At 42.9% G+C, this 61,021-nt stretch overlaps 1 protein-coding gene across 1 annotated transcript; it reads right to left on the bottom strand.

Moving 5' to 3' along the window:
- Nucleotides 1-389: 389 nt before the first annotated feature.
- LOC126293285 (proliferation-associated protein 2G4) lies at nucleotides 390-57,983 on the bottom strand. Its single transcript, XM_049986405.1, has 9 exons — nucleotides 57,461-57,983; nucleotides 57,103-57,202; nucleotides 56,450-56,578; nucleotides 56,241-56,346; nucleotides 55,601-55,763; nucleotides 34,624-34,845; nucleotides 23,538-23,763; nucleotides 11,434-11,561; nucleotides 390-1,664 (listed from the first exon to the last, which is right to left on the bottom strand). The coding sequence occupies exons 1-9, from the start codon at nucleotides 57,494-57,496 to the stop codon at nucleotides 1,557-1,559; spliced, it is 1,218 nt and encodes a 405-aa protein (XP_049842362.1). The 5' UTR covers nucleotides 57,497-57,983; the 3' UTR covers nucleotides 390-1,556.
- Between the last annotated feature and the right edge of the window lie 3,038 nt (nucleotides 57,984-61,021).

Below are 61,021 nucleotides of genomic sequence, written 5' to 3'. Positions count from 1 at the left end.
AATCATGACACTGGTTGCCTGAAAAATATTTCAGCGCTAGCTCTACTATCAAGATAATTATCAGTATTTTGTTCCCTCCACAAAGAATATACTTCTACGGAACAGTGATTAATTGCATGACTTATTACTTCCCTGTTTGTACATTTGTATGTCACCTTTTCAAAACACATTTTACATAATGCCACAGACTAAGAGGAAGATTATGTGATGTTATGATTGTGTGAGTATTAGGAACAGTTCAAGCATGAAATTATGGATCTTTTAGAAAACTCAGAATACACAGAGAGAGAGAGAGAGAGAGGGGGGGTGGGGGGGGGGGGGGGAGAGAGCTAGGGTAGGGAGGACTGGGTACAGGTTCTTTACAAGAAAATATAGCAGTTCACATGTGGTCAAAAATTAAACACAGACAACATTTAATCAATTCTCTCTTCCTCAAAAGAAATTTAGTTTTCTGGTATTAAAAAATACAACTATTTGGATTCCAACACAAGCACTTTTTTATGACTCACTCAAACTATCACATATTACTAAGAGATCGCACAAATCTCAAACCAAAACCTAACCAAGAAATAACAAATAATTAGTCAATATCACTTATTGTGCATGAGGCTCCTATTATAAGTTGCAAAATCTGACTGGGCTGGAGGTACCATTAGCTCGTTTACTTGCACACACCTTCAAATTCAATGCCTTCTCCTCCTGAGAGCATTTTTCTCAGTTGAAAAATAGTAATACTTTAATTACATTAGTGTCCACAAACTTATCTAATGGTTGTACAGAGCAATATTCTTAAAAAGAAAATACATTCCACATAGACACATTCTCAGTTAACCCAAATTTCTGTAAGTACACACAACAGGAAAAAAGTACACCAAGCATACTACAGTGTAAATGAAGCATAATGAAAAATAAAAAAATCCTTGTATCATGTTATTTACAGGCAGTAACCAAACTTCACATTCCATGCTACGCTTCCCTGGAAAGACAAGTGCCTAATGTGAATTCATGTCATTGAGTACCTATATATCACATTGTTATTTTATCTTGTCTAAAAGAAAAACAAGAAGACTCCTGTCCACCAAAGTTTCTGGGACAAAGTAATTTTTTCACTGTTTCAACAGTTTGTAAAAAGTGACAGATTTATTACGCACACAACTGCCTGCAAACAAAATATGCACACAACTACGAGAACTCTCGCTGTAGTTTCAGAATAAAATAAAACTTTATTAGCTTTCACAGGAAAGCCACTGCACATACCCATTACAGATTCTGATGTAATGGATTTTTCTTTTCGTCACACTCACACATACGAAAACAGAAGGCTGAAGGAGTTTAGAGGTTAGATTTTAACGCCACAACACGTTAACAATTTCTCTTTTCTTTAAAGGAAGGGCAAAAAGCAAGTACATATCTCCTCCAACTAACAGATGTCCAGGAAGATTGACACTAAAAGTGCTCAGTGGTAATCTCGTTCCACGATTCGAAGTCCAGAACAAATTTCTTTGAAGTTCACAGAACCAATTATCCAAGCCACATTTTTTAAAAAAGCACAAATGTTATGCTTCTCCCTCAACCTCTACAGGCGCGTCATTTAAAATTGCCTTTTCTGCCTTCTTTTTCTTCTTCTTTGCTGTCTTGGGATTAGCAGAGGTATTCAACAGGGCCTGAAACAAATTTCATAGTAACAGTCAAAATGAATGTGACAAAAAAGGCCCAAACTACAACAAAGTGTCACATGAAATGAAAGGTACAATATATTAATTGCATGAACTGAATGTTTACTTCTGTCAATATAATCAAATGTGTAGCATATGTAACTTATAAATCCGCAGTATTGTTTAATAATTTCACTGTCTAGTTGTTACTGCAGACTCTCCCACTGTCACACAGTTGATACGAGTGGAATTGACGACAGTTGGGAACAACATGAAAGAAAAATGTTTGTTGGTGGAAGAGTAAAGTTGGTAAAAATATCATGATTCTCCTTTTTTCATAACCACCAGGCTTATTTGTTTCCTGAAACTACAAACAAATCCTGTCATCCACAAATGAAAACGGCAAAACAAAGCATATAAAATTTGGCATTTTGGAAGTTTTAACCAGAGCAAAAGTAGTATTGTGTTACTTATAATTACAGGACACTATATGATACTGTGATTACAAGTGTGTGTGTTAGTTGACATTTTTTGAAGTGACAATACGACACATGTTAGGCACTCCCTGGCTAAGATTAACAGCAGGAAATGAGCTGGCAATAAAGACAGTATGTGTTTTGCCCACTGCACTTTGTGAAAATTCCCCCATAGCAAATAATGAGGAACAGGAACATTTTGTATAAACAAAGTGAAAAATAACATGAAATACACAGTTTTCAGCGGCACAATGCAAAATCAGAGTGTTCAAAAAATGTTCATGTAATAAATTTGGGGGCAGCAGTGTACTACTATTGGTTAACCGCTAGTTACTGAAGCCTGATCTTATTTGATTACCCATATAAAAAATATTGTTCTAGATGTGTGTCAAACAGAAACAACAATGAATTCCATTCTAGTAACAGCTGTAGCCGCTGACATAATATCGGTCCATGCACGACAGTGCACAGCAGCAATATGCTCCAAAAAGCTGTGCACAAAAATGCAATTGTTCAGGGCATCACATCTTGGATTCTATTGACTACAGAGTTTTGGATAGCTCTTGCCCTAGCAACCACTTCTGTAACTATCAGAAGGGTGGGCATACTGTAGCTATCCAGTATAGAATCAAAATTTAAACATTATATACTTACTCCAGTGTGCCAATTCAACAAGTAGGTTGGTTCTCTTGCATTATGTCTGGTTTAGGTCGGACCTTAGGTGGCTTACAAAAGTACCACTTGTTAATGAGCAGTTCCTGAGTAAATCCCGAAAAACCATGACTTTTTGGGTATAGGAAGTACGAATTGTGATAATACGCATTCCTATACTTTCTATTCATGGCATATCATCGAAATATTTACTTTGAGTTATGAAGATGATATTGCCAGGAATGTTCACAAAACTATTTGAGTATCTGTTACCATGCTCCAGAGGTTCAAGGTCATCACAAGCATTCTGAGACCACCAAAAATACTTCATGATGCAAGTCTCTGTATAATATGATTTTCACACCTACACAAATACATTCAAAGTGGTACTGCAGGGGGCAGGGCAAGAAAATAGTCTTAACATTTCTAAAGAGAACTTACAGTGACATCCAAAAATTATGTTAAACTGATAAGACTGCATATTCCATAAAATAACACTTTTAAGATACAAATCAAAAGCCAAGCATTATTGATGAATTGTGGTCTGTATGCGAAGTATCCAGAAACAATATAAAGCACATGATTTTGTGTTAACTTTATGTTATGCATATTTATTTGCAGTTTACAAGTGTCAAACTATATGAACAGTCTAAACTTTACCAACCTATAGAATTCACTTTATATAAGCAGCACACCAGAGAAAAAACATTCCTGTTAGAGTACAAAAAAGGCAAATATGTTCCTCTTTAAAACACTGACAGAAAAATGGGGAATCAGCTGCCTCCATCTCTATTCCACTATCCTCACCAAAAATTTCGGAATGCAATAGCAGAGAGTCAGTGACAGTGGAAGAGAGAAAAGATAGTGATGGTAGGACAGACAGTGTGTGTGTGAGAGAGAGAGAGAGAGAGAGAGAGAGAGAGAGAGAGAGAGAGAGAGAGAGAGAGAGAGAGAGAGAGAGATATGAGGCAGTGGAAATGAAAAGTACAGTTGAGTGGAGACCATGCACAGGTTAGTTGGCTGGTTTAACGACTGAAGGGACCAAGCTATGAGGTCACTGGTCCCTCTTACCTGGGATTCCAAGTCACCAAAACCATGGCCTAGTGCACGAAACTGAAGAAAAGAAAACCCCAAAGGCAGAAAGTGCGATGGGGAACATACCCTCCCGCCACTTACAGTGGCACCCCCCCACAGAAAACACTGATGCAATAGACAAGAAGAGATTAGAGAAGAACGAGAAAACACAGAAGAACATCAAGTAAAACAGAACACTTAAGAAAGTGGAAGAAAAGCAAGAGACCGGGTAGGGTGACGGCTGGGGCAGACCACCAAGCCCACCTGTCACTGCTTGGTCAGTAGATAGGTGGTAAGGCATCCTGCAAACCCCTCAGTGAGCTGACAAGGCTGAGTCATCCTCCCTTAGAGTGATAAAAACCACTTTCACGAATAAACCATAAAACCAGATGAGCCACTGAGGCATCATCCACTACCACCAGGGGTAGCGAGTCAGGAAAATTAAGTATCTGCCGCAGAGCAGCTAGGCTATGACAGTCCATCGAAACGAAGCCCACCATTAAATGGGCACAACAACATTTGAGTGGATCCTTATGACGGATATGATCACGAGTCAGCCAAATATGGCCGATGTCAGCCAGCAAAGGATGGAGTCCTCACAAGAAGCCCATACGGAGGACCTCCATGAACTAGTAGTGTCCCTTACCACCCATAGGGAAGCATTCAGCCTCATGATGCCAATTGAGGAGCTACTCGACCGAATAGTAGCGGCTCCAGTCAAAGAAAACTATCATAACGGCCAGGAGAGCGGTGTGCTGACTGCAAACCCCTCCTATCCGCATCCTTAACTGAGGATGACGCGGTGGTCGGATGGTCCCGATGGGCCACTTGTGGCCTGAAGACAGTGCTTTTTTTACCACCCATAGCTTTTTCAGTGAAGTTACAGTATGTCATTCCAAATTCTAAATCCTTAGAACTCGACAGCATAATGCCGTTCAAAGGCGTAACACCAGATCTCTCGAGCCAGGTTGCCATAGCCAATTTGGCCAGTCTGTCATCAAGTTCATTCCCAACATGACACAGGAACCAAAGACCACCAGGAGCACACAGTGTATGAGCGCAGAAAGAATTACGGATAGTTAAAACCAAGGGTTGACAAAGGTAGCATCTGTAATGTCGAAGGTGATACTCAACCATATGCGAGACTCCTGTAATCTAGATGGAACTGGACCAATGCTTTGTAGAGCCCGAGTAGAGCAGAGGGATCCACAAACCAGTTGTTATTGCTGAGACATCAAAACAGCGTTGAGATGCAACCAACATGCCTACTGGTATTCGAGCATCCAACACAGCCCACAGCCTCCAACTTATTATACATTCAAGTAACTTGCAAGGGGGGGTGGGGGGGCAATGGTTAAACTGATTGCACAATGGCTGTCCACCTGAGGAGGCAGTTAACTCAATGTCAACATTGGTATAACGACACTTTCTCACCACTGGGAAGGTAATTCCCCTAGCTTCAGAGATGGTTAAAAAGGTGAAGTATGTGATTTTGGAAAACCACAGATAAATGCTGAAGCATTTGAATGTGCACCCAGTTTGATCCTGGAGCCATGGCAGGATGGAGAGCAAGGACAGTGGCAAATTCCTGCTCGCTAAATGGGGCATTATAGGGTTCCGAGCGACAGCAGGGAAAACGGAGTCACTGCAGGCAGCATTTGAGATGATGGAATTTGAATGGATAGTGGACCAATGCTGAGGCCTGGGCGAGACACTGAGCAAAATCCTCAGTGACAGTATCTGAGCTAGTGAGGATAACTGCTCAGGGAATACCCAGACACCTGTAGTAGGACGGTGGCCAAAAATTTGCCTGATCTTTGCCCATATCTGCAAAGCGGGAGTATGTAACTCTATGGCAGCAACATACCATTCCCAACAAATCCATATCTAGAATTTAATTAGGTAAAGGGCCCAGACACAAAGCCATTTAAAGGTAAGGAGGTACTCAAGAGATGGATAAACACACAGTTCTGTAACATGGAGATCAAGATGACAGTCTTTAATAGCTGCAGCAATTTTGAGGGTCCACCAAGGCACAGCCTTCCATCTGGGAGACCCGAGGAAGGAGGAATTGCCGAAGTAGCTGCTGAAAGGATGGTGTCAGTCAAATTCTGCACGGATTCGTCAATGCTTTCGTGTGGAGGAGCAGTTAGGATGGCAGCCAAGGTAAAAGCACCCCAGACAGTGTTAGTCAAGACCCACCTGGGAAGGCGCACAGGCAAACGACACCGAAGAAAATAAGAAAATCCGGTCACACAAATCATCATGAACACCCTGTTGAATGGAGGGAATTTATCCAGGGCTCCATATGAAATGATCAACAGCCAAAAACGTGTCGTGTGACACTTATTGTGGGGGCTCCAGTATTGAGAAGAAAGGTCAAGCCTTGCCAACATGTTTCTACGGACCTCCCTCTGTCAGTCACAGATGTTTATGGATGTTCTAATCCCCACAGAAAATGAAGGGTTGAGGAGGGAGCTGTTGAAGGCAGGCATAAACTGAAGGAAGTGTAGGAGGCCAGTCAGGGGGCAGAGAAGGTCTGTATACTGTTACTGCATAGTACAAATACATTTTAACGGCCACCACTTCCAGTACAGTTTGAAGAGGAACCTAGGAACTAATAATGTCCATACACACCTAAGTACAGACACCACTCTAGGCTTGCAAAGGGCTGACCCAGTTCCAACAGAAGCCTTGGAAACCAAAGATTCAGTGACTGAGAATCTATGATATGAGATTCCTGCAATACAACACAAGCTACAGAGTACAGCAAAGAGACAGAAAAGGCTGCAATTCCAGAAGGTGGTCATGATAACCAGTACAGCTCCTTTGGAGGAGAGCAGTACGAAAGTCCAGATGGACATCCAACAGGTCAGAATCAATCACTGTGCTGACTCAGTGTCTGTCATCAGTAAGGATGAAGTGACATCCACACACAAATGTCAAATCTGACCCTGGCTGGAGAGGGGAGTTTCTTCTTTGGCCAAAGAGTAGGGGAAGTTCCATGTAGAGAGGGAATGGGAACCATCAGGGAGGAGGAAAGGGAAGGTGGCAGGATGGAAGAGAGAGGAGGAGAAAAGAACTCCACAGTAGCAACGGTAGACATTAGAGATGCCTGGTGGACATGGTCAAATTTCTATTGTGCCTCAGGATAAATGGTTGAGAGTTTTGAATTCCTGAGTCTTCCTTGCCTTTTTATATACTGAGTAATCTGGGGAGCAATGAGACATGGGCTGGAACAGTTCACTCACTTGGGTGGTGGTGTGCAAGGCCTCCCCACATGGACAGGGTGGCCACAGTTGCCACAAACAGGAGTCGTCTACATCACGCAGCAATGATAAACCGTAACTGACTTTTCACAAGAGTATACTCAAATGCCAGGATAAAAGTGCCAGTATCAACATGATTGTTCTCAGGACCTCTTTGGACTCCCTGCATGAAATGAATGCCACACCATACTAAATTAGTCCCGAGTCCTCGTTAGATTGAAGAAGAGGCCCTGTAGAAAATGTCCTGTGTCATATTCAAGGACTGGTGAGGAGTAATGCTCACTAAGATATCTCCTAAGAACTCACAAGCACAAACGGAAGCTGATCAGAAGGGAACCAAATCACATCTTACTAAAGGAGTCAACTTCACCAAACTTATCTCCTAAGTATCCTTAAAAAAGACAGGTTCGGTAGTGGCAAAGGACTTTGTCTGCCCTGGACCAAACCAATTAATGGGGAAAGTTTCACTTCAAATTGCCAAGACTGGCTCTCATCCCAGGGAGCAACCAGAGACAGGAATGTCGAGGAAGCAAAAGTAGCAGCACAGAATCGTTCCTATCTGAAGAGACTGCCATGGAAGTGCAGCCAGATGCATGAAGCTTAGTATGTTTCATATGCAGAGCATCCATCCTGGTACCACCTACTCCAATCAAGGGCTCACTCTGTGGGCACCACCCAACAAATGCAATGGCCACCTGGCACAGTTGTTGCTTGGAGTTTCAAAGCCCCAAAAAGTTGAGCAACGAATGTAGTGGGGTGGCAGGGGTTGTGGAGGAGTGGTGGAAATTTAAATGGTTGAGAGGCTATGGCAACAAAGAAGGAGGGGAAGCAAGATGCTAAGGAAGGAGTTCTTCCCCAAACGGATCTCATTACATAAACCATTTTGATGGGAAAGTCAAATCTCAAGGAGGACCAGAAATGCCGAAAAAAGGAAGAGTGGAAATGCGAAGCTGCAGTTGGGTGGGTGGGGTGAGTGGTTGTTCTTTCCTATGTACACTATATGGCTTAAAGTTGAAGTAATGCCAAATTTTAAATGCTGTTAATTTAACTATAGTTAAATGGACCTTTGGAGAAAACAGTGCCACTTGTATGAATATCAAGAGCTCCTATGGAAACCCAGTTCTAAGAAAATAAGGGAAAGCAGAATGGATGACGAATTCGAGAATAGGGAAAGAGAGAAAAGGAAAAGGGAGAGAAGGAAACATAGTTGGTGAATATAGATTGGGGGTAAGAAATGAAAGAGGAATCTGTCTGGTAGAGTTTTGCACAGAACGTAGCAATCATAGATTACACTTGGGTAAAGAATCATAAAAGAAGGTTGTATACATGGAAGAATCCTGGAGATACTAGAAGGTATCAGATATATTATATAATGGTAAGATAGAGATTTAAGAACCAGGTTTTAAATTGTAAAACATTTACAGGGGCAGATGTGGGCACTGACCACAATCTATTGGTTATGAACTGTAGACTAAAACTGAAGACACTGCAAAAGGTGGGAATTTAAGGAGATGGGACATGGATAAACTAAAAGAACCAGAGGTTGTACAGAGTTTCAGGGAGAGCGTAAGGGAACAATTGACAGGAATGGGGGAAAGAAATACAGTAGAAGAAGAATAGGTAGCTCTGAGGGATGAAGTAGTGAAGGCAGCAGAGGATGAAGTAGGTAAAAAGACTAGGGCTAGTAGAAATCCTTGGGTAACAGAAGAAATATTGAATTTAATTGATGAAAGGAGAAAATACAAAAATGCAGTAAATGAAGCAGGCAAAAAGGAATACAAACGTCTCAAAAAATGAGATCGACAGGAAGTGCAAAATAACTAAGCAGGGATGGCTAGGACAACAAATGTAAGGATGTAGAGGCTCATCTCACTGAAGGGGGGGGGGGGGGGGGGGAGATAGATACTGTCTACAGGAAAATTAAAGAGACCCTTGGAGAAAAGAGAGCCATTTGATATTCATACAAGAGCTCAGATGGAAACCCAGTTCTAAGCAAAGAAGGGAAAGCAGAAAGTTGGAAGGAGTATATATAAGGTCTATACAAGATGTATGAGACAGGCGAAATACCCTCAGACTTCAAGAAGAATATAATAATTCCAATCCCAAAGAAAGCAGGTGTTGACAGATGTGAAAATTACCGAACAATCAGTTTAATAAGCCACAGCTGCAAAATACTAACACGAATTCTTTACAGACGAATGGAAAAACTAGTAGAAGCCAACCTCTGGGAACATCAGTTTGGATTCCATAGAAATACTGGAACACATGAGGCAATACTGACCTTACGCCTTATCTTAGAAGAAAGATTAAGGAAAGGCAAACCAATATTTCTAGCATTTGTAGACTTCGAGAAAGCTTTTGACAATCTTGACTGGAATACTCTCTTTCGAAATCTAAAGGTGGCAGGGGTAAAATACAGGGAGCGAAAGGCTATTTACAATCTGTACAGAAACCAGATGGCAGATATAAGAGTCGGGGGACATGAATGGGAAACAGTGGTTGAGAAGGGAGTGAGACAGGATTGTAGCCTATCCCTGATGTTATTCAATCTGTATATTGAGCAAGCAGTAAAGGAAACAAAACAAAATTTCGGAGTAGGTATTAAAGTCCATGGAGAAGAAATAAGAACTTTGAGGTTCGCCGATGACATTGTAATTCTGTCAAAGACAGCAAAGGACCCGGCAGAGCAGTTGAACGGAATTTACAGTGTCTTGAAAGGAGGATATAAGATGACCACCAAATAGCAAAACGAGGATAATGGAATGTCGAGTGATGCTGAGGGAATTAGATTAGGAAATGAGACACTGAAAGTAGTAAAGAAGTTTTGCTATTTGGGGAGCAAAGTAACTGATGATGGTCGAAGTAGAGAGGATATAAAATGCAGACTTGCAATGGCAAGGGGAAAGAGTTTCTGAAGAATATTTTTTTAACATTGAGTATTGATTTAAGTGTCAGGGAGTCGTTTCTGGAAGTATTTGTATGGAGTATAGCCACGTATGGATGTGAAACATGGACGATAAATAGTTTGGACAAGAAGAGAATAGAAGGTTTCGAAATGTGGTGCTATAGAAGAATGCTGAAGATTAAACGGTTAGATCACATAACTACTGAGGAGGTATTGAATAGAATTGGGGAGAAGAGGAGTTTGTAGCACAACTTGACAAGAAGAAGGGACTGGTTGGTAGGACATGCTCTGAGGCATCAGGGGATCACAAATTTAGCTTTGGAGGGCAGCATGGAGGGTAAAAATCATTGAGGGAGACCAAGAGATGAATACACTAAGCAGATTCAGAAGGATATAGGTTGCAGTAAGTAGTGGGAGATGAAGCAGCTTCCACAGGATAGAGTAGCATGGAGAGCTGCATCAAACCAGTCTCAGGACTGAAGACCAGAACAACAACAACAACAACAACAACAACAACAACAACAACAAGAGTACTTTCGCACACCTACATTATTAAGACTAAAATAATTTGCAGTATCATTAACAACCAGTATGAAACTCAATCATCTCTAGATAAGGATAGAGATTTGGCACACATCGAAATGTCATAAGAACCTATCACATTAGCAGAGAACTCGCCGAATGAATGCACTTGACTAAGTACCAGCAATATCAATAAAGAATCACTTTTGTTATTTCTGAAATTTCTCCTAATGTATTAGTTGATCCGGAAGACCATGAATATGCTAGTGCTTCACTGACCAGCTAGGTTGACACAGTGAACTGGCAGTACACCTATGGACTGTTCAATCAATAAATATTTTGTTTAACTTAGGTTTCTATTTTATGTGCAATGTTCTCTTAAAATTTACGAACAGAAGCAGAGCACAATTTGAAATCTTCAAGCTCTTTCAGCTTCTTACAATTAGATGTTTAATACTAGTATAGAGCAACAGGAAGTGCTAACATGAATTTGCCAACAACTGATAGTACTGTTGGTATTCTTCATTAATATGCTGGGGATCTCACCACGGCATTCACAGACAGAGAGAAAGAAAGAAAGTGAGTGTGTGTGTGTGTGTGTGTGTGTGTGTGTGTGTGTGTGTGTGTGTGTGTATATACTGATTAAGGGTGTGGACAAAAGCTATATGTAAATGTCTTAATTGTGCCCGTGTGCAACTTTATCTGTCTTCCTTTACGGTAAGTAACAATCTGTCTTTTAATACATTGTTGATACTCCTATCTGGAGTTTCCGTTGTTTGGCAGCAGTGTGTTTTTTATTTGAGTAATTGACACACACACAAAATGACAAAATCTTATTTCTTCAGCTTTTAGTCTTCGTAATACAAACATTTCTCATTTACCTTCAAATCTGGGTCATCCACATTAAGTTCCGACTGATAAAGCTCCTGTTCGAATGGCAATCCCGTTATGCGATGAGGACCATTAGGCATGAGTAACACAGTGAACTTAAAGTGAGCAACGAATTCACCTGGGGGAGACAGAAAAGACAAGTTTAGATTGCAATGTGTCAAAAAACATTTTCTATCACAAAAGAATGGCAGTAAAATAAGAAATTCCAAAAATCCTTACACAATATCACAGCAAACACTACTACTGTTAATCTTACCTAACCGATACAGACAGTTAAACTGTGTGTGTGTGTGTGTGTGTGTGTGTGTGTGTGTGTGTGTGTGTGTGTGTGTGTGTGTGTGTGTGTGTGTGTGTGTGTCAGCTGGCCAAGTTCTTGTTCTTTTTTGTGTCTTGACAACTTCACACTTCTACTGCTCAGTTAGTTATTACCTTCGTGCCTAAATTTATAATCCCACATACATGGAGAGAGACTGTTCGTTGAATTTAAAAACACACTCAACAACGAGAACTAATAGAGCCCCTCTAAATAATAGGATGATGTCTATGCAGTCCAAGAACACAATGCATAAAAGAAGAATTCCAAACACTAGGTTTTCTGTACTTGTATACTATTGGTGGCAATCAAAATAGTAGCAGAAACTATCAGCGATGTAGCAGAAATGAAACACCTTTGTGAGAAAAGAGTAATTGATACATAAAGATTCAAAAGGTGACCATATTCATGACTAGAAAAAAAAAACGCAAATTTGAATGTACTGAAGTGCAGCATTGTTCAAATAAATATAACATGTGGGTCCTCCCACAACTGACTGGGCAAGTCTACTCCCGTGACGGAGAAAGGAAAGGTATATTGCCTCGTAGAGGATCGAGCCTAATAAGGTTCAGATTTTGAAACCATCCTTCAAGGTGGATAAAATCTTTACCTTTTCAGAACTTCAGATTTAAATTCATTAGAATCACAATTTAACCCGGTACGATACTTCCCCTCTTAAGTTGTGTTTGACCACATGTGGAAAAATTGTGTACCTAAGTTGGAACTATGAGGTACGATTTTAACGAACATGGTTGGGAGTATCAGTGATCATTCTTGGCATTATTACTTATGAAGAAAGTCACGATCGCAAAGTATCAGTTATTTAAAATGACGGCTTTTGGCCATCTTCACATTAATTACCCTGTAAAGATTATACAAAGTGCATGGTGATTAGGTCAGTCAGTCTTACACAAAATATAAAAGATTAAGCTACAAAGACATGACAATTTAACTACTTGCTGGAGCTGACAATATGCTAAATAGATCCATGCTGTTTAAACTGCACTGTCAAGCGTTAAATAGTGCTCGATTGGGTGCCAGTTTACTTCACTACATCAGCTGTTGTTGTAAACATACATAGCGTTCATTTTCTGCTACTCTTAAGCTGACATGTCTCCCTGTTCCTCCTATGTAGGCAGCTCCACACACACACACTGTAGTTCATGAACACCTGCAGTGTTAAGATTGTCGACTACATCCTTGGTGGAACCTATCATTTCATGGATCCTGTGACTGCTTCAAAAAATCTGTTTGAAACCTTGTCAGCGGAGGACGTTGCCTAGCCGTACACTGACGCCTTTTACATATGGTAAGTGTACCAGTGGAAGCTTCTCTTCTATGTCTTTTTCTCGTGTTCTGCTCCCTTTGGTTTTAGCTATCTTTCTTATGAAGATATCATAGCCATTGGCACGAAACATGTGTTGTAGCTCCTTTAATTCTTCTTTGATGTTATTTTCATCGCTTATCCGGTAGGCTCGAGCAGTTAATGTATGCAGAACAGAATACTTTTGAGCTGGGTGGCTGTGGCTCCCCGCGTGCAGGTACTTTTTACTGTGCGTTGGTTTCTGATACAATTTGTGTCCAAGTTTACCTTCAGCAGCTCTGTATACTTCCACGTCCATAAATGGCAAGGTACCTTTGTTTTCAGTCTCATGTGTGAGGTTTATATTTTTGTGCAGGCTATTTAAGTGCTGGAGGAAGTTTGCCAATTCTGCTTCACCGCGAGGCCAGATGACGGATGTGTTGTCCACATATCATAGCCAACAACTGGGACACAACAGAGCAGAAACTAGGGCCGTTTGCTCAAAGGCTTCCATGAAGATGTCGTTCGTAATATTTTCCCCGCCAGGTGAAGTACGTATATGACAAGCATAAGCACACCAGATCGCAGATATCTAGTGGGATCTGATCCTGTAGAATGCACATAGTCTCCTCAATAGGTACGTTAGTGAAGAGAGACTTAATGTTAAAACTGACCACAATGTCTGATGGCTTTAATCGCAGTTCCCTAATCAGTTGTATGAAGTGGGAGGAGTCTTTCACGTAGCAGTCTGTTTATCCCACAATACAGCATAACTTAAGTGCCAGATGATTCGCATATTACGAACAGTTAGATGGAGTGGCAATGGGTTCCCCGCTCTCACCTGTAGCTGCGGACATCTTCATGGAAGCGTTAGAACAAACAGCCCTAGCTTCTGCTCCGTTACGTCCCAGTTGTCAGGTACGATATGTGGACAACGCATTCGTCATCTGGCCTCACGTCGAAGCAGAATTGGGAAACTTCCTCCAGCATTTAAATAGCCTGCACAAAAATATAAACCTCACACATGAGACTGAAAACAAAGGTATCTTGCCATTTATGGACGTGGAAGTATACAGAACTGCTGAAGGTAAACTGGGACACAAAGTGTACCGGAAACCAACGCACACTAAATGGTACCTGCACACGGAGAGCCACCACCACCCAGCTCAAAAGTATTCTGTCCTGCATACGTTAACTGCTGCCTGAGCCTACCAGATAAGCGAAGAAAATAACATCCAAGAAGAATTAAAGGAGCTACAACACACGTTTCATGCCAACAGCTATGATGACAACATCATAAGAAAGGTAGCTAAAACCAAAGGGAGCAGAACACAAGGAGGCGGCACAGAAGGGACGCTTCCACTGATACACTTACCATATGTAAAAGGCATCAGTGAACGGCTAGGCAACATCCGATGAGGTTTCAAACCGATTTTTCGAAGCAGTCACAGGATCCATGAAATGATAGTCAACAATCTTAACACTGCAGGTATTTACGAACTACGGTGTGAGTGCGAAGCAGCCTACATAGGAGAAACAGGGAGACCTGTCAGCTTACGAGTAGTAGAACACGAACGCTATGTATGATTACGACAATATAATAAATCGGCGGTAGTGGACCACCACCGTGACTGTGGACAACCTATCAGGTTCCACAAAGCCCGACTGCTGGAGAAAGAATCGTGGATGCGAGGAAGCAAAATACTGGAGGCATCGAAATTATTAAGCAGCCTGACAACATCAACAGAGAAGATGGCTACAAACTCCCGGCGTCCTGGTTGCCGGCCATCCCAGTCCAACGGGCTGCGAGCGGTCGCTACACGGGACAGACGTTATGTGCACAAACAGCTGTAGAGCAACTGTCAGTCCACTTCCGCACACACCAGGAGGAGAACTTGCCAACCAGAAGCCGAACGCTGATTGGTGTACAGCTACCAATTGTTGACGACATGGACATCCACGAATAGCCTCTTTCTTTCCATCTCTACTTACGTCATGACTAGCCAATCATATTAAAGGGCCAATTAAAAGATTTACAACAGTGACATCAGCCATCGATAGTCTGTAATAAATAGAAGCACTTACCCCCATGCATAATCAGTTGTGCCCTGAGGAAGGCTGTTGCAATTCGGCCGAAATGTTGGTTTTAGTTTATTATTGTTAGTTTTTAGCAACCGGCCGCGGATGCCTCCGTTCTTATATAAAAGTAACAGTACAGTATATGTATATCATTATAAAAGTTCAAGTGTTTCAATAGCACAGGTAATTAGTAAACTTATTTAACTTGGGCGCTGCAACATGCTGTTGCCTGTGTGACATTGTATATTGTCTACTGGCACTGAAAAATGTTTCTGGATTATGCTGTTTGCATGGAAATGGTGTCCAGATCTCCATTACTTTGATTGAATTGGCATTTTGCTAGGAATTCAACGTTGTGTGTAGAGAATACCACTATTTGTAACAGACTGGGAGAATCAGGTGACGTTTGAGCAAATCAGATAAAAAAAGTTAAATTTATAAGAGCAATTTGGCTATGTCAGTTGTAAAAGAAATACAATTGCATTTTTAAAAGTTTTTTTTCTGTTACATGTAGTGTCAGCATTTGTAAAAGATTTAGGAAATAAAATATAAAGAAGTGACAGAGTCAACTGGTAGAAAACGAAATGTGTAATCTAACAGGATCAGTGAAATATTTTTTTAAAATTTGTCATATACGTTAACTACATGAGAAAACAAACAACTATCCTCCTCACATTATTAAAAAAAAGATTTTGTGAATATTAATTTTTATTATGGTTTTAGGGCACAAAACTGCTATGGTCATAAGCACCCATTATGTGGCTTAGAAAAAAAAATTTGAATCAGCAGCAATGGGATCAAAACTCAATAAGGAGGGAAACTAAAAATGGAAGAATCTTAAAACACAGCTATTGAGGGAGGGGGGGGGGGGGTTCTCCGAAAAGAGCTTCAAATGACTGATGTCATGTGTCTGACACAAACTCAAGGACGCCATCGGCTGAGCGTTTCTCACCTGCCAAAAGGGAAGCCGTGAACAGGCATGTAGCGGTTTAAAATAAGGCACTGAAGTAAAAGGTGTCTCAACGTCCACGGTTAAGAGCAGTGGTGACAACGTAGGGGAGGATCACCACTTAAAACATATCAATGGCTAAAAAGACAGTGCCCAATCTGGAGTCTTGTTAAAATTACCTCCACCCGACAAGTAGGCCGCGACAAAGAGGTCCAAACAAAGGGAAGAGATTTTATGTCCCATAATTTATTATTGGGAAGTGCAGACCAATGTGTGTGCTATAAAAGAGCTACACCACGGCTTAAAATGCTCTGTAGATCGGCAAAGGGAACCATGAAAACAGCGGGCTGAGTAGGCGAGACTGCAACCATTGTCGCTATATCGGTTGCCTCGTTTCCGTGGATACCAACATGCCCTGGGATACACAGAGATGCCCTTAAGTGGAGCATGTGAAGGCAGTCCAAATCCGGTGGTGCCAGAAGATGAACAGGATAAAGAGTTTAGAGGTTTAGAAGAGAGCTTAACCAATCCGAGCATATAACATACTGTACCCGCATATGGTGACAGATGCATTGAACAGCCTGGACAACAGCATAAAGCTCCGCAGTAAAAACCAAACACTGATCAGGAAGCCAAAATGTAATAGGTGTGTTGCGAATAATATAGGTACTCCCAACATAAAAGGTGGTCTTTGAGCCGTCAGTGTAAATAAATGTGGCATCCTTCATTTAGGCGCATAGAGCAGCAAATGCCTGACAAACTCTGAGGGGGGAGGGCCTTGGGGGGAGGGGGGGGCGGCGCTATCCTTGGAAACCTGGCAAACATACGGAGAAGGCAGGTCCAGGTCCGGGGGTGAAGCCATGGTGGCTCCGTCCTCTCATTTGGCAAGAAAGTTTTAAGAAATTGGAAGGAAAGGGAATGTAACAGTTGATGGAAGTGGACTCCCGATGGTAGTCGAGAGGAAGGGCAGCCTGCATACCCTAAACCCAAGGTGGTGTCGAAAAAGAGGGCATGGGCCAGATGAGCAGGCATGGAAGACCAATGACCAGCGTTAACGACTCAGGACAGCTCACCGATTGGAGAGCGGAGGTTCAGCAGTCTCAGCCTAACGGCTCTCCACAGGGCTGGTGTAAAAAGCTCCAGATCCAAAATGTAATCAATGGTGGTGGACAGAGTATAGGCACCAAAGAATACACGGCTGTGCAGAGGAGTAATCTACACTTCCATAGTCCAATTTCGAGTGCACTAAGGCGAGATAGAGGCGGAGGAGGAAGGATCGCAGACAGGGAGCCGAAAAATATGAAACACGGGGAGACCGCACAGTTTTCTGTACAACACAAGTTCCAAGAATTTGGCGATGTCTGCAAACGGAAGGTCGACAGGGCCTGGATGTAGGGAAGGCAAACTAAACTCCACACGATGCCAAATATTTACAGACGGTCTTGCTGGGAGAAAATCAGAAGCCGGTTTCGATGCTCCAGGAGTGGAGACGATCGAGACATCCTTGAAGATGTCGTTCATGAAGGCTGGTCTGTTGAGAGCTGTAGTAGATTGTAAAATCGTCGACAAAGAGGGAGCCCTAGACATCGGGAAGGAGGCAATCCGTAATTGTATTTGTAGTGATGGCAAATAGTACAACACTTAGCGCAAAGCTCTGAGGCACCCCATTTTCTTGGGAGAAAGTGCAGGAGAGAGTAGTGTTCATACGCACCTTAAATGTGCAGTCAGTCATAAATTCATGGATGAAAAGAGGTAGCCGACCTCGAAAGCCCCAAGAGAACAGTGTGCAGAAGATGCCTGGCCTCCAACAGGTATCATATGCACTCTCCAGATCAAAAAATTAGCTACCACTTATCTCCTGAGAAAATTGTTCATGATTTAAGTGGAGAGAGCAACAAGAGGGTCAACTGTGGAACCATTCTTTGAGAAACTACATTGGGCAGGTGTTAAAAGGTTTCGGGACTCCAGCCACCAGCCTAAACAGAAATTTACCATAGTCTCCGAAACCCTAAATACACTACTCATGAGAGAGATGGGGCAATATCTAGAGGAGAGATGTTTGTCCTTTTCGTGATTGGGAACAAGAATGACAATACCTTCCCACCATCTTCTGCCAAAGGCACTGTCAGTTCAAATTTGATTATAAAGGTGAATGAGGTAATGCAAACTACAGTATGGCAAATGTAGCAACATTTGGATGTGGATGCCATTTGGTCCCATGGCAGAAGAGTGAGAGGAAGAGTGTGAGTGTTGGAGTTCCTCATAGAAAAAACAGTATTATAGCTTTCGCAATTTTGAGAGGAGAAAGCAAGAGGTTACACTTCCGCTGCTCGTTTCTTTGGGAGAAAGGCTGGTGGGTAATTTGAAGAGCTCAAAATCTCAGCAATGTATTGACCCAATGAGTTAGAAATTGCAACTAGGTCCACTAAGGTATCTTGCATGGCAGTTAGCCCAAAGATCGGGGAGAAACGAGATGTGCCAGATAACCATCAAATTCGACTCCAAACTACAGATAAGGGAGAAGGTGTTAAAGGAGCTGGTAAAGAAGTCCCAGCTTGCCCTCTTGCTATCACAGATGATGCAACGGCATAATGCACGTAATTGCTTATAGCAGATACAGGGATACAGTTGGCCAACTTAGGATAATGGCAGAAAACACAAAGAGCACATCTTCCATTCACGCACTGCGTCACGGCACTCCTCATTCCACTAAGGAACTGGGGAACGCTGGGGCAAAAGGGAGGTACACTGTATTGAACATTCCACAGCTGTACGAACAACTTCAGTAACACGAGTGACCTGATTGTCAATGACAGGAACTGACAGTCATCAAATGTTGTTAGAGAAGAGAAAAGTGTCAAATCTGCTGCCAGCGTTGTGGGCACATACATGGCAGTTATGACTGTAATCAAAGGAGACATTGAAAATGGTCAATCAATTGTATCAGCAAAAGCAAACCATTCTAAGTGCTGAGGTTCCCCATTGTTGAGGCAAACAAGCTCTGTTGGTAGAAGAGGTCAATCAATGGGAGCCTCTCAGACAAGGACATTGAGATCCCCAAAGCAGGTGGTGGACATTGGAAATCCCCAACTGGCAAATAAGAGGGTGGAAGCTAACTAAGGAGATAAAAGAGATTGGCTCTTGCCATTGGTGTGGACGACGGAATATATATGGTACAAAGAGATAAGGTGTATCCAGAAAGGGAAATACGTACAGCGACAGCTTGGAAGGAACTGTTTGAGGGGATTGGGTGATAATGGATAGTATGATGGAGAAGAATGGTCCCCGTGTGCCAGAGCACCATCAACAGAGGGGAGACCAAACCAAACTGACTGGAAATGAGGTAAGAAAAAGCAATCACGGGGACATAGCTTTGTTTCCTGAAGACAGAGACTGGGGAGTAGGATTGTACAATTCATCCCAATTGGAGTGAATTCCACAGATATTCTAGTGGATAATTCACATAAGGTTGACAAGAAAGAGAAAAATCTCACCACGGTTGCAGTCAACTCAACAACCACTGAGAGCTGACAGCAGATGGTGTGGAACAGCATTCAGCCAAAGGCAGATCTTGATTCATAGGTTGTTCGGGGGCAGCTCCTGCCACCAGTGATCGGCCACCCGCAGTGTGTCTCGGCAACAATGGAATACAGCTGAGGACAGCTACCACTGGGTAGTGCTGTAGGAGAGATATACCATGATGGAGGAGGAAAGAAACTTCATTTCTTATGAGCCTTCTTGGAAGCAGGATATCGAAATGGAGGAGTCGATGGTTGTGAGGTCCAGGTCTGTAAACAAGTAGGCTCTTTTTTGGAAGTCTGGGCTTCCGATTTTGGGGTCCGTGATTTAGCAGGAGCCAATGAAGGTTGAGAATTGAGTAAGTGAGTGATAGTGGGGAGGTTGAACGGGCGATCTTTGGGATGTCCGCTCTGCCGACAGTAGTTCTGAAGGTGACATCCCAAGTCTGCGTGGCTACCTCCTTAGTAGGTCGAGGAGAGCTGGGACAGTGCTATATTTACCCGCTGGGAGCACAGTGGGCTTTCTACTGGCAAATAACTTACGAGCAGCAAATAGACACCTTTTCCTTCACTCGGATTTCCTGAATAATTCGTTTATCTTTAAAAATAGGGCAATCCCTAGAGGAAGCAGCGTGGTTGTCCATACAGCTAATACGACAAGGAGATGGAGGTGGAGAATCACCCTCATGGGCATCCCTACCACAGGTAAAGCATATGGCCGTATTAGAACACAACAAGCTGGTATGATCAAACTGCTTACACCGATAGCAATGCATAGAATTGAGGATGTAAGGGTGAACTGAAATCATATCTCACTCTAATGTTCAATAGAACGTGAACACTATCAAATTTCAAGAAGAGAGTGCGGGTCGGTACCAATTCCTTTTGTATCCTCTTCGTAACTTGAGTATGGTCGTTACACCCTGATCACGCAGGTAATGTTGAATGGCCTCATTGGCTAATCCGTCAATTTATCTTGAATAAACCACTCCGCACAATGAATTTAAAGTGCGGTGCACTTTCACCTGGACAGGGAAGGTGTGTAGCTGTTTACTTCAAAGCAATTTATGTGCCTGGAGGACACTGTATTTCTAACAACAAGGTGCCATTTCGTACCTGGGAACAAGACTTTACATAACCTGCAATTGGTCACCATCTTTCTGAATAATGAAAGGGTTGACTGGAGAGAAGTCTACCTCCGTCAGACCGAGAAACAACTAGGAACTTTGGCACTGATGGAAGAATTGTCCAAGGCTGAGACTCATGTAGCTTTCTCTTGTGGGCAGAAGTTTTAGAATTAAAAGAAAGCATTGTGAATGTATCCCCCATGATAACCGACTTCTCTGATGGCACGCTCCTTCCTAGTGGGGGCCCTCACTGAGGGCTCTCCCGCTTTAGGTGATTGTCCACACTTCAGGTCACACCTCCCAAAACATGGACGGAGGGGACAATTTGTACATTCAGAACGTAGCAGCTTGGGTAATCACACCTCCCTGGGCCCGGCCTTTACCAGGCGTATGTATGTGTCCTACTTGTCTACCCGGGGCTGGGAATTATGCCTTACCCTGTCACTGGCTACGCATGGGTCGGCCTTCAGATGAAAGAGAAAGGGAGGCACAAAGAAAAGGAAAGAAGAGAAGAATTCTCAAACACCGCAGTGGAGAAGAAGGTAAAGATAAGAATCAAGGAAAAGAGAAGGATAAAGTAAGGACAGAGACTTTCCAGTAGATGAACGAAGAGAAACTATGTCTTACAGTCACAAGCATGTGTCTCTGGACATAGGCACAAAACATACTCCCGAAGAGAAGAGGAAGGGGAGGTGAGGGGAGGGGAGAGGAGGGAGAGGGGGAAGGATGTGGAAAGGGAAGGGTACTGTGCTGGCCACGCACATATACACATGAAAGTTGTGGACACTCTGGGGATGGAAAGTAACTGTTCGTTTAAAAGAATTTAAGAGTTATTATTCTTGTGAATAAAAGTTTCAAGCTCCTCAAGTGTGTTCAAAAGTAACTCATTTAAGCTTGTGTGTAATATTTCAAGGCAGTTAGAGATGCCACCTACAGTGTCAGAACATTGATTTATTTTGTGAAATACTGGAGATATGTTCCTTAAAATGTGTTTTAAAATTACAACCAGCCCATCCAATGAATATTTTTTTTGCAGTTGCCAGCCATCAGTTTACACACACCTGAGTGAGGAAGGTGTTCATTGGCATTTCTAATACTGCGTCTTAATTTATTTAAAAGGGTATTTGCAGGTATAAATTTGGTATTCTTGTAAAGTTAATTCTACTGGAAACTTCAGAACTATAGCGATTTAGACTACGTCTTTATGGGAATCTGTGGTTTTTTGTTTTAATTTCTGAAATGGGGACTGTATGATTTTGGATCACAGTTATTAGCATAAACAATTTGCTTCAAAAATTCATCTTATTTATGTTATTGTAAATGTCATCCAATTCTCCCAATCTTTCATGGATCATTGTACTCTCTACACACAATGCCGAAAATTTCAAGCAAAACACCAATTCAACCAAGGTAATGGCAACATGGACAATGTCTCCATGTGAACAGCACAATATACCAACATCTCTGGATGGCAATAGGCAGCCGTCAATATATTGCTATCGCCAAGAACCACCAGCTGGCATTTAACATTTGCATGACATTTCATATTGGTGCTGTTGTATATGAAGTTTATTTAAGGTTTTATTAATGACCTGCACTATTTATTTGAACAGTGTAAGTTTTATAAAGATAAACTTATATTTCTACGGTTAGTTTCCCACTGTACTTCAATTTGCACATCATAAATATTTTTACGTATAGTAAGATTCCGTGGCTGCAGCTGGTGTAATGCAGCAAATTGGCACGCTATGAAGCATGTACAGCCACCAGCAGCAGTTATCTTGACAACATGCAGCTACTCTGCACATCACCAGCTCCAGCAAAGGGGTAAAACAACATGCCTTTTTAGTTTAATCTTTGTACATTTTATGTAAGATTGACTGATCTAATCACCACATGCTCTCTCACAATCTTTACAGTGCAATCAGTCTGAAGATGACCTACTGTATGCTGCAGACAGTCATTTTAAATAAATGATATTTTGTGATTGTGGCTGTTTTTGCATAAGGAACTGTGGGGTACATTCTGAGGACACAAAAAAGAAGTAACACATTGTCTCCTGAACCCAGGGATCCAAGTTAAGATACTTGTCCAGCAGTTTTAGCTTTTCACTAATGCTCAGAATACCACCAGTTCAGCACAACACACGCACACACATACATCCTACTGTCAAAGAATCTGTTATGCTTGTAGGAAGGAAGGAAGGGAGAAAGAAAGGAAGGAGAATTTCAGGTTTCAACTGTTGATAACAAGGTCACTACAGACAGATTTAGCAGAAAATGGGTATTGGTCATTCAAAGGAACAAGCATATGCAGAAAATTGGTGATGGTCTTTCAATAGGAATCATACAAATATACGTAGCAGGTAATTGAGAGAAACAACACAGAAAGCCTAAAAGGGGATGGCCAGATGGGAGTTTGAAGTGCACAGCTCTCAAATATGAGTCTCCTGTCAAATCACCGAACCAGCTTGATCAGGCTTTTTCTTTCCCCCAAGACATATGAAAAATCTGGTGAAACTTGTGTTTTTCTGGCAGGGTTTCCGATCTCCAGGCCCATGATTTTCCCTTTTTGTTTCTTCTCAAAATATAATATCTATTATAACACTTTAAAATTACCATTTTCTTTTATATAGTTTTCTTCCAGAATTTATTTCCACCAGTAGAGTTTTGCTTAATGCACACACTTCTCTTGGTGTTAACATTTAATACTGCACTGTCTTCTCCTCACTACATTGAAAATCAGGTCTTTAATATAATTATGTGAATTACGTGCTTCAATTTTCCTTCCCCTTTTATAACTTACCCGACTTTTCATAAAGCACCTGGAAAGGTTCAATCAGTTTGTGATTCACACATTCCATTACACCTAATTTTGCTTTTTTGTCATCTTCAAATCCACGGAGATTGAATGGCATGGTTCCATACTTGTGACTAACTTCGCTAAAGAATGTTCTTGAAGTCTTCAGCTTCAACTGGTATGTCTCGTCTGTCTTCTTGTATATGGTAACTCTAGTAGCAGTCTCCTTGCCCTACACAAAAATAAGAATACGATCAATATATCAAACACAAACACACATTTCGATATTTTATCATACCGTCACTGCAGCCATATTTTTGTACAAATTCCACCCATTAAAATTTATGAAAGTGTCAAAATACCATAAAATTTGTCATATAACCATTCTCACTATTGATTTTGCAAGACATACTAGGCACAGCAATGTAAGGCAATCTGTCTCTAAAAGTAGTGTTTTCTGAAAAAACTACTACTACTACTACTACTACTACTACTACTACTACTACTACTGATAACAGACTGTTTTCCATTAAAACGGATGTTATCACTGCCACCCACAACCCACTTCCATTAACAATCTTTCTCAACCCCTCCCCCACCGCCTAACTCTAGGGAGACCCGGCTTGTCAATCAAAACCAGTAATGGCATTGTTAAGTGCTCATGTCTGGGATACACAAATCTGAAAGGAGAATCTAATAACTGGTCTGCAAAGGTTACAGAAAGTTGGCAACAGCTGAACAATTACAATTGTATCTGGTACCTATGACAGTGGTGACATTTAATGAGAAACCAAGAATGTATTATTAAAAATAGCAGCAGATTTCAGCAACACAAGAATTATTGTCCAGTTTGGAAATGAAAGTTTTGCCATAACTGACTGATTCTCTTGCTGTTTATTTGAACAATACATACGGAGAAAAAAGTTTTTGAAGTGGAGGACACGTTATCAATACCACCTAATTTTTCTGTGGTACAATCGATACACAGTTTAATTTCAGATCAGCACCATTACCTTCCCGTACTACTTTTTGTAGCTATAATTCCATTTTCAACCAAATATGAAGAGAGCAGCAAAATTAACACAAACACAACAAACCTATCATTTCAATACAGTTGTTTTTGTATAATACTTGATTCAAAACCTAGTCACAAAATTAAGATAGGAAGACAGAAAGAACTGAAACTGACTGCATTACACCACATAACTCTATATTTGTAATACAGAATTACTTGAAAGATTAATTTCTTTTCTTAGTATGGACAGATGGTTATATTCGTGCAGCATGTAATGAGCCTCACATGTCGTCACCCCCCCCCCCCCCCCACACCACACACACACACACACACACACACACACACACACACACACACACAGAGTCCACAATATGATGCATCTCACACTGAATTCGTTACATACTTTACAGAGAAAGCTTCTCATGTCGACAACACTACTTACTACAATTGAGTTCTTGTACAAAACGAACTTTCAATCAATAAAGAGTTAATTTCAATTCTCTTAAACATGAAATACAGTGAAACTGGAACTTTATTATCTACTGAATTAAGAACTGAAAATATCACACACACACACACACACACACACACACACACACACACACACGCAGTTTTAAATTTTTAAAGCTAATACGAACATGTTTAACAGGAGTAGCATTGAAGTAGCTTTAATAATGAAAAATAGAAATAAGGGAGAGCAACTATGAACGAACAGCATAGTGAATGTGTCCTTCAAGTCTTTCACAGCTGAATGACTGAATAAAATCTTTCTTTCAAGCAGCATCAATCCCAATAAAACTTATGAGCTTTCAATGGCTAGCTCCACTACTATTGACTGGCGAGGCTGGTACTATTACCTGCTTATATACCTACAATTACGATCACAGGCACCAGAGAGGACTAAAAAGACATGCATGGAAGGCGAGTTGGACACCTCATAGCTGCCCCGGCCCACCACAGGACCATGTGATGTCAAGTGGTGTGAGGGGCCAGAGCAACATCCAGTATGTTGACGCACAAGCCAAGACTCTTGTTTTCAAAAGTATTTTGTATTTTTTTTTCAAGGCAATTCTCAGCTATGGCCGACTTGTGGAGTTCCCTTTGCATAATGTCTCTTGTGCTCAGCACATTGCTATGCAATTGTGAAAATTGTCTGGCCTACACAGATGCTGCCACACTCGCAAGAGACACGAAGAGCTATGTTGTCTTCAACAGGGCACAAAATATCTCTTATCTTGGGGGTTGGCAGGAACACCGGTCTCCATCCATGTCTCTGCAGTACATGTTTTAACTCGCTCTTCGTTGCCCAACCCTATGGCAGGAAAGCCGCCGGCTTGGCTTCTTCTGCCGATTCACAAGGTGTCCTCCTTCGGTGACCCCTGAAAGAGTTTGCAATGTCTCTTTTGCTCTAGCCCTTCTTCTTTAACATGACAGAACCACCTGACAATTCCAGGTCAGGCCATTGTGAACATCATGTTGTAAACTTGCAGACATATGTTAAAATGCTCAAGATAATGGAAATAGGTCGAAATGATGTAATGGTTAGTCTGGACGTGGTGTCACTTTTTACGATGGTGCCAGCGCTGAGCACACTGGATCCTCTGGCCCCACCAGTATCTACATGGAATCGTCAAGTTGTTCCATCATGTTGTAACGACAACTTACTACTTGTACCACAAAAAATATGAAATGACAGATGGCACAGCAATGAGATCACCACTGCCTCCTGCAGTCGCAAATTTCATCATGGAGCACTTTCAGGAGCACTCTGAGGTGTTGCATCTGTCTTGCTTACTTCGGTACGTCAATGACACCTTCCTGATACAGCCTCACGGTGGAAATACACTGCAGCAGTTTGTAGAGCACATGAATGGTGTCCAATGCAAAATTAAATTTACCACTGAAATGGAGAAGGATGGCAAGCTACCGTTCTCAGATGTTTTAGTTGAGCGGAAGGCAGGAGGCCGACTTGGTCATTCAGTGTACATTTATCAATATTTGAAAGCTGGTAGTTTTCACAACCCTGTACACAAGAAAGCAGTCCTGAACATGTTAGTACACAGAGCGAAAGTTATTTCTGACGACAACCACCGAAGCCTGAACTGTAGCACTTGAGGCACATGTTCAGGGAGAATAGCTACAGCAAAAGTGGCACTACAAATGTTTTAAGGTGTCCAGAGGACACCTTGTGAATCGGTAGAAAAAGCCAAGCTAGTGGCTTTCCTGCCACAGGGTCGGGCAATGAGCAGGAAGTTAGGGCTTGTACTGCAGGGGAATGCATTAAAACCAGTGTTCCAGCTCCACTCTCGAGATACAAGATATGTTGTGCCCTGTTAAAGAATACATTGTTCCTCGTATGCCTGGTGTGTACAGAGGCCCTTGTCAGTGCAGCGTCATCTATAAAGGCCGGACAACCCGCACAACTGCAGAGAGCACTGAACCAAGCACACTAGACATATTAAGCAAAGGGAGCGAAACAAGCCAGCCATAGCTGAGCACTGCCTTAAATACAGACACAAAATACAAATTGAGAACACAAGAGCCTTGGGTCATGGGTCAACATACTGGTATGCCATTCTTATCTCAGCCGCCCTTCTATAACAAACAGCAACAATTTTAACAGAGACCAGTGCTACACACTGAGTAGGGTGTAGGAGCAGGCTTTTTACGTCTAAAGGAAGCTACGGTGAATGCTTAACACTTGTAGGGAAGAGGGAGTGGCAGTTTCAAATGTGGCACTGGCCCCTCGTGCCATCTGACATCACTCAGTCCCGCAGCAGGCCGGAGCTGCTGTGAGCTGCCCCAACTCATCATCTGCACACACATCGTTTCAGTCCTCTGATTGGTGGCAGCGGATATAATCGTAGGCTTATTAGCAGGAAATAGTGTCAATCCCAGCAGTAAGTAGTTTTACTCCTGACAGCAAGGCCACAGCAAACCATCGAAAGCTCGAGAATTTTATTGGAATTGACAAGGCTTGAAAATCGAGAAGGTTTTCTTCAGCGTAGTGAATGTATTCTTGCAGCAGAGAGAGAGAGAGAGAGAGAGAGAGAGAGAGAGAGAGAGAGAGAGAGAGAGAGAGAGAGAGAGAGAGAAAACTCCCTCACATTAGTACAAACTTATACATCTATTTGCTTTGTAGTTGTAGAAGCCGGAAGACTACGACAAGATAGAGGAACCACAGATAAATTAAAACAAATACCTGAATCAGTCGTTAACTTTTTTTTTTCTCTCCTCGAAAACTCGTTTCTAGAGCTTACACCCTCCACTTCAGGTGGATCAGTGGATTATATTAGGTTTTAGTTTGCTGGGTGTAGTGAGTTACTGTTTCATTTCGATACAAGTAAGATGTAATGTACATTTGTTAACATAATATGGCCCTGGAATTCTGAGTTTTAACCAATAGTAAAGCTACTTACATGTTCCCCCAGAAAGAATCCTGATGGTCATTATAAATATACATTTTCATCTTCAGGTGTTCCACAAACACGAGTTAACATAACCAGACCAGATACTGTACACAGGCAGAAATTCAGTTCCCAATAAATCAAAGTACATTCATTACTAACTTATACTTTTTGCTTAAGGGTATCGTTATTCCAAGAAAATATGTAAAAATTAAGGTTATGGACCTATATGTCAGGACATTGATTTGTAAATGTTTAAGTCAGGTAATTTGTGATTTGTTTTCATGATTTAGGTCAATCAAAAATAGGTGGTAGTAGAAATTACAGTATCATCTAGCTTCTATAGAGGTTCATTGCCACACATACATTTTTGTCATTGAGTTTCATGTCATGTTTCCTGGTGCAGAGAAAAATTTCAAGTAGTTTGTAGATTGACTGACTGATTAATTGAGAGGGCTTTTGGGACCAAACAGCGAGGTCATCAGTCCTGCGATTCCGAAGTGAGTCACAGAAGAAAGAGGGTCTGCTAAAAGTAGACGGATCCACTCAAGGGACTCAAATTATAAAATAATAATGATCATTAAACACACACAGTAAAGGCATAAAAGGTGAGACCAAATAAAATTTTAAAAATAAAATAATTTAAAAAACTGGTAAAAAGGGGGCAGTCATGGAGGCACAAACCGAGAAAATTAAAATCACAACCAACCTGCCCTGCTTCAAGACTAAAATAGAACTTTATATCTGGAAATAAAAACCACTTTCGTGGAGGGAACTCAGGACCAGTTCAACCATCCATGAATCGTCTGCTAATATTAAATTTAAGGAATCAGGAAGGCTATACTTAACACGAAGAGCCGAAAGAAGGGAACATTCTACAAAAATGTGAAATATCGTCAGTCCGGCTCCACAACCACATTGCAGGGGTGGGTCGTTGCATAGGGGGAAACAATGGGTGAGCTGGGTATGATCAATGCTTAAAACAGCGGACTCCTTATGAGAGGAGTGGAAGGAAGAGCACTACATTGCAGTAGACTCCTTGATTGTGCTGTGTTTATAACTATGAGCAGTGGCGCTCCACACAGTATTCCACTTTTGAGCAAACTGAGATTTGACATAGATTCGCATATCCACAGCTGGAATCATGAAAGGAAATGGGGGTTAAGTGTCTGCTTCTCTAGCAAACAGTTAGCCAGTTCATTCCCTGGGATGCCCACAACTGGAGACCCAGAGAAAGATGACTGAACAGGCGGCACACACTCAAGGGTAGAAAGGTGGTCATGGATAGCAGAGACCAATGGTGAAGAGAGTACAACTGGTCAACAGTCTGCATGCTGCTCATGGTGTCTGAACAAATAAAAATGCTGTGGAGGGAGGTTCAAGAAAGAGAAAGGAGCGCCCTGTGAATGACCAGAAAAGCTTTGCTGTGAACACACTACATGATCCCAGCAATAAACAGTGTTCGAAGCCAGTAGGAAAGTGAAAGTGTATCCCACATTATCAACCATCAGTGTAAAAGATGGCGGCATCCTGCAATTCTGCAAGGATGGTACAAGACGGTGGTAAACCATAGAAGTTACAGAGACCTTAGACTAGAGATTATAGAATTGATCTCGTCCAGGGTCCTAAGCACCACCCGTGTGTGTGTGTGTGTGTGTGTGTGTGTGTGTGTGTGTGTGTGTGTGTGTGTGTACGGGGGAGGGGGCGGCGGTGGTATGAGGAAAGACACGAAGCGAAGTCCAGTGACTGGAGGTGGAGATCCCAACAGAGGTAAGTGAGACGCCTGCCCGCCGGCAATCCCACCCTTGGGCAGGTGTTAGGAGGAAGACATCGCTCATTGGCGAAGAATACAGGGTACACAGGATGGTCAGGGAATGGGAATGAGTGAATGGCAACTGCATAAGGAACAAGGAGCTGGTTATGTTGGATGTGTACAGAGGGAATAACCGCTTCTGTGAGGAGACTATCAATAGGACTAGTGCGAAAGGCACCAATAATCAGATGCACCCCACAATGATGGGACAGCATCAAGGAGTTTCTAAGTGGAAGGAGCTGCTGAGCCATAAACATGACTACCATAATCTAGTCTGGACAAAACCAGAGCACGGTAAAGATGGAGAAGAGTGGAATGGTCTGCACTCCAAGATGTGTGCGCCAGGAGGCACAGAACATTAAGCTTCCACATACATATAGTCTTTAGATGGCGAATGTAGGGCCGTCTTGTGAGCTTGTTGTCAAAAATACGGCCCAAGAAACAGGAAAACTTGAAGCCACGGGCAGAGGCCCACACAGATGTATGTCAGATGGTGCCTTGGAGCTTGCACTCAGCAGTTGCTACCAAGTCAGAGCTGCACCAAATGCAAAAATCATGTATGTACAATGCTGTGGTAACCAGAGGACCAACAGAGGTCACAAGCCCATTGATGACAATGAGGAAGAGTGTGACACTTGTCATGTGGGATACCATTCTCCTGAATCTGGAAGGTCAAAGACGACTGCAACAAGGTGCCAGCGATGAATAAAAGCCTGTTGGATGGCTGCTTCCATTCAGAGTAAATGGTAAATTGGAGGTCACCCTGCGTGGAAGCCACACTGATGCGGGGACAAAAGACCCAGAGATTCCAGTACCCAGCATAATCTGAAGCTGACAATCCTTTCGAGCAGTTTACAAAGATTGTTTGCCAGGCTAATTGGGCGGTTTTTCCTGGGCTTAAGGATGGGGATAATTATACTGTCTCGCCATTGTGACGGAAAAGCACCCGATAGTCAAATGTGGTTTAAGACGCTGAGGAGCAGTTGCCTCTGGAGAACGTCCAAGTGTTGGATCATCTGGTTGTGGATGGAATTAAGGCCTGGGGCTGAGTCTCATGAAGAGCTAAGATCCTGCACAGATTCCCATTCAGTGAAGGGCGCATTATAGGGCTAAACATGGTGCAGGATGAAACAGATGGTGGTCTGTTCAACTCTGTTTCCGCCGCAGAAAAGTAGTAGGGTAAGAAGAGGAGGACAGTGCCGTCGCGAAGTGTGTCGTCAGGTGTTCTGCGAGGACCAATGGGTCGGTGCACAGAGCACCTTGGAAGGTTCAGACCCTGGACAGTTCACTGTCGCTGGTGACTCAAAAGGTTATGGAGCTTGCACCAAACCTGCTATGAAGGCTCTAGGCTCACCAGATTGTCGGCGGCGGAGCGGCCTTTACGGAACCCACCCTGAGACGGAGCCAGAAGGCTTCGAGACTCCAGTACCCAATGCAAGTGCCGGCTCACCATCTGTTCAAGCAACTTGCAAAGAACGATGGTGAGGCTAATGGGACGGTAGCTGTCCACCTCCAAAGGGTTTTTCCCTGGTTTCAGAATGGGGACAACAAGACTTTCCCGCCATTGCGACGGAAACTAACCCTCGACCCAAATGCGGTTGTAAAGATCAAGGAGGCGTCGCTGGCAGTCCACTGAAAGGTGTTTCAGCATCTGAGAGTAGATGCTATCTGGACCAGGAGCGGTATCAGGACAAGCGGCGAGGGCACTTCGAAATTCCCACTCACTGAATGGAACGTTGTACAATTCAGGATGGTGAGTGCAAAAAGAAAGACTCCGACGTTCTACCCGCTCCTTAATGGAGCGGAAGTCCAAGGGGTAGCTGGCAGAAGTGGAAGTCATAGCAAAGTGCTCTGCCAAGCGGTTTGCAATGACATCGGAGTCAGTACAAACTGCTCCATTCAGTGAGAGCGCAGGGACACTGACAGGGGTCCGATAGCCATAGAGGCGACAAATCTTGGCCCAGACCTGCGATGGAGTGACATGGAGGCCAATGGTGGACACATACCGCTCCCAGCACTCCTGCTTGCATTGGCAGATAATGCAGCGGGCTCGCGCACGCAGCCGTTTGAAGGCGATAAGGTGGTCGATTGAGGGATGTCGCTTGTGACGCTGGAGTGCCCGCCGGCGAGCTTTAATCGCTTCAGCGATCTCAGGCGACCACTAACGCACAGTCCGCCGCCAAGGGGACCCAGAAGAACGGGGAATGGCAGATTCGGCGGCAGTAACGATGCCGGTGGTGACCGATTGAACCACTGCATCAATGGCATTGTTAAACAGAGGCTCAATAGCGGCAGTGGAGGAGAACAAGTCCCAGTCAGCCTTATTCAGAGCCCATCTTCTAGGGCGCCCAGAAGACTGATGCTGTGGCAGTTAAGAAAGATCGGAAAATGGTCACTACCACGCAGGTCGTCATGCACTGTCCATTGGACAGATGGTAAGAGGCTAGGGCTACAGATGGAAAGGTCAATGGCGGAGTATGTGCCATGCGCCACACTGAAGTGTGTGAAGGCACTATCATTTAAGATCGAGAGATCGAGCTGCGCCAATAAATGCTCAACGATGGCACCTCGGCCTGTTGCCACTGACCCACCCCACAGATGGTTATGGGCGTTAAAGTCGCCCAGTAACAGGAAAGGTGGAGGCAATTGAGCTATCAGAGCAGCCAGGACATGCAGCACGACATCACCATCCGGTGGAAGGTGAAGACTGCAGACGGTAACAGCCTGTGGCGTCCACACCTGAACAGCGACAGCCTCTAAAGGTGTGTGGAGAGGTACAGACTCGCTGTGAAGAGAGTTTAGGACATAGACGCAGACACCACCAGACACCCTTTCATAAGCTGCCTGGTTCTTATAATAACCCCGATAGCCACGGAGGGCGGGAGTTCGCATTGCAGGAAACCAAGTTCCCTGCAGAGCAATGCAGAGGAAAGGGTGAAGGCTGATAAGCTGGTGGAGCTCAGCAAGATGGTGGAAGAAACCGCTGCAGTTCCACTAGAGGATGGTGTTGTCCATGGCTGAGAAAGGCTTGATGGGACTGGGAAGGGAGATTACGCCGCTGGGTCACCTGCTGCCTCCGATTTAGCATCTGTGATAGTGCTTTCCATGGCGTCCGTCTGATGGACCGGCGAGATCGAGGTCCTCAGCGGACGCCAGAATATCCACCGCATCCTCAGACGCAGAGCTGGAAGGTTGCGGTGGGATGGCTGCCACCGCGAGTTCCTTGGGCTGAGAGCTCTTCTTGGGTTTCTCACGCCGTTCCTTGGGTCGCACCGGCTGGGAGGGCTTCACCGATTCAGTCTCCGGGATGGAGGAGGATCGCAGAGCCCTACGACCAGCCGATTGCGGGCACTTATGCCATTGTCGGTCATCAGGCTTATCGCTGGCGGAAACCTGGGAAGGGAGGGACCCAAGGGACCCCTTGCGAGCGTGAGAAGCCGAAGAAGTTGGACACTTCTCCGGCTTAGAAGTGGGGACGGACGTCCCCGATGGGTGGGATAGTGTTGCTCCTGAGGTAGGTGGCGCAGGAGCAACCCAGTGGGTAGAGCCCCCCACTGGCGAGGGGGCAGGAGGAGTTTTATTACTCGTCGATCCGGCCACAATTGGAGAAACAGACGGGGCTAGCACAGGTGTTGTAGCAGCAGCGTAGGAAGATGTCATTCTCACAGGATGGAGTCTGACGTATTTCCTCTTGGCCTCAGTATAGGTTAGTCAGTCCAGGGTCTTGTATTCCATGATTTTACGCTCTTTCTGGAAAATTTGGCAGTCTGGCGAGCAAGGTGAATGGTGCTCCCCGCAGTTGACACAGATGGGAGGCGGGGCACATGGAGTATTGGGATGTGATAGGCGTCCGCAATCTCGACATGTGAGGCTGGAAGTGCAGCGAGAAGACATATGGCTGAACTTCCAGCACTTAAAGCACCGCATCGGGGGAAGGATATAGGGCTTAACGTCACATCGGTAGACGATCACCTTGACTTTTTCCGCTAATGTATCCCCTTCGAAGGCCAAGATGAAGGCACCGGTAGCAATCTGATTTTCCTTCGGACCCCGATGAACGCGCCGGACAAAATGCGAAAGCTAGAAATTCTGTGTGTGTGTTTGTGTGTTTTATTTATTGTGCCTATCTACCAGCGCTTTCCCACTTGGTAAGTCTCGGAATCTTTGTTTTTAATATATTTTTTCCCATGTGGAAGTTTCTTTCTATTCTCTCTTTCTCTCTCTCTCTCTCTCTCTCTCTCTCTCTCTCTCTCTCTCTCTCTCTATTAATTATATACAGAAAAATTACCCACATTTGGGATGTTAAAAGATAGTAGCAGACGAGAAGGAAGCGAGACAGGGTTGTATTCGAATCATTGAAAATATTCAATTTGCACAGTGCATAAGCTCTGGTGGATACCAAGAGAAATTTGGGAAGGCAATTAAAGTACAGGAAGAAGAAATAAAAACTTCTGAGAATTGCCAATTACTTTCCTCTATCAGATAAGGCAAAGGACGTATATCAGTTGAATGGAATGGATAGCACCTTGAAAATTAAATAAAACAGCATGAAGTGTAGTCAATTAAATCAGGTAATGCTGATGGGGTTGGGATGGTACATGGGACAAAATTTTACACGAGTCACTATTTGGGTATAAAATCAATTGATGCTGGGTGAAACAGAGGATATAACATACAGACTGGCAGCAGCAAGAAAAATGTTTCTGAAAAAGAGAAATTTGTTAACACTCAATACAAATTTAAGTGTTGGGAAGTCATTCCTGAACGTATCTGTATGGAGTGTAGCATTGTACGGCTGGCACAGAGATGTGGGGAAAGTCTTCAGATTGAAGGCCGTAACATCAAATTAATACTCACTATTCCTTCCCCTGTACTAACGAGCACGTCCATTGCATAAACTTCATGTGTAGCAAACTCAAATTTCTCCTGCTCTTTCTTCTGGGCATCATTCGGATTCTGTATGATCGTCTTCTCACCATCGATTTTAAACTGCTTTAACTGATGGCTCAGCATGCCCTCAATTGGTTTGCACTTGTATGCCTCGCACACCTTCTGCACAGCATCTGTTACAGCAAATGTCTGGAACAGGTTACATACAATTTACACTAAGACACTTGTTTTATGAAAGGAATAGAAAAGATCATAAATCAAACAATATTAACCTCTACCAAGTAAGAATAAGCAGTGGCTAATTGCAACTGAATACATTGTTTACATTTGACTACAGGTTAACAATGTGCAGAAAAACTCAATATACAGATATGATATTGTTCTAATATTCTTGTGGACACTACAGCAACTATTATGTGCATACAAACAACAGTTGCACAAACAATGCATGTGACCCATTCTCACTGTCTTCCAGGGACGATACGGTTGTGCAAAGGTTGACCAAAAATATGGAAACACCGCAAGAAATGCATACTTGAACATTAATGCAGGTGCTAACCAAGCCTGCATGTTGCGTTGTCTTATTTCACCACGAACAACACCTCTGCAATGTTGTCGTTAAACTCCAAAATTGGGAGTGGATTATGTCAGAGCTGAGCGAACTGCAAACATTTTTGGTGCTCACATGATGGCTGCTTCTGTAGCCAAAGTAGCACGTAACGTTAGCGACAGCCCCAGACGGTGCACAAGTCCCACCCAATCACCCCCCTCCACACCAATCCATATCCTAAGCTCCGTCCATGGTCTGCCGCAAGTTCCAACATCAAAGTTGTTCGTATCACAGTAACAAGGAAGAAAATCAGTAGTTAGTACAAAATACAGTTTTTCCGGTACCATTGTGAAAAGAATTAGAAATATATTCATTGCATATGCGAGTTGAAAAATCATCAATAAGAATGAAAAATAAAAATGGTATCCATACTGTCTTTTTTATTTCATGAGCTTTTATCTACACTATATCAAAAAATCTGATATTTGTTAACTGCAGTGAGCGCAAATTTCCATCACCTCGCGTAGAGTAAGAAATTCCGTTGGGAAATATTAATTGGTAGTATCGCCAAGGTCGCTGTCCATATCTCATTTGTCTAAAGTCAATTTTGTGCATAAACAAGGCAAAGTCAGTGTCTTGGTTTGTTTCTGATTACCTCATTAAGACTAAAGAATATATGAGTGGGATAATGTAGAAATGCGTAATGCAAGCAGTCAGATATTTATACAGTAACTTTCTTCATTAATATTTGCCTGTGTAATGGGTGAATTTTTACTTGTGAACTCTTATGACTGCTTGCTTATAGCAGAGACGAGATTACTTTGAGTTGTTATTCAGTGTTTGAAAGCTTTAGAGCTGCCTATTGTTAAACATTTGTACATAATTTCGTCAGTGTCATTCCAACACATCTTATCGTACTTTAATGTCTGTTAGATATCAGTTCTGACAGCAGTTGGCCACAACAGTCAATTAGGTACCTTGTGTGTGATAACTTTATTGAGAGTGCATATCTATGTTTCATTTTGACAGTATTACACAAACTGCTAAGAAGTACTAACAGCACAACACTGCTAGTATGAACAACCACAGTAAAACAAAAAACGATGAACAAAAACACGACAGCGACTAGCACTACCAAAGATCATATTGATGCGCTCTTGGCTGGTGTGGCGAGGGGTAGGTGTGGAGGGGGGTAAAAGGGCGGGGCTTGTGCAAATGTCTGGGGCTGTCGCTAACATTTCCTAAAGTAGCTAAGTGTGGTGTTTCAAGAAGCGCCTTATCTAAGATCTATACCACATACAGGGAAAATGGAAAACATTATCTGTGAAGTCACAATACAGGTGCAAGTGTACAATGAGTGATCATAAATGATCATCAATGAAGATGGCTGAGACAAAAAATAAGTGGACGACAGTTGCAGAAATTACTACAGAACAATGTCACATTCGCGAACCCTGTCAGCACCAAAACATGAAGAAAGCTCCAGAAGCAGGGAACTGCAGGGCAAGCTGGAATATCAAAACCACTGATCAGCGATTCATATACCCAGGACACAAAAATGTGGTGCCCAAAACGTAAAACCTGGTCTATGGGAGAATATAATTTAATCAGATGCATCTAATTTCACACTGTTTCAAATTCTTGTCACGTTTATGATTCGAGAGTGGAACAGGGTGGGTTTTGGTGGTGATTTGGGCATTCGTATTGTGTTATTGCAGAAGCACCACAGGCTCACTCTGCAATGCCCCATTATTGCCAAGCATTATGTGACCATTCTGGCTGATCAGTTCCATATCATGGCACAGTGCTTGTTCCCAATGGTGACGGCCTGCACCGTCCAGGACTGGTTTTGCGAGCACGAGGATGACTTGTTGTATCTCCCCTGGCCACTTGTCACCAGATACCAATGTTATTGAGCCTCTGTGGTCTACTTTGGAGACAAGGCTGCACAGCTGCTATCCACCTCCACCTTCGTCAGCTGAACTAGTCACTATTTTGCAGAAATAAAGGTACTGGATTCCCTCGACAACTGTGCAGGGCCTGTATTTATCCACTCCAAGACTACATACAGCAAGCTGTCTTTAATGCCGACCATTGTTGTATCCTATGTATGGATGGCATGGTAATGTGTTTTTTGACGTTTCCATATTTTATTCCACCCCCTAGCAATTTTACACTGTCAAATAGTCTACCATTTTGATTAGTTTGGTGCTGATAGGGCCAAGGAGTTAAGGGAGTAAACATGTTCAACTGAAAGTATTACAAATGGGAATAGAATGCACCCTCTCAGAGGTCTAAAAACCTGTTCAACAGCTCTCATCGTCAACTAGTATAAAGTACAATGAATCAACTTTAACTTTACTGTTATAAGCAGAGCCACTCCTAAAGAAGTAGCAGTGTGACAGAAAACAGGGCTTAAATGCATCTACAAGTAATTAGAAACAGAGAAAGGGATGACCAGAGCAACTGGCAGAGAAGGTAGGTTCACAATCCCCACTCCCATTCACAGCAGCATGCAGTGGTAGATTTCCCGACCAATGTCACATACACAAGGGGTTTCAAATTTTAGATCTGAGAGTAAAACCTCGAAAGAAGTTAATAAACTGATCAATTGTCCATAAGTCATCCTTCAACAGTATACAGAAATAACCTCTAAGACCGTGCTGGTGCAGAAAACCACAAGGAGGGAGCGGTCCACCAGCGTGTTAGTTGCTGAGTAAACCTGCACGAAGACAATGAGGAGTGGCTGATTAAATAAGATGAAACAATGGTTTAATCTGGTATGACCTATGCACAGGCGACATGCAATAGTGGATTTCTTTCAGGAGGAAAACGAGGAGCTCCATGCAGGAGTAGCCTCCTCAAAAGAAGTTTATCAGAGTTCATCAGATTATGCTCCATCTATGAGGGAGGTATGGGCATATTTTCAACTGTAAATTGACACCTCAGATCGTCAAAGCAAACACTGAGGGATTATTCAATTCTGTAACTAACGGTTGGCCAGTTTATTGCCCAAAGATATGACAACTGAGTAGTTAGTTTGACTTAGCTCAGACAAGTTAGGGAATAGCAGGTATAGCAGGGTGACATCAGTAATATTATCTCGTTAGTAAAACATAGGACTTCTAATGGCTTTCAAGCTCCAAAAGTAGTTCCTAACTGATATGAGATGTAAAGGCATATCCCATCCATCCACAGTTTTAGAGCTGAAGAACGGAAAGGGTGAGATGCTGAAAGGTCTCAAGGAGACAAACTTCAGGTTTTAATTCATGGTCTGAGTATTAACCAGAGGGGGAGCACATCCTGGCATCAGGCCGGTATTACACTATCCAATTTCTTTGTCAAAGAAATTTGATGGTGTAATAGGGAACCGTCAAATGTCGTCACATATTTGATCAAATCTAGGGCCTCCCTGTAGATTTGATCAAAGAAGTTGCTTGTCTTCTGTTCACTGCAATGTGACGTGTTACCACGTGGAGCACTATTATCGCTTCAGCGTTCTGTCATCTGTAGTATTTTTAAAACATTGCCGGTAAATACAATTGGTGTGTACCACCACTACAAAATTAATAGAGTTGTATGAAGCTGACGAGGCACTTTGCAATGTGAGGCACCCTGAACACAAAAATAAATTGAGAAGATTGGGGACCTGACATGACCTGACCTGACAACCGTCTCCTGTAGCAACGAATCGGAGTGTTACAGTGAGCATGTCTTCTGCAGATATAGCAGTTCTTAAGTGAGTATTGTGCTTTGTGATATGAGGATACACTTCACTGAGCACAAAAAGAAATGAATGCTCATCCATTCTTAAGTAACTGATGTATGACTTGACGTGCTCCACTATAAGATCACATAACAAGTTTTGTTGAATGGTTTTATCATGTTGTCGTAAAACTCATGGCTTCACCCAGGTATGTTTCCTCCCCCCCCCCCCCCCCCCCCCCACTTCTCTTCTGCATGTGCACACAGTGCAATCGTGGTACATGCAACTGCTGCGGTTAATAATAAGTTATTGTTGTCAGCCATCTTGAACTCTGACGAAAAATATGATGACAGTGTAATACCCCTTTTTAGCACCACGAAAAAAAAAAGATCTTTGTCAAACATATTTGACAAAAATTTGATTACATCTCTGATCAAATCTGTGACAAATAAATTTGATAGTGTAATACTGGCCTTAGGCAGAGATCCTGGCAAATGGCCCAGGTCATATTTCAACGTGTAATCCTACTTGAAGGCGGGTGTTAGGTATTGATGACACTTGTATACCTAACGGATTAGGAAATCATTGGATGATGACCGCGTTAAGTGCTCAAGTGTTGATACAGTGAAATTTAAAGAGGTACCAGGAGTACAAGTATGAAATGCGGATTTCAAACATCACATGTCGCACCAATGTCGTTTGTGCTGTAAAGATTTGACACAGTGGCATTTTGTTGTATCATCAATATGTGACATATTGGAAAAAGAGTGTGCATAGTGTTGAGTTCAATACATCAAAGTTTATACCGAACAAAGAACATTTGTGGACAGCATTAAATTTTGTTTCTATTTGAAGAAAACTGCTGCTGAATCAAACAGATTACTTCAAGAAGTTTATGGAGAACATGCTCCATTGCAATATACATATGCCCCATCGTTTCAGCCCTTCAAAAACGATGCCTTCAATGTTGTAAACAAGGAATGAGGAAAAACACCAAAAAAATATGAAGACGTAGAATTGGAAGCATTGTTGAATGAAGATGGTTCACAAACACAAAAACAACTCACCAAACAGTTGAGCGTTAGTCAACAAAATGTTTCCAATCAGCTACGAGAGATGGGAAAGATTCACAAGACCAGTAGATGGGGACCACACGAGGTGAATGACAGGCGTATGGAAATGCACAAAAACGCACGAGATTTTGCTTGCTCAATACAAAAGGATGTCATATTTGTACTGTATAGTTACAGGGGATGAAAAGTGGATTTATTTTGAGAATCCCAAGCACAAAAAATCATGGATAGATCCAGGCACACCATCCAGATCTACCGCACGATCTAATCGCTTTGGCAGAAAGACGATGCTCTGTGTTTGGTGGTATCAGAGGGGCATGATCTAATATGAGCTGTTAAAACCTAGTGAAACAGTTAATACTAAATGTTACCAACAACAGTTGACCAAGTTGAACCATTCGCTGCTTGAAGAAAGGTTACAATACCGAAGGACTCAACACAAAGTCATTTTTCTTTGTAACATGCTCGTTCACATATGACAAAACCAGTTTGCGACACTTTGGGAGCACTCTACTAACAAGTACTACCCCATGCAGCTTACTCACCAGAGTTGGCTCCTTCCAATTACCATTTGTTTGCAGTGGTGGGTCATGCACTTGCCGAGTAGCTCTTCAGTTAGTATGAAGATGTGAAAAATAGCTCGATGAATGGTTTGCAGCAAAAGGGGAAAATTTTTGATGGCGTAGCATTCACAAATTGCCTTAAAGAATGGAAAAATGTTTAACAAACAAGGGAGCATACTTTGTATAAAGCACTATTTATCAGTCTTCTGAATTTAACACCTTTTTTAGACAAAAGTCCACATTTCTTAGTTTTACACTTTGGCAAAGAGACTGCCTGCATAACTAGTCCAGAAGGCACTAATGGCCACTATTACTCCACAATGATAGCCTAGGTCCAATAACTTTAAGGCCAGAGAAGCTGTTGAGCCATGAATCTGGCAACCATAGACCAGTCAGGATGAGACCAGGGCCCTGTAAATTCAGAATACTGTGATCCACAGCCCAAAATGTGGGGTCAAGGAAGCAGAGAATGTTAAGCTTTTGCTTGCTGAGTAGAAAACTATCATGCCAGGTTTTTATCAATGGATAGTGCCAACAATCACGACTGTGCAACAACGTCCAAGCACTGGCTACAGAAGTAGACTTCTGGGTCAAGATGGACCATCGCACAAGAGAAATGCACAACTGGTATTTCCAGGGGAAATATATTGGATGGATAATTTGAAATTGGGTGAAATAAACAGTTTCAATGTCAGCACCCTTTCACAAGATAGTGAGAGAAAACGAAGGTACGGAACAGTGCCCAAGTGGCGGATCTTCAGATTTCTCCTTGCAGTTGTCATTAAGCCAAGGCTACAGACGGAGCAGGTCCCAGAGACTCACTCACATAAGGTAGCGAGAATGTGATGTCGCCATGTGGCGCCATATGCCTTTGGCAAGTCCAAGGTATTGACAATCGTCAAAAGCTGTCCGTATAACAAACTCCAGGCAAACCACATTATCAGGAGTGGAACAGCCTTGCCAAAAATCACTCAGAGGGAGCCAGAACAGAGAGACTCATGGCGCCAACACAGCCACCAGCTCACCATGCATTCAAGCAATTTGCAGAAAACATTGGTGGGGCAAACTGGGCGACAGATGTCAATTTCTAGGGGGTGCTTACCCAGTTTCAGTACTAGGATGACGATGCTTTCTTGCTACTGAGATGGGAACTCACTCTCGCTCCAAATACGGTTGAAGATGGTAAGGGGATGACACTGACAATCCACAGATAGGTGTTGAAGCATTTGGTTGTGGATGTGGTCTGGTCTTGGGGCAGTATCAGGGCAAAGAGCTAGGGCACTGAAGAATTCCCACACACTGAATGGACCATTGTATGGCTCTAAGTGGTGCGTATTGAAGAATAAGTTCATTTATTCTACCCACTGTTTGAGTACAAGGCAGATTGATAGTTCCCAGACACATGAGCTTGAGCATAATGAAGAGCAACATGTTCGGCAACAGCATCTGAGTCAGCGAAGACATCACTATTCTAGTACACAGATACACCTGCAGGGGACTGGTATCAATAGAGGAGCCTGATCTTTACCCAAAACTGCGAAGAAAGGGAACGTGGTCTGATGGTTGACATGTATCATTCCCAGCATTCTTGATTCCTTCATTTTATTAGGTGATGGACTGGGGCACAGAATGTTTAAAGAAAATGTGGTGCTCTGTCAACAGATTCTGCTTATTGCCTTGAAGAGCCATCTGTGATATCTGATGGCTTTGTCTATTTCCGGGGCCCACCAAGGCACTATCTTCAGACAGGGAGATACTGGAGAATAAGGGATCGCTATGTCAGTTGACCAATAAAATGGCACTTGTTTTACTCTGATCAGCTGCATCAATACTGCCATTTAGTGGAAGTTAAAGCACCCTAAGTAAGCATTGTTAAGAGCCAATATGGGTGGGCAACCACGGGAGTGACAGGCAGACTGCAAAGTGGTCACTACCATACACACCATCACAAACACTCCAGCGAATGGATGGTAGAAGACCTGAGCAAGTTCTATGTGCCACACTGGAGTGTGTGGGGGCACCTGCATTCAAAAGACAAAGGTTGACATCCATCACTAAGTTTGTGTGTCTACTATGACCAGTGACCACTGATCCACCTAACAAAGAGTTACCCACAATTAGGAAAAGTGGAGGGTATGGGACATCCTATCAGTCAGCATGATTCTTGAAGTACCCCTGGTAGCCATGAAGGACAGGGGTCACAGTGCTGGAGGCCAAGTTTCTTGAAGGGCAATGCAAAAGTGGGGACATACTTAAGAGATAATGTGGTTCAGCAAGATGTTGAGGGGGAAAAAACAGCTACGATTCCATAGGAGAATCATGCTGTCTGTGTACTGTGAATGGAAGAAGGGTCTTCTGCTGCTACTGCTGCCGCCACCACCACCAGTTGAGCCACTGTGGTATCAACACACAGTTTCTAAGACACTTTTCTGTCATTTGATCTGGGGCCTCCAGGGCCACCAGCATCTCCCCCTTGGTAACAGAAGAGGGACATGTGGAATCTGATAGTATGGGGGCCACCAGAAGCTCTTCCTTGGAAGACTTCTCTTTATCTTTCTTCTCCTAGGCGGTTTAGATGACTGGATGACTTTTCTGAATTAGTTTCAGGGACTCATGAAGATAATGAAGCCCTACGATCAAGCAGCCTATGGCTCCTTCAGCCACTGGCTGGTATCCAGTTGCAGACATCAGAAACCTTGGAGGCTTGTGTCCAGAGGGACTGGCCTGAGAAATAAGAGAAGGGTGATGCGACTCGACATGATCCAGCAGCCCTGAGGATAGGAATAATGGGCGAGAATACTGTTGTCCGAGACTGCAACATCGTTGTAGCTGTAGCATACATTGCTGTCATCCACGTAGGGAGTACACTTTTTATTGCTATGTTAGTCTGGCCTTAATCTTATACTCTGTATTTTTTCCTCTTCCTCTGACAGAGAATGCAGTCTGATGGGCAGAGAGAATGGTGCTCACCACCGTTGACACAGAATTGTGAGGGACACGAGAAATGTTTGCGTGCAACAGTCATCCACAATCCCTACTGCCTGGGCTGGCATCTTAACTTTAAGACGTATGTCTGAATTCCACGCACTTAAAGCACCACACAGGGGGAGAGGGACAAAGTTTCACACCACATTGGTGTATCACCACCTTGACCTTTTCAGGCAATGAATAGCCCTCAAAGGCCAAGATGACGACACCAGTAGCAACCCTATTGTCCTCTGCCCCTGATGGACACAACGCCCCAAACCATATTTAAATTATTACGAGGAGTGATAGTCAGCGGAACATCACCGAGCTTGTCACAAGCTAGCAACACCCATAACTGGGCAGGGAATTAAGAAAACTTTCAAACAGGCCATGAAGGCCCTACGATACCAATTGATCACCATGTCTTCCTCAGCCCTTAGCTGTCACCAAGTGCAGATACAGAAGTGCATGTGGTCAGCACACTGCTCTCCCAGGTGTTGTCAGTTTTCATGACCAGTGTTGCTACTTCTCAGTCAAGTAGCTTCCCAACTGGCCTTACGAGGGCTGACTGCACCCCACTTGCCAAGAGCACTCTGCAGACGTTGACAGTGACCCATCCAAGCACTAACCAAGCCCGACAGCACATAATTTCGGTGCTCCGACGGGAAGTAGTATTTCCAATGCGTCGAGGCCACTGGTGGGCAGGGATTACTGTTTTAATCAAAACTAATCCACTCTAATTTTGGAGATTGCTACAACTTCCCCAAATTTATCCTCTAGATCCTCCACAAAGAATAATGGCTTTCTGCCTGAAAAAATAATTTCCGCCAGTCCTTGTGCAAACCAGGTACAGGTGGGGGGATTTCTCCATTTGTCACTTAATCCTATCACCTATGGTATGTCAAGATTTCCAGGAAAGTAAACATTTTTGCTCCATACCTATCTGCATTGAACAAGTCCTTACCTTCTGAAGAGACTGCTGGGACTGTGTGACCACCAGTGGTACAAAGCTTCATCCACTTCATATGGAAGTCATCCACCACATTGCCACCTACCCCAAATGGGGGCTCTCCCCATGAGTGCCACCCAGCCTCAGCAATGGCTACCTAGCCAGAAATCTGCTGCTCGGAGTCCCATGCCCCAGTCACGACGGGCATATACTACTTGGCATACATGGAGAGTTTCCAGCTCAGGCACCATCAGAGCGATCCCTGCATGGTCAGTGAGCTACCATCATGCAGGTACTTGACACCCCACATACCAGAGTAGGTACCGTGTTGGGTTTTGAACATATATTCTTATTAGAAAGAAAGTGGACAAAGGCACAAAGGTGGAACATATACCACATTGGGCAACCTTTCCTGCACAATTTGCACTTACAAAAAGTTTGGAAGAGTGATGTGAAGTCAAACCCATAAATGGGGACCTTGTACTGATTAATGAGCAGGTGTAGATAGCACTGAAAGTGAAATGGAGTACTAGGTCTTAAATCGTGTACCAGGTCCAAGTGGGGGTTTGCACCAGGAAGACCATCCAATGGAAATGCATGGAGCGAGAGAGATAAGGGAAGTATAGGCTTGCAGCACACAAAGGGAAGTAGTGCTGCAATCGTTGGAGCCTCATGTTCGCTAAGCACATACTCGCAAAGAGTTGTGGGCTTCCTGGAGGGTCCAGTGGGAGTGGAAGTACATATACAAACAATAGGTTCCATGTCTGCCAGTGTGGGAAGCATCTCAGTCTTCTCCCAAATAGCCTTTTCCCAAGATTTCTTGTTTTCTCATTACCTACTTTAGAGGGTTGGTATTTTCCGAGGCTTATCAACTGTGTGGGTAGGAACTGAAGGAATGTGCAGTCCTGGAGCTCCTTCATCCATGGCTGGTTGGAGACCACTGGTCTGTGCATTCCTGTGGAGAGTCCTGTTACCAAAAGATATCAGAAAATGATGCTGCTTCTCTGGCTATATGTGGGAGTCAAGACTCTCAAGAAGGTTTTGTAGGAATCACATGAGGTAATGGCCTGTCCCCCATGAGCTAATTTACTTGTGCTACTATAAAAGGTTGATGTAGAGGGTAGGCATTGATTAGGTACTCAAAGTACTGCTGATAACCTGTCTAGAGTATAGTAGTAGAGTAATTACCATTTAGGCACCACAATCACAGGTGGGAAATATGGCTTTACATCACAAAGGTAGACCACGATTCTATTAGGAAGCAAAACCCATAACTAGGATGAACACTTTGGTGTCAACCTTGTTCTCTGGTGAACCTCAACATACGCAGTAGACCCATTGCTTTTCCAAGTTTTCATGTAATCCCTATTCAGTCAATGGCAGTCAGTCCTGGAGAAACTTTAAATAGTGTACTATGTTCAGGCCCTTATATGGCTTTAAAGTAAAGGGTATGTAGGACTTGACTGCTTTAATTAAGACAATATCACCTCGTAATATACTGAAGGAAGAGATTTCTTTAATACACTGTTGATATTATCAACAAGAACATCAACTCACTAGATGTAAACGACCTGTAAGTCTGCGTGCAAACCATGAACAAAGGTAGTAAGTTTTTGCAGTTCACTTGATTTTGTTGTCCCCTATGACGTGGTCAAAGAAGGCAAGTTCTTGGGATGGTAACAGTCTGCACTGCAAGAAGACACTGGTAGCTCCAATATGACGTCAGAAAGAACATCTGACTTCTGTATCATGTGTATCCCCACAGGTTATACGAAGACAGTGAGATTCATTTCAGATTTCGGCTTCACACACACATGGAGATAGGCCTTCCTTCTACTGTTATATGTGTGCTCTGGGGACAACTAACAGTTCGTATCAGCTAGGAGGAAAACTAATTACAGAAATACGACTAGTGAACAGAAAACGATGTAAAAGTGAGAGTGTCATTGATCTGAATGAGGACCAATCAAAATCATCCTACATACTGTGAAACAATGTACTAAAGGTTACTTGTTATAAATTATTAAAAACCACCACTCCACACGTAAGCAATAGCTGGAGTACTGAAGGTTTCACACAGAATACAGAGAAAAATGTGGAGGGACGAGATATGCATTGCACCATTTAGCAAGAATGATCTCTTCTGAATTATTTTTCAGAGTACATGTTCCACTGAGCATACTGGACAAAAGAATTATTATAAAACTTTCTTGTTCAGGCAGAAAACTGTGAGGGCCTAGTTCCTTTTTAGATAAGTACGAGCATAACTTATGGCTTAAATTGCATGTTTGCAGTTTATTGTATGAAAATATCAGGAGACTTTACATTGAATTTCAAGGTATGCGAAAAGAAGGCCTTGCTTTTCATTGCGCAGTTTGTGTGTTACTATGTCACTTAACCATTTACATTTAATTTCTTCAGCATGCTCAATAATTTTCCTGTGTTTAGAATTAACTGATTTTTGGGACGTTAAACATTGTTCAACTAAACAGTAACATTTTTGTGACGTGCTTTGAGTGAGGAAAGTAACGTGAGCAGCTCCACGTTTCTGAAGCTGACATGCCATATATGCCAGTTTCTGTACTTAGGTAGGTTGGTTGGTTGGTTTGGCTTATAAAGGGACCAAACAACAGGGTCATCAATCTCTTTTTCCTCAGGCAAATAAGGCTCAAGGTAGACCACCACCCAAAGTATGTTTGGGAAAGTAAAATGGGAAAAAGAATGGGGAACCACACTTAAAGAGAAAACAAAAGGAACGAACAAATAATGGGAAAAACTTACACCACAAGGAAAAGTAGAGGAAGGTATTAAAAACATAGAGATGTTCTTGGCTGGCTGATCACTAGAATAAAAAAGTATGAAACAGCCACTCTGCAACACGCTAAAATATCCACCCCAAAAAGACAAGGCAAGACGAATACATGTAGGAAAAAGACGGACACCAAGCCAAACAAATGGTGACAGAGTTAAAATGGAGGGAGGGTGGAGGCCTTGGAAAGAAGGCCTGATGACCACACTTACATGGCACGATAATAAGCCCCCTCATGAATAAAACATAAAATTAAATCTGCCGTTGAGGCATTGTTGCCCAACACCATAGATAGGATCCTGGGAACGTTAAAAGTCCACTGTGCACCAGCTAAAACTGGACAGTCCAGCAAGATGTGGACGACAGTCATGTGGAAGTCACAGCGACACCGAGGTGGGTCCTCACGACAGAGGAGGTAACCATGTGTTAGTGACATATGGCAGATGTGGAGCCTGCAAAAGACAATAGATTCCCTGCGAGCTGCTCGCATGGATGACTGCCACACATTCATTGTCTCCTTAATAGTATACAGTTGGTGTATACGGGGTGAGCCATTCAGTATCCCAGACTGCGAGAACTTTGCAACGGAAGAGCGATTGCAAATCAGTCTCCGGCAGGCTATTCTCCAGGGATGGTTTACTGGTGGCCTGTTTGGCCAGGTGGTCAGCAAGTTCATTGCCTGGTACCCCGACATGTCCTAGGGTCCAAATGAAGGTCACAGCGTCCACTGTTGCAGAGGGCATAAAGGGTCCTGGATTGTCAGTACCACAGGATGTCTAGGGAAGCACTGGTCGAGAGCTTCTAGGTTGCTTAAGGAATCACTACAGATGGCGAACATGAGAGGGTATGATCAACAAGAGAACAGCAGATGGCAACCAACTCTGCAGTGAAAATGCTGCAGCCATCCGGCAAGGAGCGCTGTCAGTATGGCTAACATAAGCGTAGCCAACAACACTGTCGACCATTGATCCATCCGTGCAGATTATTTCTGAGCCCTGAAACTCGCTGAGCAGAGAGAGAAATTGCCAGTGGAGGGCCTCAGGTGGAACTGAGCCTTTGGAGCCTTGCAACAGGTCCAGCCAAAGCCACAGCTGAGGTATAGACCATTGAGGTGTACAGAAGTGGATCCGCAAGAAAGGTGGTAAGGGGAAAGCGTCAAGTGATCAGACATGGACAGTGAAGTGATTCCCAGTTCTGGTTCACCGTTGCGGGAGATTTTTTGCCATTTCAGGGAAAAGGAGATGGTAATTTGGATGGCTAGATGAACTAAGTATAAGGGCGGTATAATTTGAGAACAATAGTTGCCACAAGAGCCGCAAGGAGTCTGTTCACGGGGCTCGATCGGAAGGCTCCAATCACGAGGCGAACACCACAGTGTCAGATAGGGTCCAGCACACCCAGGGCAGAGGGCAATGCTGAACCACACACACCATCCTCCCATAATCAAAATGGGACTGTACGAGGGCTTGGTACAACTGCAGCAGAGTAGGACAATCAGCACCCCTCTCGGTGTGGCTCAGGCATCATAAGATTAAGGTGCCGCTAGTACTTGTTCTTAAGCTGACGAAGATGGGGAAACCAAGTTAACCGGGTGTCAAAGACCAGTCCCAAAAAGTAGCAAGTCTCCACTACACCTAGTAGTTGATCATCAAGGTAAAATTCTGCACGGGGGTGAACAGTACGATGATGACAGAAGTGCGTGACAAGTTTTGGCAGCTGAAAACTGAAAGCTGTGACTGAGGGCCCATTACTGCATCTTCTGTATAGCTCCGTGCAACAGAAGAGGAGCAGAAAGAAATACAAAAAATATCAGTGTATAGGAGGAGAGATACTGACGGTCCTACTGCTAACGCAAGCCCATTGACAGCAATTAAAAAAAGAGTGGGACACTCACGACAGAGCCCTGCGAGATTTCATTCTCTTGTATATGGAGTGCACTGCGGGAAACACCGACGCAAACTCTGAAACTGCGGCATGACAAACAGTTGTGTATTTTTTAAAAAACTGGAGAGGGACCCGGAGACCCCACTCATGCAGAGTAGCAAGGATGTGCTGTTGCCAGGTGGTATCGTAGGCCTTTTTGAGGTCAAAAAAGATGGCAATAACATGTCGCCAGGAGAAGGCCAAATGAATGGCAGACTGCAGGTACACCAACTTGTTGATAGTGGAGCGTCTGGCGAAAACCACCCTGCGGCGGAGGCCCCGAGACTCACGGAGCCAACATAACCGCCAGCTCATCAGCAGCTTCCACAGAACATTGGTGAGGCTGATGAGACAACAGCTATCAATATCTAGTGGGTTCTTCCCAGGCTTTAGCACTGGAATACTGATAGTTTCCCACCATTGTGACAGGAATTAGCCATCGCTCCAGTTTCCCACCATTGTGACAGGAATTAGCCATCGCTCCAGAAGTGTTGGGAATCCGCTGTCAGATGTTTCAGCATTTAACTATGGATGCGGTCTGGGACGGGGGATGTCACAACAGTCAGCAAGGGCACGTAGAAATTCCCACTCACTAAGGGGAACATTACAGCTCAGGGTGGCATGGAGCAAAAGATAGCTGCTGCTGTTCCACCCTCTGAGGAGGTGAAAGATGGGGTGGTAATTCTCAGACACAGATGCGAGCATAATGCTCAGCAAGATGCTCTGCAATTACCTCTGGAACGGGAGATACAGTTCCATTTGTGGAAATTCCAGGTACACCTGCAGAGTCCGGATAGCTTGGTCCAAACCTGGGAGGGGGAGATTCGTGTTGCAATGGTGGAAACATAGCTTTCCCAACACTCCTGCTTCCTTCGTTTGATGGGAAGGCGAACTTCGGCACAGAGCTGTTTGAAGACAATGAGGTTCTCCAGGGAGGGGTGGCACTTACGACGCTGTAGGGCCCACCTACGGTCTCCAATAGCCGCAACAATTTCTGGTGACCGCCAAGGCTCCGACTTCTGTCACGGACAACCTGAGGAACAAGGGACTGTTGATTCAGCTGCGGCAACAATGGTGTTAGTGACGACATGGATCGCTTCATCGATGGTGGCACGCAATGGATACTTAACATTGGTAGCGGATAAGAAAGAGTCCCAGTTAGCCTTGGGGAAAAACCCACCTGTGCAAGCATCGAGATGAGGAATGCTGGGGTAGGGACACGAAGAGTGGAATGTGGTCACGACTACGCAAGTCGTCATGTGCTCTCCAGTGGATAGATGGGAGAAAGCCAGGACTGCAAACCAAGAGATTCATGGCTGAATAGTTGCCATGTGCTACACTAAAATGCATGGGGGCACCTGAATTTAGGAGGCAAAGATCAAGTTGAGTTAGTAAGTCCTCAACACCTTTCCTGTGGCTAGTAACCTTGGTGCAACCCCACAAAGAATTATGGGCATTAGAATCATCCAGAAGGAGAAAAGGTGGGAGAGTTGCGAAATGAGTGCAGCCAATAAATGAGGCTGTGCATCACCATCTGGGGGTAGGTAGAAGTTATTGACAGTAATTTCCTGTGGTGTCCTCACCCTGACAACCACAGCTTCTAAAGGTGTTTGAAGGGGCACAGGTTCACTATAAACAGAGGTCAGGCCGAAGATTCAATCCCCACCTGATTGTCTGTCACAGGCAGGACAGTTTTTGTAGTACCCCTGATAGGCACGAAGGGCAGGGGTCCACAGTGGAGAAAACCAAGTTTCCTGAAGGACAACGCAAAAAGCGGGTTTAACGCTTGAAAGTTGACGTAACTCAGCCAGGTGGTAGAAAAAACCACCAGTTTCTCTGGACGGTGATGCTTTCTGGAATCAGGGAAGGCATGTACTGCCCAAGGAGGTATTCTATGCCTCAGCATCACCTGCTGCCACCAGTTGAGTATTTGTATCCACTGCAGATGAGGCAACAGAGAGATCCATGTCCTCAGGGGACACTAAAATATACACCTCATCCTCAGATGCCAAACTGGTAGGGAGTGGTGGTGTTGGGGCCACAAGATGCTGTTTCTTAGCAGTCCTCTTCTTGATTTGCTTGCCCTCTAACTTCTCTTCAGGAGTTTGCTGAGAGGACGTCTCCAAAGTAGCTTTAGGCATGCAGGAAGACTGAAGCTCTTTGTCCAGCAGCTTGTGCTGCTTTAGCCTCTGGCGAGTGTCCCCTGTTGCATTAGTGGAGACCTTGGAAGAGAGATTCCCAAGCGACCCCTTCCGCATGAGAGGAGCAGGAGGAGACTGTTGCTTCTCCGGCTGGGGGGGGAGGGGATCGATGTCCCCTGCGTTTGGGGAGTGGGGGTGGTATTGCTCCAGAAGTAGGTGCTTTGGGAGCAACAGAAGATTTGTCCCCCTACCACCAAAGTGACAGAGGTATTCTAGTGGCCCGGAGAGCCCACTGTTTGTGGCACAGTGTGTGGAATTACTGGCACTTGTGACAGCGATGTTGAAGTAGCTCCAGTATACGAGCACATCAATCTAATGGTGTGTAATCATTCAAGTTTACGTTTAGCCTATTAGTAAGTCAACCAGCCCAGGGTCTTGTACGATTTTCTGCTCCTTTTGGAGTACTGCACAGTCTGACGAGCAGGGGGCATGGTGGTCCCCGCAGTTGATACAAGTGGGAGGAGCGCACATGGAGTATTCGGATGCCGTGAATGTCAGCAGTCTCAACATGTGGTGCTGGAACCTCAGTGGGAGGACGTGCCCAAATTTCCAGCACTTAAGGCACCACAGGGGGTGGGAGGGAGATTGGGGGGAGGGGGGGGAGGAGGAATGTCTGGTTTAATGCCACAGCGGCAAACCATCACCTTGACCTTTTCAGGTAATGAATCACCCTAAAAGAGCAAGATGAAGGCAGCCGTATTTTCTTTAGGTCTCCTGTAAATGCACTGGAAGAAATGAACACACCAGTGTTCTAAATTGGCACAGATCTCGTCGTCAGACTGTATTCTGTACTTATACTTGCGAACTGTCTGCTATATAGTTTTACTGTTCATCCCTTGAATACCTCAAATACTGCAAATCGTAACTGTGGCCTTACAAATAATAAACATAATGCAAGAACTTCCCTTAGAACAAGGAAATGGAATATAATGACAAATTTTAAAAAGCCAGAATAATTTTTGCTAAAGCAAGCTATTCAAGATACAAATTGAATGACCCACTCAACAAACGCGAAACCACTAGACAAAGTAACAATTTTGAGAGAGTATTAGTGTGAGAAAAATCTTTTGGCTACTTCTGACAGTTGGCTACTGTCTGGTTAGTGACCCAGTACTTCAGAAAGTTAGTAACATCCAAAAGCGGCAATCGGCTCTCAATCAACACCATTTTCTTCTCTGTGTGGAAGTATGAGTGCAGTATAGTGGGTCGACGGAAGCGTCCGACCCCACCCGTCAGCTTTGACCTGTGATGCAAGGCTGTTGTGTGTGATGTCATGACAGGGCATTGTCTGGTTTGTAAGTGTGGCGTGTTTGTAGGTGTTGTGTTGCTATTCGTGGTGTGTTTAGGGGTTTCATGTTGTGTGGTGTATTGAGTCCAGTTTGGCGTTACTGCTTGTTCTGGGTGGTTCTGGTTTTGGATGTATATAGAGAATAATTTTTTCAGTGAGTTAACTGATTTAGTGTTTGTTGTGTGAAAGTTGTTGTGCTGTTTGCTGTAGGTCATGTGTTAATTTGAGTAAATTAATTTGTTGCTGCTGCTGTTAGTTAGGGATACGCCTGACAAAATTGTGTGCATTTGCATTCTGAGATGGGGCAAGTCCGATGGAGCCGATTAAGTTTCTGCACCTGTTTGGCTTGTCAGTGGAGGTAATGAAGTGTGCTGTTTGTAGTCACGACATGAAATTGGCAAAAGTTCCGGCATCTCGGATCAGGTACGGTTATATGTGGCGGTGCCGTAGGAATAACCTATGGCACTCCGTATGTCACGGTCCGAGAAGTCTATGTTGGCCATGCTCGAGATTGTGTTATTGATGTACTACTTTTGTTATAAATCATCTCAGTTTTTATGTGCACGAGACTGGTGCGAGTGAGAGCAGTGTGCTTGACTGGTTTTCGTTTTGTCGTGAAGTGTGTTCGGAGTTTATTAAGTACAGAGATAAGTTGGATGGGCCTGGTGTGGTGGTGTAGTTGGGTGAGTCACAGTTTGGGAAAAGCAAGTATGGGAGAGGAAAGTATGTGGTTGCTGTCTGGGTGTGCGAGGCAGTTGTATCAGGGGGGTTGGTGTTCGGTACGCGTTTTTAGGGTTTTGGAGAGGCGAACTAAGAGGGAATTAGTAGGGCTAATCGAGGAGTTTATAGAACCAGGTTCAACTGTAGTTTCTGATGCTTTTTCTTCTTATAGGGGGTACAGTCATTTAGTAGTGAACCATAGTTTAGAGTTTAAAAATTGAGACAGGGGCTTGTACAAATACCATAGAGGGGTGATGGGGGGGGGGGGGGGGGGGGTGGGTGGTGGTGTTAAGTCAGTTCTTGGGAGGGGGAAGAGGCGCTCTCCTAACCTTCAGTCTCATTTAGATGAGTTCTGTTGGCAGAAGAGAGCCCCCTGAGGACTATTTTTAAGGGCTATCAGTGAGACATACAGGCCAAAGGTGGTTAGTTAAGTTGGTCTGTGTGGAGGGGTGGCTGGAGCTGGGAGGGGGTTAGATGTTGGTAGTGTTTGTGAGGTAGTTGTGGAGCATCTATTTTGTTGTAGTTTTTGTTTATTTGTAGTGTGAGATGCAGATTCCTGTATTTTTGTTTATGAGTATTTTATTCTGGAGTGATGGGCGAGCGTGTTCTCTCTGCGCTCGCGCGAAGAGTTTATAGAGCCCGTGTGCGTGTGTGTGTGCGCGCGCGCGTGTGTGTGCACGCGTGTGTGCGTGGCGCCTTTGTGCAATTGTGGTGGCTGACCTAGGTTGCAGCACCGGAACTTTGTTGTGGTAAGTTCTTATTTTCCTTTTTTTCAGTGTATTTGATGTGTGTTGCTGGGGGCTGGTTCTGCGTTGTGTTGTCTGGGGTATTGGTGATTTGGTATTGTGTATCAGTTTGTAGGTATGTAGTTGAAGGGAAGTTATAGACTCCAATGTGTGGCCGTATCTGTGGGTGTTTTCGTCCTGGGAGCCACTGTTGACTTATGTAGGTGAAGGGAACTGTTTGATTCCAAGGTGTGGCTGTAGTTGTGGGTGTTTTGATTTCAGGAGCCGTTGTTGATGTATCTAGGTGAAGGGAAGTGTTTGATTTTGAAGTGTGTTTGTGGCTGTGGGTGTTCTGGTAACAGGATCTGTTGTTGACCTATATAGGTCAATGGAAGTGTTAGATTCCAATGAGTGGTTGTGGCTTTGGGTGTTCTGATATTGGGAGCTGCTGTTGAACTACATAAGACAACGGAAGTGACAGTCCAGAGGATATTGTGTTCAGTCGAATTTGGAGAGTTTTGCAGTGTCGGTTTTTCTGTAGTTTTGTGTGATTTGGTATAGTGCTGTGCATCTAAATTTGTTTATATTTAGTTTGTCCCCACCCAAAAACCCCCATTTCCCATGTTTGTCCCGTTAGTTTGATTAGGTTTTTTGCGGAATGCGCGCGCGCGCGCGTGTGTGTGTGTGTGTGTGTGTGTGTGTGTGTGTGTGTGTGTGTGTGTGTGTGTGTGTGCGCGCGTGCGTGTGGGGAAGGTGTTTCGATGTATTTTTGTGTTACGTTTAGGTAATGACATCATAGGCCACATATTGGAGTCGTGGTGGATGGTCATTTCTGGGTCAAAGAAGACGAGTGGAATCTGACGCCTCCGTATTTCCCGGTATAGCTTCTTAAAAACACCCAAAGAACAGTAATTTTAGATTTTACATCTCTCGTGTTCCAGAAATCTTCGGAAATCATCAATTACGTTCAGCAACAGGAAAAAACACACAACAATACACTTGAGAGACGGAGGAATATTTGATGATAGTCGTCTGTTTTGACCAGTGACATCAATGGCTGCTACGACACAAAATCCAAATGAAGTGAAAGTGAAAAGCATAGTTGTGATGACAGACTGATCTCTAGCTCAGCCCAAGGTCTAGGTTAGGTTAGCACACGACAGTCTGGTTGAAGGTTGTCAAAGTCACTGAACGTGAAAGCAAAAAACATGGTTGTGATTGCTTAACCTGTTAGAAAAAAATCACCACTGATATGCAGGTGTAGCTGCCATGTTCCTCAATAAGCTTCACAGACATTTTGTACATCAGTGGTCAAAGCCAAGGGCCAGTATCAAAAATTCCTCCCCATGAACAACAACAACATGTCTAGTATTGCTAGAAATAACTTTCAGGCTTTTATAACTTTGGCTGACAAGATATGCTTTAAAAGAGTAAACTTAAACAAGGCACACACAGATTTTTAAAAATTACCTCATTTCCTGGTTTCAAAAGCCTCAGAGCTGCCTGTGATGCATAATGAGCTGCCAACACTACATCTGCTTTGCGACCTTTCACCTTATTATTGCGATTCGCACCAACTACTACCGTGTGGGCAACAACGGCAATAAAGCCGTCAACATGGGCACCCAGATCACTATTAAATAAAATTACAAAAATCAGTGTATAAAAATAAGAATCAAACTTACATGAAAATACTTTACAGTCATTTAATACCCCCCCCCCTCACACGGGAAAAAACTAAATAGTCCTATTTAAAGTTCTCAACTAAATTTTAATTATGTTTTTTCTATATGTATGAATATCAGATGAATTCTATAAAACCACCTGTATCTAATTTAGTCAGAGTGACATTTAAATGCTATGTTCTCCTCTGCAAAACATAAGATTCGAATACACTTGCCTCATTGTTACATTTTTCCCCACAGTTAGCATCAACATTAAGACTTGCAACAGTATTAGCCTACTTGAACTTTGAAATACAAACTGTAGTTAACATAAAACACATGTGAGTGACTCCTTCACAGAGATACACTACTTTAAAAATGTGGCAGTATAGAAAATAATTTTCCTCAGAGCATTTAAATATATTAAGAATAACCAAGTAACTCACACTTTAACCATGTCATCATTCTTCAGTTCAACATCAGGTTCACCGTGAGAGGGGGAAAAATGGCAAATACAGTTATTCACAGACACACTTGTGGGGAATGCTATTCCTGGAAAGAGAGAAAATATAATTTATACTGTTAACCTGAGATTCCATCTTATACTCAAGATCAAGCAAACCGTGTTTAGACGATACCATAAACTAAACAATACCTTTCTTAAGTTCCTTTTCTTTCTTGAAAACTTTGCTTGTTTCATCCAAAATAAGTGTGTCCCCAAACTCGCATATTTCTCTGACAGACGCACCAGCAACACATCTATCAATAACTTGCCTCAGGACCCCTACAAGAGATCGAAATACATGCTAATCACACAAATATTGCGAGCAAAGAAATCAATGGTGTCAGAACTTGCTTCGAAAACAAAAACGCACTCTAAGTTACCCAGTACATGCGAATTCTAAGTAAATGTCTTGTGTCTAGTTAAAATACTTTACAATTAATTAAAGCTTCAGTCTATGGCCAGTACCGATTGCACAAGACATTTAACTGAGCTGAATTCTGTAGCGGTGTAATGGGTGACCAAGCGTTACATGTGCTGTTTATGTAACAAAACATTCACATATCGACGAATGTACGTAAAGCCATCACAGTGAAAGAGAAGAAAGACCAAACCGGACAAGGATCATCCTCGTTAAACTCACACTAGCTATTAAATAAGCTCTGCCCACATGGCAGCAAGCAGCCAAACGCAAGCATCCCATATGGGCCGACGTTTTCTTCTTCAGACTATACCCACAAAGGACACTATAAACATTCCAAATTCACAGTGAGGCAATTTTCCATCGTTCACACAAATGTACTCACTGTTAACGATGTCACCAGCCATTTTATATTTGGTGACAACCAAATCCTCCGCGATAGTCTTTTCCGCGACATCTTCTTTGTCGGCCATGTCTTCTTCGTACTATAAGGTCACGTGACGCAGAAGCGGGAAGTCGATGTAAATGAAACGAAAAACAAAGACAATACAAATTAGAGATATAAGTTTGTTTACATCTATCTGCCACGATGCCTGCAACGAAATTAATTTTATCAGTGTTCAACTGGCACGTAAACACCAGCGTTAACACTGCAAGCTTGGCTCGTAAGTTTAGGTACAAAATAATATGTTGATACATACGGCTACAATAATTTTAGGTTTGGTTTATAAGAGGTTACTTACAATAAAAGGAGCATCTGAAAGCTGTTTGGGACGCATTTTCGTTGCAGACAGAGCTACACTGTTGTCTTCTGTAGGGAAGCCTCAAAAAATTTGGTATGAAGTCACACTTTGCTCTCTTTCTTGAGAGTATGTTATTCAATTACCAGAAACCAAGACAAAATACTGGCGATCCGTACACACAAATGCATGGAGGTAATACAGTCGTTTAAACGGAAATCACACTTCAGGTTGGTTTTGCAGTGAGAACGTAACGAACATACAAGTAACTTATGAAGATATTTAATGAATCATTTAACCTCACAGTAACTTTCATAAAAAAAAATTGTCCGATCAACTGTAACCTCATCAGCTGCTTACCGGTCGTGATAGCATATGAAAACTGTATCCCGCTCCTTTTCACTTAAAATAAGTTACCTATTAATTTTACCATCACAGCGCAAATTGAGATGCTAGCCTCATTGTATTGTATTACGTTAAGACATAAAAAAACTACTTATTTTGAAAATATTTTATTATATTTACTGCTGAATAATTTAAATTTATTCTCTGTGAAAGAGAGATAGGGACTATCTCTTTGCTCTGTGACATTGCAGTCCATTGTGTATAGATGATGTAAAGTTGTGATGCAAATAGAGAAACCATACTCCTTTACAACGTATCTATTCCTGAGAAAATTCGATTACAACGTATCCTTTATAAATAGTTTTTAAGACATCATCATACTATGAGAAAATATCATTCACTTAGCACACAAAAGTGTGTGTGTTAGCCAAGGTACTTGTGGGTTTAAGAAACAACGATGGATCCAAAATGTAATCTTATAATACCGTTTGTGATTTATATATTTATTCATTCACCAGAAGAGAAATTTCTCTGTATAGAGGTCGTCATTACACACAAATGTGATAGAGATGAGATATGGGGAAAATATTTTCGCTGGAAGTTGTAGGTGACAAAGAAGGTGATGCATTGCTACTAACATCAATTGCCTTGAAACTTGAACGTGATTTTCAAGGTGATTCGAAGATTGAAATCATTAAATTAGAATCTTAATTAATTTGAAGTAAGCGGGACATTTCACATATAAAGTGATAAATTATTCAAGGTCGTAGCAAGGCTCACCGACGGTCAAATAAGCAAATCCTATTTTTGTTCTCCTACTAATTAACTCTGAGAAAAGAGGACAAATATTGCTAAACACACTGTCAAAGGTATACTTTGGCTGAAGAACCTGGTTGAGGCTATATTAGATTTCGTCAGTCTCGTATTTGGTGTGCTTTATATTATAACTACATTATAACTTATTTCCAATAACTAAATGCTGTTCTAAAACACTAGCAGATTGAGGATCTCTCGAAAAGGGATACAATATATTGATATTAATTGTCAGATATTGAGTGACTGGCGTTTCGAGATTTCAGGAGACGTATAAGGCACAGTTAGCGCTACAAAATGTAATTGTTCATGGTAGTATAGTTGTATAACCTTCCACCGAATGGAAAGAGAGCTATTCTTGCACATGTTCCCAGTCTTGGTTGGAGTCTTGCCATTTTCAAAAATTTTATTATTTACCATTACAGTTTCTAGACGTTCTAGGACTTGTCATTGCCAATAATTTACAAATTAAGCACCAAACACGAAAATAGGACTGAATCTTAAAAACATATTGGTTATCTCGTAAAAACGAACTACCACTCATCGTCAGGACAAAAAAAATTAAGAATGACTGATACAGATGCGAAAGAATTAAAAGGTGGGTGACTGTCAGCTGCCTATAAAGTATAAAGCAAAGTCTACCAGCTATGATAGTTTTTCATGAGATTTCTTACCCAAACAAGAACATCTTTATATTAAGACATGCAGACGAAGTATATTCCTGGTACTGGTCCAGGATTTGAGCTGGTGTTTCAGTTAGTTTCAAGAGGAAAGGAAGATGTTTACTTTCCTGGCAGTGAATTGTAATTTATCGCGCAAATCAGAACACACATCACAGAACTTCCACATTTATTTAATGGCGTTGGGTCTTCTGTTTGTGTACTTTTTGTAATAGTGCCACTATATAAATAACTAGTATGTAGTAGACAAGTTTTCGCTTTCAAAGAAAGAAAACACAGCAACAGTTGTAATTTTTCACACATATTAGAAAATTCTTTACACATCAGCACACTTATGTAGTGTTGGGGATGGGGGGGGGGGGGGGCTTCTTAAGTACTTTTCACACTGCATACTGCTATGTAAATAATGTGTATAAAGTAGGCAGGATGTAAAAAGAATAGAAACAGTTTCCTAATTTGCAATGAATAAACCAGCAGAAAATATATATAGCTGCTTTAATTCTACTATAACAATAGCTGCTGCAGTCACAGCACTACTTCGACAACAGCGACATCTATGGATGCCTTCGAGAAAACCAAAGTATATCTCTGAAAGGAACGCAGTACCTCTTGTGACAAACATATATATATGTATATATCATTTAAGACTGATTCTGTCTTTCAGCGTTCAGTCAAGAGCATAGCCCCCTTATTAAATTCCTCCATAGTCCCCTATTCAGTGCTAACATTGGTGCCTCTTCTGATGTTAAACCTATTACTTCACAATCATTCTTAACCGATTCCAGGTACCTTCTCCTTGGTCTGCCCCGACTCCTCCTACCCTCTACTGCTGAACCCATGAGTCTCTTGGGTAACCTTGCTTCTCCCATGTTTGTAACATGACCCCACCAATATATATATACGCCTACGGGACAGTGGTTAACTTGAGTATTACTTACTTTGCCTGTTTCCTTTACTTCAGATTTCGTTTCCATAATTTTGATTCTGAATTTGTCTCTTTCATTTATCATTTCGTTATTGATTCCTGCTTATTTTAGGTCTTGTTTTATTTCATGAATACATTTGGTTGTTTTGGTTGAAGTGATTTCTAGATAAAAACAATCCACTGTGTGAGTCTGTTGTTATTGATTTTATGTATGTGTCCATAGATCATGTCTGATCATGTCTGTGCGTTCATATAATTCTTTGTTTTGTCACTTCATCTATATACCATCTCTGTGGGCTGCTCCAAAAATTTTCTCATGATTTTATATTCTACTTTTTCTGTCTCTGTGAAGCCTGTAACTCCGATTGTGGCCGTTTCTGACGTGTAGAGTGCTTCTCAAAGTACATTTTCTGAAGTTCTTCTGTTCTTTGTATGTTGGGTGCCTTGTTTGATCCTCCTATTTGTGTATATTCCCCAAGATATTTCAGTTTTTCCATGGAGTTAACGTTCTGTATTTTGTGTACATGTTGTGGTGGTTGTTGTTCTTTGTTTCCATCTTCACCGTCTTCTCATACAATAACTATAAACCTATTTTCACAGAGACATCATGTAAGTATTTCAGTGCTTCTTGTCTATTGTTGCAACGTTTTGCCAGGTCATCTGCAAATGCCAGGCATTTTACGTTCATTTTGTTTAAATACATTCTGCATTACTGAATTCTTCCCCCTGATAACTTTGTCCAAGAAAATGCTGAATAAAACTGGTGAGAGACCGTCTCCTTGTCTGATCGCTATATGCATC

This window comes from Schistocerca gregaria, chromosome 10 (genome assembly GCF_023897955.1).
Source record: "Schistocerca gregaria isolate iqSchGreg1 chromosome 10, iqSchGreg1.2, whole genome shotgun sequence".
Taxonomy (NCBI): Eukaryota; Metazoa; Arthropoda; class Insecta; order Orthoptera; family Acrididae; genus Schistocerca; species Schistocerca gregaria.
The sequence above is the reverse complement of the archived record's forward strand: the minus strand, read 5'-3'. Positions and strand labels throughout refer to the sequence as shown.

Bases quoted from the DNA above. Each gene is read 5' to 3' on its own strand.
- LOC126293285 (XM_049986405.1), bottom strand. From the start codon at position 57,496: ATGCGTCCCAAACAGCTTTCAGATGCTCCTTTTATT. The intron at 57,203-57,460 runs GTAAGTAACCTC...GTGACCTTATAG, and splicing joins TTTCAGATGCTCCTTTTATT to TACGAAGAAGACATGGCCGA. The intron at 11,562-23,537 runs GTAAGTTATAAA...TGTCTCCCCCAG, and splicing joins GGTGCTTTATGAAAAGTCGG to GTGAATTCGTTGCTCACTTT.